The sequence below is a fragment of the Myotis nattereri genome (genome assembly GCF_964212035.1).
Source record: "Myotis nattereri genome assembly, chromosome: 15".
NCBI lineage: Eukaryota > Metazoa > Chordata > Mammalia > Chiroptera > Vespertilionidae > Myotis > Myotis nattereri.
In genome coordinates, this window is record NC_138090.1 from 57,210,477 (window position 1) to 57,280,737 (window position 70,261).

General features: G+C 50.2%; 3 protein-coding genes across 4 annotated transcripts; all 3 read left to right on the forward strand.

The window, feature by feature from the left end:
* The first annotated feature begins 13,836 nt into the window (after positions 1-13,836).
* LOC308531297 (zinc finger protein 416-like) lies at positions 13,837-25,687 on the forward strand. Its single transcript, XM_081108251.1, has 3 exons — positions 13,837-13,963; positions 15,526-15,596; positions 24,796-25,687. Exons 1-3 carry the CDS (start codon positions 13,843-13,845, stop codon positions 24,907-24,909), a joined length of 306 nt encoding a protein of 101 aa, XP_080964377.1. The 5' UTR covers positions 13,837-13,842; the 3' UTR covers positions 24,910-25,687.
* Positions 25,688-30,371: 4,684 nt separating this feature from the next.
* Positions 30,372-39,668, forward strand: LOC308530549 (uncharacterized protein). 2 transcript variants are annotated; one of them, XM_081107270.1, is made up of 3 exons: positions 30,372-30,643; positions 33,224-33,657; positions 36,315-39,668. In XM_081107270.1, the coding sequence occupies exons 2-3, from the start codon at positions 33,576-33,578 to the stop codon at positions 37,715-37,717; spliced, it is 1,485 nt and encodes a 494-aa protein (XP_080963396.1). In that variant the 5' UTR covers positions 30,372-30,643; positions 33,224-33,575; the 3' UTR covers positions 37,718-39,668. The 2 variants fall into 2 exon arrangements, with proteins under 2 accessions (XP_080963396.1, XP_080963395.1); XM_081107269.1 differs by having other exon boundaries at positions 30,379-30,643; positions 33,224-33,347; positions 36,315-39,662.
* Positions 39,669-41,878: 2,210 nt separating this feature from the next.
* On the forward strand, positions 41,879-49,163 carry LOC308530543 (uncharacterized protein). Its single transcript, XM_081107263.1, has 3 exons — positions 41,879-42,121; positions 42,901-43,045; positions 47,412-49,163. Exons 1-3 carry the CDS (start codon positions 42,089-42,091, stop codon positions 48,878-48,880), a joined length of 1,647 nt encoding a protein of 548 aa, XP_080963389.1. The 5' UTR covers positions 41,879-42,088; the 3' UTR covers positions 48,881-49,163.
* Positions 49,164-70,261: the final 21,098 nt, after the last annotated feature.

Below are 70,261 nucleotides of genomic sequence, written 5' to 3' on the forward strand. Positions count from 1 at the left end.
GACTTTCACATCTGGCTTAATGTCCTAAAGTGATGTCCTCACTTCCTGTATTCTCCAGTGTAACTTTCTCTCTCCCACAGCCAGTCCATGGACTCTGCTGATTCACCCCCTTTCTTGTCCGCTGTGCTGCAGCTGCCAGTGCTGAGCTGTGTGGAGAGTCGTGAGCAATGAACTCCTCGAGCATCCCTAACACCCATTGTTTCCCAAAATGCAGAAAGTGTCTGGAGTCACGAGTTTTACAGACAGCTTCCCCTCAGAGGTATGGACAGTCATCCTGAGGAGGCACCAAGCTTGCGGGCATCCTGCCCCTTCTCTCCTGGCAGGTAGGCCTGGCTGGCCTCTGATTATCGGGAGATGGTGGTCTTTCCGAAGAGGTCACTTAGCACGTCATCCCGGCAACTGGGGGAGTGTCCTCCAGAGAAGAGAGGAAGAGCTGAAAGGTAGGCGTGAGGGTAGGAGTGTCCTCAGAGAGCCCTCCCTTTCCCTATCCGCCTCTCCCGGATGTCCCCTGTGCAGGCCACGATGCCAGGACCAAAATTTCCACTCCTACTCGACCTGTTCACAGCCTAGCATCACCCCAACACACAGCGTTCTTGGTCAGGATGGCTGGGGCTTGGTGGCTGGGTCAGTGGAGGCACCTGTGCGGTCAAGGCTGCCTCTGTGGGGGGCCCCTCTCTTTGATATTAGGTCCCCAGGGCCTGGGGCAGAGAAGGACAGTGACAAATGGGGCTGCAACATCCCATGCCAAGGTGGGGCGATCCCACCAAGGCCTAGAAGCAGAGGCAACAGGGAACACAGAGCCCTGGGTCAAAAGTGGGGCCGCGATCCTCACGGGCTGTGGTCTGAATGGGAGCCCCTGGCTGCAGACCTGAGCTGAGGTCCTGGGTGGCCAGCTCTTGCTCTATCCATGGCTCAGAAGGTGAGCCCTGAGCAGCTGGGAGAAAATCCTCATCTCTGCATGGTGATTTTGACCACAAAATTAGTTTTACCTTGTATTTTGTGCTTTTCTCCAATCTCTGAATTTTCTACCATGAACGTATACTCTTGTCAAAGGTAATTGAAGAAAAAAGAATTAGGGAAAAAACCCTAAAAGACCTTCAACTCACTCATAGTGAGTCAGGGGATGGGCTCTCCAAATACACGTGAAATATGCATGCGGTTGGAGTTCTAGGAGCATTAGGACAAGGCTGTTTTGCCCAGAGTCTGGCTCCAGGCCGCCTGAGGACTCTGTGCCCAGAGCCACGCCCACTGTTGGGATTCCTGCCCCTTCCACACTCTCCTGGGAGCTGCCCCCTTGCCCCCCAGGCACTCAGTGTCTGCACTCACCGTGAAGTTTGAAGCACCCACCTGTTACCACTTGAAATGAAGGTGAAATTTGGCTTTAAGTCTGGTGCAATGGACCAGACAAGCATCCACTGTATGAAGTCAGCATGTGGAGCAGAGAGGTGGAGATGTGTAGACAGCAGCAAAGGCAGAGAGAACTCGAGTTCCCAGCAGCTCACTCGGGAGAAGGCAAAGGGCAGCCCAACACTTGGCAGCTCAGGAATAGAGCAGGTGCATGAGATCAGTCAGTGCTGCATCCACCGAATGGGACAGTGTGATGGTCACGCATTTGCTTTTATGGGGACCTTTTTATATTGTGACACTGCTTTGCCATTGACAGGACCGATAATAACCTTTTCTTTTAAAATAAAGGCAGGGGGAAATGGTGAGTCCATTTGAGGGGAAAGATGTAAGTAATCACAGAGGTGATATAAGCAGGGCAACGTCAGAGAGATGGTACAAGGATGACTGGAGACAAAACAAGCCAGTAGCTCAAGGCATCTGGACCAGCACTCCAAGCTCTGTCAGTGACTGTGAACTGATGTTCTATCTGTCCACTGCTCCTCTCACTGCAGCATCCAAGATGTCGCACACCCTTAGCACAGCCCTAATGTCACTCTGGGCTGAATCATGGCTTGGCAACCTCGATCCAGTTGTTCAAAATGCTTGAGTGGAGCAATAAATACTTCAAAACATAAAACATATCAAAAAAGGGACTTACCTGTAAAAGCCAAAGATTTCCTGCTCTGACAGTGAACTTGGAATAAAGGGCAGCAGTTTGTGATTTAGCTGCTCAAAAATAGCTCTTAAGAAAAAATCTTCCAATGGAGGCCGCAAATGTGATAAAGCACAGTGACTGCTGATGAGCTCTGCACTGCACACGGGCATGACCTTCAACCTGCAGGTTCTCGAGAGGGGGTAGCAATCAGCCTGGGGACTTGCTGAGCACGGACATTTTGGCCCAAGGACCTGCGTGTGTGTCCCGAGGCTCCTGTAAAACTGCGCTGTGCTGGAGTACGGCCCAGAGGCTGTGACAGCTCATCTCTTCTAAAATCAGAACCCACATTGGCTACTTCAGCTTGGGGTCAGCAGGAAGCATCCACTCTGTGTCATCTGGCCTTTAGGTTTGGGAGTATTTTGTTATTTGTGGGGTTTCTAACGTACTGGTGTTTTTTTTTGTGCTTGCTTTTTTTTTTAATTTCAGAAATGAAGGAGGGTATACAGTGAAGATACTAATAAATGGAAAGGTTCGGAAATCCGAAGGGTCGAAAAAAAGGAGAGGCCAGTTACTAGAGGGTGGCATGTCTGCAGAAGACCAGAATCTTAGACGTTTAGACAGAGCTCTACAGCCTACAGGAGACTTGTCCTTGCTTTTCCTTCTCCAACAGTGACTCTCTTTGCACCCGATTGCTAAATTGTTATTCCCGGATAACCCAAGAGAGGAAGGAAAATACTCCACACGACAACAAATGAAACCAGAGTTCCTAAATGTACTTGGAAAATGTGAATCCTCTCTAGCTCAGGAGTGATGGAAACATTGCACAGGGGAAAATCAGAATCAGGACTCAGTGAGTCATTTATGCTCTGACTCCATTTAATGAATGTAGTGGCACCTTGTGCCAGTGCTTTACTTAGCACGTGAGGAGAATTCTATATTTCACAAAAAATATCCTCGTGTGAACTTTAAGGAAATTAAAAATAAGTAAATGAAAACTGTGAATGTAAAGAGTAATAAATTGCAGCTAACCGGAAATGGAGGCTTTCCAATGTCACAAGAAGGACCTCATCTGGGTTCTATTTCTGGCTCTGCCGCGGAGTAGCACTGTGCTTACTCAACTCGCTTCCTTTCCTAATCGATGCCTCAATGTCCCTGTCAACAGAAGGGACACGTGGGGGGTCAGAAATTCTGTTCCTCTGTGATTTCAACAGGGAGGCCTTGTAGGACTCATGGTGATTTGACCTCAGGTCTGGGCTTGGACAGGACAATGTGAAGGCCCAGCACCTGGGTCTCAGGCCCCAGGCTAGGGGAAGCCCTGCAGGACAGAGACCGGAAGTCGGCGTCCCAGACGACCCACCACCGGGGCTGCTGATCTCTGGAGAAGGGAATGTGTTTGTGAACCACTGTGGGGTCCAGTGACTCCAGAAGAATGTCGGGAAGACCAAGGTTCCTATGACTGAACACCATGCGTGCTGGTCCAGATGTCTGGCTCAAGCTTCCTTCTCAAACACACACATGGTATTCTAGGTCCTGAAACCTCGAGACAAAACCTGATACTCCTGCTTTAGTGGCTCTAAACCACAGACTCTCTGTCCCCCTAAACAGGCTCATGGCCAGCTGGCATTCACCATCCCTCACAGGATAACCCTGAGGGCAGGATGGAAAGAAACTCTGAATTGGCTCAGTGCTGGGAGGGACCTGCCATCGCGTAGAAGATGCAGGCACAACAAACTGCTCACTGCTCTAGATGCTACAGATCTCCCCACTTGTGAAGATGCAAGCTTCCTGTTCTGTATTTAAGTTACTGCTGCTTGAATCAACTCACTTCTTGGGAACAGGATCCTGGGACCTCTGTGGATCCATAATTGTGCACTCCTCTTCTTCCTTTATTGTATGTAAGGCATTGGATTTGTCGCTATAAACAGGTGAAAGAAAATACAGTCTTGTTTTTAAAATGAAACACGTAAATTGACTCACTGGCCCAGGCTGCGACCTGGCGGGTAAATGCCGGCATTTTTCTGGGACTCAGACATCACGGTCCTCATGACTGTCATGATCACAGAGTTGGGAATATAGAGATGGAAGCACGTTACATAGGTCTGGGAACCCTAAACGTCGTCAACATCGGCTGAGGCATCGAAGGTCAGGCTGTACATCATCTCAGGAGAGCAAAGCTTGAACCATCTGAACCTCAGCTCAGACATGCCTGGGCCTTGACAGGTCAGACCCTGGTTTTCTTGCTTGAAAATGATTCTGCTGGATTGGGGCAGCTGCTCAGGCTCCTTCGGCCATGAAGCTGATGAGGTCCCTCCTAATTCGAGGGCTCTTCTGAGAGTCACCATGAAGTGAGCAGCCCGTGAACAGTGATGGCTCACAAACCGCTGGGCCCCTGACCACTGACCTTGCTCTGCTCCCAGCATCTGTGGCTCGGCATCTGTTCTTCTAGTCTGTGTTCTCTTCCCACAGCCCTGCTGCTGGGCCTTATGCTAAAGCGCTTTCCTGTCTGACTCTGACCAAGCCCCCACCCCTAGGCACACAAACTCACAGAGGGCAGGCCCCGCAACCTTCTCCGGGCTCCGCTCGTAGCAGACCCTGGAAGCCTGCCAACTCCCTGGACTCCTGTAAACACGGTGTAATGCAGAACCATCATCAGACCATTATCCTGGGTAACGGGCCTTGATCTTCTAAATAGCACCTGCCTGACCTCTGTTGGTAATTTTTACCAGCTACATCATAGAGAGCCCATTTCACGCCACAGTCATTTCTACTCTAAAACTAGAGTGTGGTTTTCCATGTCAACCATCCTTGGTAGGTGGTGTGCCCTTTGTACACAACATCGGAGAACAGTGAAGCAGAACCATGACCTTGGGGGCTGGATCCGTGCCCCTGTGGTCACTGTGACCATGTCTCTGTCCCTCATGGCCAGCCATTCCTGACCACAAGCTAGGACACTCCAGCAGTACAGCACCAAGGGGTGAAGACCACCTTGTACCCACCAGATGCATCTCGGATTACTTGACGTCCATACCACTAGGTTTCCAGCACCCAGCCACTTCCTCCTGCCTCATCTCTGGCAGCTCCCTCAGACTTGCCGGCCAGCATCTCTTAAACACTCACTCCCAGTGAATCCCAATCTTTAGTGAGGCATGGATGCCTTCCACAGCTGAGCGCTGCCTGCTCCAGCCTTCCCTTCTGCCACTGCCTGCACTTCCCTAACACAGACCACACCACACTCCCCCACCTCCTGCCCCACTGGACAGCCTTGTCCCCATCCAGGTCAGCAGCAGAATTCCAACTCCCACCACCTGCTGCCTTCTCCGCCTCCATGAAGCTCCTCAACACCTATCTGGTGTGCACACAGCTCAGCTCATAGCCCATCATGCCTCCTGGTTCCTGGCCATCGGGTCACTGGCTCTGCAGGCCTCACAGGGCCTACACCACAGCCAGGTGTGTGTCCTGTTGGCAGAGAGTGGACAACCATGGTGCACCCACAAACCTCCAGCCCATCAAGGGGAAACCAGGCACTGAAAGTGCTCAGCCTGGGAGCTGAATTCCTTCCCTTGTTGCCCCTGTCATATTTTTAAATTGAACTTAATTCTAAAAGCAGATGGAGAATTGTCTTGCAAAGGGCAGTGTCTTTGAAAAGCCAACAAAAGCCAAACACCCCCCCCTTGCATAAAGTTAGACCCATTCCGGGAAACAGGAGGATGTGCTGGGAAGATGGTCTGTCCCTTGCCCTTGGGACAGCAGGGCCCCAGGGGGCGCTCTGCCCAGACTGTGGAGGCCTGGGCATGGAGCTGGACACCAGGAGCCCTGTGTGGACAGGCGTGGGTGAGCACCACCCCTTACATGTACTGAGTCTTGTTCTCAGCACTGTCTCCTAGAAGGCTCCGGTTCTGGTTGGCCAACATCTTGATCTGGCTCCTGAAGTGACATTTCTCTTCCTCCCAAGTCTGCCTCATGCACGTGAGCACTAACACCCAGATCAGGAACGTCTCCCACACTACACGCCCCTTGACTCCACTGCTGGGATCTGCTCCCAAAAGAAGAAAAAGGCCACGTCACAGAGATGCCATTTCGGTGTGATCACACCCATCAGAAGGGCCAACACGGCCCACGACATGGGGATGGCCAAGTGCACTTTCCAATCAGGCAGCCACTGCCACGTGTGGCCACTGAGCACTGAACACACAGCCAGTCTGAGCTGAGACGCGCCTGCACTGCAACACATGCAGCAGGTTCTGAGGATTTAACAATGTGAACTCTCCCATTCATCAGCTGCCCTGCAGGGGCGGAGCCGGTTACCTGTGTACCTCCTGCCCCAGCCTCTCGTTCTCCTGTGCGGCCAGGGCCTTGGCCTCCTGCTCCTGCTTCAGGGCTCCCGCTTGGTGGTCAGGAGCCTCCTCAGCTCCTGCAGACCCGCCTCGTGTTGGAGCTGGTGCTCCTGCCTGAGGTGGGAACCCACCCGCCAGGCACAGACACAGGCTCGCAGGAGCCTGCACAGCCACTCTGAGTGGCTTCTCTCTGCAGAGTTGAGGGAAGCGGGGAAGGGCGGGGTCTCCTCCAGCCATAGACGCCCACCTTCCTTCTCCCCAATGTGTCTCCAGGGTCCCTTCCAGTCCCTGTGAAGCAGAGAGTCCAAGGGAAACACGAGGGGCCACAGGAAGGGGGAACAGGAGCCCAACAGTCATCCCACCAGTGGCCAGCACTGACCTCATCCTGTCCGCCTGGCTCTTCTCCTCCCCCCAGTCCTGTCAATCAACAAGATAGCCAGTGTCCCTGGGAGGCCATACCTGCCCCATCTCCCTGCCCTGCCTGAGAATGGCTGGTCTGAGCTGCAGCTGAGTGAGGAAACTGGTCTTCCAGGAATCACTGACCAATGACCAGGACACGGCTGTGGCCCTGGACGCTCCCTCTGGCAGGCAGGGCGCCAGGGGGCATGCGCTCTGGAGGGCCTACCTGCGCGGCCCTGTGCGCCCTCCGGGTGTGTATGATGTTGAACCATTGCTCACGGTCACCCTCCAGCTCTTCATTGAGGGTCTCCAAGTGCTGGCTGCTGGCCTTTTCCTTCTGGAGTTGCATCCCCAACTCTTCCGCCTGCAGAGCCAACGACCCAGCCCACAGTGAGGTCACACAGTGAACTTGGCTTTAAAGCAAACCCCACACCTGTCACCCCACGGGTCACCTGGCCCCCGGCTCACCCATGTGTTCGGGACACCACCCAGCGTTACCTCCTTCCAGAGCTGCCAGTTCTCCTCCTGCAGCTCCGTGCACTTGACGCTGCTCTCCTGCAGGGCCAGAGAGGTGCCCCGACTGAGCTCCTGGACTCTGCCCTGGAGGATATGGTTTTCTTCCTCCAACGCCAGGATTCGGATGGAGGCTGAAGAGCAATGTGGAGTCAGAGCTCAGATTCCAGCAACTGAGCTTCCCCTCTCTGGAGACGGCCCTCCCCTCGAGCCCTAGGTCTCAGGGGCTGAGGCTGGACAGCTGGGTACCCTCCCTTTTTCCCAGGGTGCTCTTGCTGTGAGCACCTGAGAGTTCCTCAGGCCGTTGTGGCCCCTCTGCTGGCTCAGCTGGACCCATTAGGGGAGCCCCCAGAGCTTAAGAAGAAAGGTTTCCATGGAGGTGCCAATGCAAAACTTCAAGACAGTCAAGCGCTTCTTACTAATTCTAACCTGAGTGTCTATTCCAGGATTTCAGAGACTCAGAGACGGCAGAGTGATGTGTGGTCTGTGCCAGCCTTCAGACTGGGGTCTCAGCTTGGGGGGTGGCAGGCTCGGTCATTGACCATCATGTCTGCGGGTGGAGAGGCTCTGGGCTCGTGGGTCCAGTACTGCCAGCCCCGGGCCAGGTCCTTCGGGTGGAGAGTTCGTTGTGCGATTTCATGATGGCACGGAAGAAATAATGAGGCAGGAGAGATAAATGGCTTGAAGAAGTCCAAACAAGATAAAAACCTAAGGAAGACACAGAAAAAGCAAATTTCCTCTGTTGGTTCCAATCAGCCGGAATGCAGAACAGAAAGGGGAGCACAGACCCGAGAAGAACAGGAGTTCCCAGCCTCTTCCTGCCCCAGAAGGGGCGTGACTGTAGGTAAAGGAACGGGTGAGGGGCCAGGTGCTCCCTCACCTGTCCCTCCAGGGCCACATCCTCAGCCCGGGGAGCCTACTCACGGCACTGCTGGTAGGGCTGCGCCCCACCTGCTTCCCAACCCCCAACCCCCATTCCCGGGGCAGGAAGGACCTGGAGAGGACGTGGGCTTTTATGGTGAAACATCACAGGGGACCTTCTCATCGCCCAGCAAGGGTGCGGCACAGACCTTGAAGCCGGAACAGACTGAAGACCCCGAGCAGCAGGGAGCTCAGCAGGGGAGCAAACGCACCTTCGTGGCCCCAACTCCAGCTCAGTGCTGTCCGCACACCCACACGCATGCTCTCAACACATGAAAACATGCCAAAGGCTGTGTCCTGACAAGGCTGCAGAGGAGACTAACTGCCTAAAACTCCACTAAGTCACAGCCTGTGCGCATTCAAACAGCAGCTATGGAGCCTTCGCCTTAGAAATAACACTTTTAAAAAATTGGGGTGACGCTGATGAGCGAGGCACAGTAATTGGCTGTTGACCTATGAATCAGGAGCTCACGGTGCAATTCCAGGTCAGGGCACAGGCCTGGGTTGCTGGCTCCATCCCTAATAGGGGTCCTGCAGGAGGCAGCTGAGGAATGACTCTCATTCCTGGTGCTTCTCTCTCTGTCCCTCTTCCTCTCTGAATCAATAAATACATATATTTGAGGAAAATTGGGGTGAAATATATACAACACAGTTCACCATTTACACCATTTTCCAGCGTACAGTTCTATGGCATCTGATCTGTTCTTGCTGACCTGCCCTCCCCCCGCCACCTCCTGACTCTCAGGAGGTCTGAGGTAAACCCACTTGAGTGCACAAATTTTTGTGCACTGGGCCTCTAGTAATAATAAAACCTTGATGATGGTGAAGCTAAAGAAATTTCTACTCCTACCCATTGGTCTAAACTTGACCCAAAGACAATGAAGGTAAATGATCTTTGAAAAGAATTAGAAAGTCGAACCTTTAGCTCCAAAGGGTTAACATCCCAGTTAATAGCCCGATTGACAAAGCAACTTAAAGTCGGAGAGCAAAAAGAAGAACAAAAGGAATTAGAGAAATCTGAAAAAGAAGATGAAGAGGAGGGTGATAGGAAATCTGAAGATGATAAAGAGGAAGAAGAAAGAAAACGTCAAGAGGAAATGGAACGCCAGCATCGGGAAAGAAGATATATTTTGCCTGATGAACCAGCCATTATTGTACATCCAAATTGGGCTGCAAAAAGTGGCAAGTTTGATTGTAGCATCATGTCTCTGAGCGTACTTTTGGACTACAGAAGAGAAGATTATAAAGAACATTCATTTGAGGTACTGATTTAAGTTTGAATTGGAATCCAAATGAGAGCCACACAATTTGATTGGGTAATATATCTTAAAATTCAAGATCCTTTTTTATTCTGTTTTTTGGGTTTTTTTCTTGCAATTTGTTATTTTGGGGGAGAAATAAAACCAGGTGATTTTTCACAAAATAATAATAATAATAATAATAATAATAATAATACCTTGACAGTATTTGCTTAGGAAGTTTTCGATATTCAGTATTTTTGGAAGTGTCAATGAAGTACTGATGGGGTGGTCATAATAATCTGGCTGGTCATAGTAGTCCGGCCACTCAGGGTGGAAGGAGAGGGAGAGATAGAAACATCAATGAGAGAGAATCATGGAGTGACTGCCTCCCACAGGCCACCCCTGGGGATGGAGCCCACAACCTGGGCATCAGCAGTGCCAGGCAAGACTGTCTGTTTTGAAGAGCTTTAACTGGTGCCCACTCAAGCCGCTGAGCTAAGCAAGTGACTCTTTGCCATCAGCAGGTCACTGTATTGGCAGCAGCACCAACCAGGTCATGGAAAATAAGAGAAGAACACAACATAAACCTAATGCTGCCGCCCTCTGTTGTACACGTGGTGCCAGAGTGACTGACGGTACAGGCTCTCCTGGAGGGAGGAGTGCACCTGCTGACAGGGGTGGGACTTGGCTGAGCCCGATTCCTTAACAAGGAAGGGGTGGGGCTGAGAGCCTGTACCGGGTGTGAGAGCTGAGTCTGGGCCTCTGGGTTCCACAGTCGCTGCACTGATGTGGCCCCTGGAAATAAACGGCTGTTGGGGCGAGCTTTTATTCAACACACGGTTCCTATATGATGACAAATGAGAATTAATCTCTTAGTTCTATTATTGCCGATCCTCATTTCTAAAAAGTATCTTGTTCCTATCAGCCTAGTTACAGAAATGTGTCTGTTCCTTTCAGGTAACAACACATTCATTTTATTTTATGGAGTCTCACCAGAGAGCCCAGATCAGGAATTCTCCTCCCCCTCCCTCCCCTGGGGCGGGGGGGGGGGGCGCTGTCAGTCTGTCCCCCTGAACCCGGCCTGTGCTCCCGTCTCCTCCCCCAGCGCCCCTGGCAGCGCCACATCACCTTGTTCCCCAAGTTCCTGGGCTGGAAAGCCAGCCCTCTCCTGGGCGGTTGAGAAAACTACATTACCCAGAAAGCAATGCGAACACGCAGGTCGTTTTGGTGCCAGTGCGTACGGTTAGGGCGGGACTTCCGGAGTCTTCTTCCTGGCGGACATTTTGACTTCTTCAAGCTGTTCACTGGCTCCCAGTTTCAGCGCGTTAATCGGGAGGAGGAGGGGACGGGGAGGCAGCGCCCCGTGGGGCAGGGTGTGTCTGAGCCTGTGGCGCCGCCACCTTCGATTTCGGGGCGTCCGAGGCTCCCCGACTCCTCTCCGCCGACAGAGTCCCTCGGCCTCACCCCATCGGACCCTCCAGCCTCGGGGCCGGCGCCGCTCGGGTCCCGCCGCCCAGGGCGCAGCGTCCAGCGCAGTGAGTCCCCGTGGGGCCCCGGGTGTGAGGGGAGGGAGGGCGCCGGGCTGCGGGGCCGCCGGGGGAGGCCGTGGGGGCTGAGCCGGGAGGGGGCACCCGGGCCTGGTTTGTGTCTAAAGGCGACAGAGAGGCCGAGCGGCGGGTCCGGGAGGAGGTTCGCTTCCTGCTCAGGGCGCCGGGGCCGGGGGTGGTTGTGAACAAAGAGGGACCTTGAGCCCCGAGGGAGGCGGGCCTCACCCGCCCGGGGCTGGGCCAGGGCCCTGAGCAGCCGGAGCCCCTGGGTCCTGGGGTGGGTGCCCGGCCCTCAGCCCTTTCGTTCCCACCGGTTCCTGCGGGGGCAGAGCCGCTGGGGACGGGGCTGTGGGGCTCCTGTCAGGGCCTCACTCTCTGGTGGCCTCTGAGGTCGTGGTGCCCGTGGGGCCGTCGGCCCCTCTTCCCGCCCTGGGCCCCGGGGACACTCAGCCCAGTGTCCTAAGGCCAGGTCAAGGGTCAGATGAGAGGCAGCTGATCTTGGCAGCCAGTGGAATTCTGAGTGACAGGTCCTTCCGTGCACGGGCTCCAGAATGTGCAAAGGCTCGGAGCGAAGACTAAGCTGATTCAGGGACGAGCAGGGGTCCATCTTTTAAAAATAGGAACTGGATACAGTGGGACAGGATCAAGTGCAGAGGAGCTTTGTGACCACGTGGGTTTCTGTTCTGCTGGTGATGGGGTCATTGGGGTCACGGGAGCAGTAGAGCAGGTGACCTGTCCCAGGTCTCATTAGACTCCCTGTGGCTGCAGCCTGATGCACAGGATGGGTGTGAGGACGGAGGTAGGAAGCCCAGGACGGAGGCTGCTGTGATAGTGCTGGTGAGTGTGATGGTACCTGGAGCACAGTGGTTCCTATGGGTGTGGAAGAAGCAGTTGCATTTTGGTTCACTGATTTAGCTGTGGCCACCTGGATTTTCTGATTTTGTGGATTAGATAGAGGTAAGAATCAGAGATGATGTGAAGGTTTGGATTTAGCACCTGAAGATATGAAAGCACCATCACTGAGATGGAGAAATTCATAGTGGGAAAAGTAATGTTTATGGGGAATATAAAATATTTTATTTTTTCCTCTTAGGTTAAAAATGATATATTTCAGAGACCAGTTCATGACCATCTGGAATTCTGAGGAGTAATTCACGATGACGCCTACTTAAAAAAATAACCATCTGGACCAGGGAGGAGTTGAAGGTCACCTATTTTTATTGGAGGTGGAAGAGTAATTCAAAAAAGGTTAGACTGTGGCTGGTGCATATTTACTTCTTACACACTCACCCAGATTTCTTGTGACCCGTTGTGTGGCCTGGCTTGTTGCATCTAGTTTGGTTGAATTTGTTTATGGGCATGAGTGGGCATCTGTGAGACACACTGGTCGTGGGTTAGAGGGCCGTAGGCTGTGATTGTAGCAGGGACATCAAATGCAGCAGCAGTAGAGGTGGGCTCTGGGTAACTGAGATCTGATGTGGTTCTTTTTTTTAAAATATATTTCATTGATTTTTTACAGAGAGGAAGGGAGAGAGATAGAGAGTTAGAAACATCGACGAGAGAGAAACATCGATCAGCTGCCTCCTGCACACCCCCCACCGGGGACGTGCCCGCAACCCAGGCACACGCCCCTGACCGGAATCGAACCCAGGACCCCCCAGTCCTTAGGCCGACGGTCTATCCACTAAGCCAAACCGGTTTCGGCTGATGTGGTTCTTAATAGGTGAGGTGGAAGGAATAAACAAGTTGGGAGCGATGCCTTCATGGCAGAACTGAAGGCTGGGTCTTGGGTGTGGGCAATGAGGGTCAGGTTAGTACTTCATATTTTTAGGACTTGCCTTGCAATCTCTGGAACACACATGCTGAGTAATGACCAAGACTAAGGAGATGTCTATGGGAGCTGGGGCTACGGGAGTGCAGGTGTGAGAGAGGTGTGGGAGGAGTGATGTGCTTTTGGAGAGGGAGTGTGAATTTATGGCCATAGATTCCTGATATTGACATAAAGGGGATGAAGGTTGAGCCCATTTCTGGTGATAACTGGATGATACAACGTGGTTAATTTTCGGGTAATTCCAGAAAAGATGGATGTTGTGGCGCTACATGCCAGTCCCAGAATTTAGGTGTCATATAGGTGCACACCTGCCTGTTGTTGTTGGGCTGATACAGTGATCAATGGGAATGGGATAGCAGACATCAGTGTCACCTGGGCTTGAAAATCTCTACTGACTTGGGGAGTGGAGAAGGGTAAGAGATAAATACATACAGAGGGGGTGAGTTAGAATGTTGAAATGAGGGTGATTAGAAAATATCCCCTCCTCTCCACGGCCTGTATGTGTTGTCTTGGAAGTAGTGACTCTGGGAATGAAGCTGTAGGAGAGAAGTGGGATGGGAAGACTAATGTGGAACCGGTAGCGCCAAGTGTTGCCCTCAGCACCCTAGGACTGGAATGGAAAGGGTGACAAGCGATGCCATGTTCTTCGGGGTCTTGGAGGGAGAATCTGTTGAACAACAAGGATATTGCCCCACAGGACCAGTGTCAAATCACTCACATCTCTCCTTATGGCCAACATTTATCTGTCCCCTGTGTTGGTGAAACCCATTGTGTTGACCCTAAATGTGTGGCCCTGAGGTCAGGTATAATCAATATGGGCATCTGCTTTATTGCTGTGGGAAGACACAGTATGAGTAGGAATATAAGGAGAGAGTGACTCTGATGGATGCAAGGCCTGCTATTTTCTGTGATGAGGGAGGAGGGAGCAGATGGTTATGGAGAGTGGGAGTATGATGAAATTAAAGCCTAGGAGAGAAGCTGATCATGGACTGAACTGTCCCCATCACAACAGGATATGGACTTTGAGGACGTGGCCATTGCCTTTTCTCAGGAAGAGTGGGGGCTCCTTGATGAGGCTCAGAGACTTCTGTACTGCGATGTGATGCTGGAAGTGTTTGCTCTCATCTCTTCTGCAGGTAAGAGCTTCACATTGTCCCAGTATCATGAGGTGGAGTCTTCTACTCCTTTATTCTCCAAGTGTAGGTTTCTCTCTCCAACAACCAGACCATGGGCTCTTCCATTTTATCCCATTATCCTGTCAAATGCGCTGTGGCTGAGTATGCTGAGTGTGTGGAGAGCTCAGAGCAAAGGACTCCATGCATGTCCCTCACACCCACAGCCTCAGATAGGACAAGCGGTGTCTGAGAGTCAGGATTGTTGCAAACAGCTTAATGGGCCCAGCTTGCACTTTCTCTTTCTGAGGGGGTGCCTATGTTCACATCCATGGCTTCCATTCTGCACCATTCCTTCAGCTAATGGCTCTTTGTGACTGACTGTGCCAGGTTATGGTCTTTACTTACATGAACCATGGCCGGTTCTTGAAAGACCTCCTTCCACTGTTTGTCATATTCTGTTCCCTGAATACTATTGCAGGCTGTCTTGCTCTGGGTTTAGTGCTGCCTACTCACCTCTGTTGTCTTTCAATAAAACTCAGAATGTTTGTATTTTATGTGCTTGTACAGTAGAAGTTTCAAGGAGAATTCTGTGGTTTTTTTTACCGGGTGAACATGCAGGATGATCTAAAGGGTTGCCTTGCCCACTTTATATGTGTGTGTGTGTGTGTGTGTGTGTGTGTGTGTGTGTGTGTGTAGATAGATATAGATATAGATATAGAATTGATTTTTTTACAGAGAGGTAGGGAGAGGGATAGAGAGTTAGAGACATAAATGAGAGAGAAACAACGATCAGTTCCCTCCCCCTACTGGGGATGTGCCTGCAACCAGGATATATACCCTTGACTGGAGGCTGATGATCTATTCACTGAGCCAAACTGGTCAGGGCTGCCTGACCATCTTGATTGGAACTGGAGGGAGGTATGACATAAGGGTGGTGTTTAGATTATACCAGGAACCTGCTCATTTCCAACAGAGTTTAGGATGAAGTGCCACTGCCAGCAGCTCACGTTTCTACCTTTTCATTCCCATGCTTGACACTTCCCTGATTTATCTTTTAATCTGTGACTTCCTGGTTTCTGGCTTCCTTCACCTTTTTGCACTTTTTCCAGCACCTGTTCCTCTGAACTGCTCTATCTGAGGTATTCTCACATATTGACCTGCACATGTGTTATGAGGTGCACAGATGTGCTCACTAGACCCCGACACAAGCTTTTCGTTTCTTGAATTTTACTTGGAATAAGATGTAGCCAGCCTTCTGCACAGTTTGCCCATGTCACCAGCAGACAAGTCCTGTTGAACACTGTTAGCAGATGCATGAGTGGACAATCCAGCTTCTGTTCCATTTGGTGCTTGCCATGTTCTTTTCATATTTTGTTTGAGATCTTCCTAGTATGGTTATCTTCAGTGGCCCAGATCTTCCCTTGTTGTTCTCATTCAGCAGCATCTTATCAATGTTTCCTTCAGATATTTTACTGTCAGACAATTGCATGTAACCAACGTGTTATGTGTGACACACTTTTGTAATGAGACTTATCCTGTCACCACAGTCCACATTCATTTCATCACCATTTCTCTCTTTGCAGGTTGTTGGCATAAAATGGCTGATGTGGAGGCCTGTTCTGAGCAGAGTGTATCTGTACAAGGGGAGTCAAAGGTTAGTGCTTCTAAGACAGCTCCAGCAACCCAGAGAACCCTGCACTGTGGGAGGTGTTTCTCTGTGTTCAAAGATATTCTGCACCTGACTGAGTCACAAGCAGCAGACTTTGAGCAGAAAGCCTTCTTCAGGGACGCATGTGTGAGAGACTTCTGTTTCAGTGCAAACGCTCACCTGAAACAGAGGGAAGCAGGTGGAGAGAAGCCCTGGAAAGGAGCTGTGGACAGGGCCTCATTTGTGACGAGGTGTAGCTTCTACTTATCAGGGCTGCCTTCAACCAATAAGGAAGTTGGGGAAGATTTCTCAGCCATCTCAGAGTTTCTCCTGCACCAGGCCCCTCTCAACACTGAGGAGCCACACAGTCATAGTGAGATTTCACAGGAATTTCTCAAAAGAAAAAGGCATCACCAGTGGGATGATTATGAAAAAGCAGCCAGCCACAACCAGAACCTTGTTCAACATCAGGGCGTCTGCTCTGGGGAAGAGAAATATGAGTGTAATACATGTGGGAACGTTTTTACATGTATCTTTAACCTCAATAGACATAGGAGAGTTCACACTGAAGAAAAGTCCTATGAGTGCACTGACTGTGGGAAGCTTTTCAATCACAGGTCTTCCCTCACTAAACACCGCAGAGTTCACACTGGAGAAAAACCTTATGAGTGCAGTGAATGTGGGAAGCTGTACAATGACAGGTCTTCCCTCAAAAAACACCGCAGACTTCACACTGGAGAAAAACCATATGAGTGCAGTGAATGTGGGAAGTCCTTCAATGAAAGGTCTCACCTCACTAAACACCACAGAGTTCACACTGGAGAAAAGCCTTACAAATGTAGTGAATGTGGAAAATCATTTCGGTGCAGTTATGACCTCTCTGCCCACAAGAGAATTCACACTGGAGAAAAGCCTTACAAATGTAGTGAATGTGGAAAATCATTTAGCCGCAGTTATGTCCTCTTGATCCACCAGAGAGTTCACACTAGGGAAAAGCCCTATCAATGTAGTGATTGTGGGAAGTCCTTCAGTCAATACTCTAACCTCTTTAACCACCACAAAATTCACACTGGAGAAAAACCTCATAAGTGTAGTGATTGTGGGAAGTCCTTCCGTCACAGGTATTCCCTCAGTAAACACAACAAAGTTCACACTGGACAAAAACCATATAAGTGTAGTGAATGTGGTAAATGTTTTAAGGAAAATACTCATCTCCTTATCCACAAGAGAGTTCACACCGGAGAAAAGCCCCATCAATGTAGTGATTGTGGGAAGTGCTTCAGGCAAAGATCTAACCTCATTCAGCACCTCAGAGTTCACACTGCTGAAAAACCTCATGAGTGCAGTGAATGTGGGGAATCTTTTCGCTTCAAATATGTCCTCGTTCAACACTTGAAAGTACACGCTGGAGAAAAGCTTTAAATGTGCAGGGAATGTTTTACTTTCTCACTCAGAATAACACCAAAGGAGAAGCTTTTACCCCCATTTACCTGAATGCAAACCCCGTTATCAGAACATGCACTCTGCTAGATGCCTCCTAAGTTTCAGGTATAAGTGACGCTTTCAGAAACCGCATCCCACTTGCTAACCTACTCAGGCCTACAACCTGATTGATGTCACTGCACGTGTTTGTGTGGTAGCTATTTCACCTCTCCCACCTGGCTCACCTGAAGAGTGCATCCGTCACAACCCCTGCATACTCTGGGGCTGTGCTTGAGAAAATTATGAATATTCGAAGCTCCTGGGTGGATCTTCATTTTATTTCTGACCAGAGAATTGACCTGACCCATGTTTTGTCCAGAGCACCCTCCTCAGCTAAGTGCTTCCTCTTTCAGGGACATTGTGGGTCTCACATTGTGGTGTGAGGAAGTGTTTCAAGTTCCAATTCATCAATCTGCAAACTTCTTGCTGTCCTCTGCTCTGGTTTATCATCTTTATGTAAAGCTGTTTTTTCTTTAATTTTGTTGGTTCTGTTCTCTCCCTGGGATGATTGGAAGTAAAGTTTTGATGTGTCAGCATTGACAAGTGTACATATACATTAGGTCCCAAACTTTCTCTGCTTTGGAAGGCACAGTTTGATGGCAGAAAATCACTCTTTGTCTAATATTGGCTGAGTTTGTATTGCTGAGCAAGGCCTTGAGAGAGACTATACATGACTTTGAGGTTCTAATCTGCTTCTAGTGCCTCTTGTAGAGGTCAGTGGTCACCCTGAACAGACGGCCTTTATTGTGCTTCTGTGAACGATATGAAGTATATTCTCTGTTCACAGTATGTATTACACAAGTGTCAGCAGTGTTTAGGGGAACTCCTCTCCACATGCCCCACAGAGGCCATGTGTCACAATGTATGAGATTTCATAGGCTGGTGTCATGTGTTGTAAGACTCTGAGGTAGAATCAGTATTGGGACATAAACACTGTTTTCGTAGTCATAGCAGACACTGCAGTTAAACTAGATGAAAAGTGCCTCTTCTGGACATAAGCCCACATTATTCCAGGGCCTGTGTCTTATATGATCTTTGATTACTTTCTGAGGACCTTCATCACTATTTCCTGTAGCGGAAGTCACTGGCAGCAAAATAATCTACTGGATTTTTTTGGATTCCTCTGGTCCCTCTAGGGCACCCATGGGCAAACTACGGCACACGGGCCGGATCCGGCCCGTTTAAAATGAATAAAACTATTGAAAAAAAAGACCGTACCCTTTTCTGTAATGATGTTTACTTTGAATTTATATTAGTTCACACAAACACTCCATCCATGCTTTTGTTCCAGCCCTCCGGTCCAGTTTAAGAACCCATTGTGGCCCTCGAGTCAAAAAGTTTGCCCACCCCTGCTCTAGGGTGTTGACCTCAAGGTTGTTGCTCAACTGGCAAGAACTCAAAGCTAGAGGAAGTATAATGCTGTAATCAGTCCCAGGATGTGTCTTTTGTAACCAGTCAGCATTCCTATTGATTCCAATGGCAATAGTCTTCACTTCTTGACAACCTTTGCTGCCACTGAGGCAATGCTCGTCCTCCCAGGAAATGAGAACTGACATGCAACAAAGTGCACCTTTCTCACGTGTGCTGTTTGGTGAGCCCTGACCTAGAGATAAAGCTGTGAAACTGTCACATATGACATAAACTCACCTATAACTCATACACAGAGTGGGGCAATAATAGGCTCACAGTTGTAAGTTCAGAAAACACAGATTCTTCTTCTTTTTTTTTAATATATTTTATTGATTTTTTACAGAGAGGAAGGGAGAGGAATATAGAGTTAGAAACATCGATGAGAGAGAAACGTCGATCACCTGCCTCCTGCACACTCCCCACTGGGTATGTGCCCACAACCAATGTACATGCCCTTGCCCGGAATCGAACCTGGGACCCTTGAGTCCGCAGGCCAAAGTAGTTAGGGCCAGATTATTCTTTTTAAAAAATATTTTAGAAAATACTTTTATTCTTTTTTGGGGGTTAGAGAGATGAAGTGAGGGGAAGGGAGTGAAAGACAGATCTGCAGCCTCTTGCACGTCCCCTACTGGGGATCCATTTGGGGATTTGCACTGACCTGGAATCAAACCAGAGACCTTTCAGTGAATGGGATGACACCCAAGCAGCTGAGGACACTGGCCAGGGCAGAGTTTATTCCTGTATTATTATTATTAATTACTAAAGGTCCGGTACATGAAATTTCTGCTCTGTGGGGGGGGGGGGGGGGTAACCCCTTAGCCCGGCCTGCACCCTTTGTAATTCGGGACCCCTTGAGGCATGTCCAACTGCCGGGTTAGGCCCGATCACACAGGAATAGTCGGACATCCCTCTCGCAATCCAGGACTGCTGGCTCCTAACCGTTCACCTGCCTGCCCTAACTATTCTGCCTGCCTGCCTGATCCTCCTAACTGCTCTCCCCTGCCAGCCTGATCGCCACTGACTGACTGCCTCTGCCTCTGCCATGCCACCGTGGCTTTGTCTAAAACAGTGATGGCGAACCTTTTGAGCTCAGCGTGTCAGCATTTTGAAAAACCCTAACTTAGCTCTGGTGCCATGTCACATATAGAAATTTTTTTATATTTGCAACCATAGTAAAACAAAGATTTATACTTGTGATATTTATTTTATATATTTAAATGCCATTTAACAAAGAGAAATCAACCCAAAAAATGAGTTTGCATGTCACCTCTGACACACGTGGCATAGGTTCGCCATCACTGGTCTGGAAGGACGTCCGGCAGATGTTTGGTCTAATTAGCACATTACCCTTTCATTAGTACAGATTGTATCATTTTCCATACTGGCAACTCTAAACCTGCTTTTGCCACATCCTATATTTTCCTACTGCCCTGTTATACTCTTTCTTCTGTCTTTCTTGGCCCTCCAAGTGGTCATGGATTTTTCCTTTCTTCACAGTAGCATAGTTTATCCTGTTCAAAATTTTATTGGTTGCCGAAACCGGTTTGGCTCAGTGGATAGAGCGTCGGCTTGCGGACTGAAAGGTCCCAGGTTCGATTCCGGTCAAGGGCATGTACCTGGGTTGCGGGCACATCCCCAGTGGGGGATGTGCAGAAGGCAGCTGATCGATGTTTCTCTCTCATCGATGTATCTAACTCTCTATCTCTCTCCCTTCCTCTCTGTAAAAAATCAATAAAATATATTTAAAAAAAAAATTTTATTGGCACTATTTGATGTGTACTCTTTAACAAATACTGGTTTCTTCCATGCTATGCAATCTATTTGAGATTCAACACAAATGCTTATGTAAGGAGTTGATTTTTTTTTTTTCTGAGTAGTACTGGGTTCTGTGGATAACCACCTTTTGTGTTGATCTGTCTATGTTTTTTGTTATTTCCAGCTCTGGGGTATTATAAATCTTTGGGAATATTTGTGTTTAGTTCTCCATATATAGACATATGTTTTACTTATCAAACTTTGTGCATATGAATGTTTTACATTTAAGATATGTGGAACTGTGACCCGAAATGGTCATTCCCTTTGCCTCCCCACTGATCCACGGTATATAAAAATTCCAGTTTTTCTGCTAACGTGCAACTACATACAATGGTCAACCTTTTCAAATAGTAACCCCGGAAATGCATATAATGTTAACTCGCTTTTATCTTAATTCCATCTACCTAAAAATTTTTTATAGTGAATATTCTTTCATACATTTATTTGCACTGTCTCCATCTGCTGTGTTACAATGTCAGCTCAGGGCCTTTTTCAAATTGTTTAAATAAATGTATTATTTTAACTGAAGGTGGACTGTGCAGCATCTAGGACATATGCTTAAATTTCCCTCATTCCTCAGTGACTCAACTGACTTCTTTGCCATAAGAAACCATAGGTTTGGAATACTGAAAACAAAATTGTTTTTCTCAATTATTATGCTATATACAAATTCAGCCAGCTTATATCATATACTTGTATGTTTTCTTTTCATTGTTAACATTTGGAGCCATTCTGATTTAAGTCTAAGCATTCAATAATACATTAAGCGAAGTCTAGGGTTGTAGCATTTGTCATTTCTCTGGTGTTAATACTCTCATCACGGTTTTAAACTGCCCACATGGCATTGAACATGGATGTGATAAGATCTTTCAATAGCATATCATGGTATTGTATTTCCCACACACTGATAACAGTAGCAACAAATGTGCTCCAACACTTTCCTAATAATACAGTAAAATTATTGGGATCCTCACGTTTTAAACCATTTTTAAAGTTTATGTCTAATTGAATATATATATATATTTAACGTAAAAAAACCATTGAATCCTGTAAAGAATTTTTGTGAGTTTATTTGAGCCAAACTGTCGACATATGCCGGGAAGCAGAACCTCAACGAATTGAGATAGTGCTCCGGAGAATGGCAGGGTTACATCCATATTTATACATGAAATTCATTGGTGACAGATTTAAGGAGATGGGATTAAGCAAAGCGGGGAAACCTCTGTGATAGGATAAAGAGTAAAATGATGGACACATACTTAGGTGGGTGCAGGAACAATTAACAAGGAATCTGTGGTATCTGTCCTGGGCCCAGCACACCTGGCTGTGCCCCAGGGGCTCCATAAAAAGGGAAGTCACAAGTTACCCAGACATCCCAAGGACATGTTATCATAGATGCAAGAAGACAGATAGGCTCAGTTACAGTAAAGGTTGACCTTATCAGTGAAGATACCGGCTTAGGACCTAACTGCCCACCATAACTGCTTTTAGTTAAGGTTTAATTTCAGACCATCCTTTGTGGTTACTTTAGGTCTCCGAGTCTGCAAAACTGCCATGCAGGCCTCCCCTGAGCTTGTCAGGTCAGCATGTGGCCCCTTTCGTCCACAATATAATACACACACACACACACACACACACACATACATATACTAGAGACCTGGCGCACAAAAATTTGTGCACTCCAGAGTGTCTCTCAGCCCGGCCTGTGCCCTCTCGCAGTCTGGGAACCCTTGAGGGATGACCACCTGCTAGCTTAGGCCCGTTCCCCGGGGGATTGGGACTAAGCTGGCAGTCAAACATCCTTAGCGCTGCTGAAGAGGCGGGAGAGGCTCCCACCACCACCACTGTACTGGCAGCCAGCCATCAGCCTGGCTTGTGGCTGAGCTGGGAGCGCACTGACCACCAGGGGGCATCTCCTGCATTGAGCATCTGCCCCCTGGTGGTCAGTGTGTGTCATATTTACCAGTCATTCCCAGTCGTTCTGCTGTTAGAGTCAATTTGCATATAACCCTTTTATTATATAGGATAGAGGCCTGGTACACGGGTGGGGGCCAGCTGGTTTGCCCTGAAGGATGTCCCAGATCAGGGTCAGGGTCCTGCTGGGGTGCCTGGCCAGCCCAGGTGAGGGACTAAGGGCCGTTTTCAGACTGGCCACACCCCCTTTGGGGGGGGGGGGGGTCCTGCTAGGGTTCCTGGCCAGCCTCGGTGAGTGGCTGATGGCTGATTGCAGGCTGGTTACAGTCCCTTCAAGGTGGGGGTGTCTCCCTGGGGTACCTGGCCAGCCTGGGTGAGGGGCTGCTGGCTGTTTGCAGGCTGGCCAAGCCCCCCAGTGGGGACTCTCACCCAATGAGGGTGTGGCCATCCTGGGTGAGGGGCTGCTGGCTGTTTGCAGGCTGGCCATGGCCCCCAGCCATCCAAGCTCCCAGTTGAGGCTGGCTGGAAGCAGGTATCTGGGATTTATTTGTCTTCCATAATTGAAACTTTGTTACCATGAGCAGGGGCCACAGCCAGCTCAGGGCAGGTGGGAAGCTTGACTTCCTCCATCACCCAGTCAACCAAGCCTCCTGCTCGCTCCAGCTCCCTGGCTGCCGGCCACCATCTTGGTTGGGTTAATTTGCATATAGCCGCTCTGATTGGCTGGTGGGCGTGGCTTGGGCATAGCGAAGGACAGTCAATTAGCATCTTTGTCTTTTATTAAGTGTAGATACACACAGAGACACACACACACACAGAGAGAGTGTCCAGATTATTAAAACAAGCCAGATTATTATGACCACCCCACCATCAGTACAATGAAGTGAATTAGTTATGCAAATAATAATAAAACCTTGAGAGTATTTGCTGAGGAAGTTTTCAATAATCAGTATTTTTGGAAGTGTCAATGAAGTACTGATGGGGTGGTCATAATAATCTGGCCACTCAGTATACATATATATTTAAACATATGCTTTTGGTGTTTCCATGTATTCCTGCATCGCTGAAACCAAGTTCCTCCTGCCCTTATCAATGCTTCATTCATGGCCTTTAAAATAACCAAAGAAAAATAGTCTGCCTTTGAAGTGGCCTATGAAATACATCCATGTAAAAAAGACTTATGGCCCTAACCAGTTTGGCTCAGTGGATAGAGCATTGGCCTGCGGACGAAAGGGTCCCAGGTTCAATTCCAGTCAAGGGCATGTACTTTGGTTGTGGACACATCCCCAGTAGGGGGTGTACAGGAGACAGCTGATCGATGTTTCTCTCTATTCCTCTCCCTTCCTCTCTGTAAAAAAATCAGTAAAGTGTTTTTTTTTTTAAAAAAAAGACTATGAAACCCTATGAATCCTGTTCTAGCCTCCCACCAGAATGTCATCATGATGGTTTTTGCATCTATTCTCAGGTACATTGTTGGGCTATTTTACCTAAACAGGCACATATGTCCAGCTGTCACCAAATAGCTCAGTGGGTCAGAGAATCATCTCAATAATGTGAAGGCTGCAAGTTCCATCCCTGGTAAGGCAATTCCAAGCATCAGCCAAAGAAGGTATAAAAGTAATGGAACAAAAAAAATGGTTGTTTCTCTCTATATCCCTATTTTTATCTCTCTCACAATCAATATACACTGAGTGGCCAGATTATTATGACCACCCCATCAGTACTTTATTGACACTTCCAAAAAGACTGAATATTGAAAACTTCCTAAGCAAATACCCTCAAGGTTTTATTATTGTTATTTGCATAACTAATTCATTTCATTGTTCTGATGGGGTGGTCATAATAATCTGGCTGGTCTTAATAACCTGGCCACTCAGTGTACATGCTTTAACCGCCCAGTCAGTCCACACACTTGTGAACACCAGAACCACCCAGGGCCCCGTGGAGACCAGCAGCCAGAGGTCTCATGGGGGCAGAGCAGGCAATGATGCAGAGAGCAGGATGGGTGATGCCAGGGCTGTCAGTGTAGCAGGTGGGGGCCCGGGCTGAGCTTCGCCAGCACCCACAGGGGATGATGACATCAGTGTGCTTCCTGGGATTAAAACCAAAGCGGCCGGGAGAAGCTCTGGGCCAGGATCTGCCCCTTGTGGTCTCTGCACCTTCCAGCCAGGGGTTGAGCCTGGGCTATTGCACCTTCAGGGGGTTGAGGAGCTCAGATTCCTCTCAGGAGTCAGGGCTGGGAGCAGCGCTGGCAGCTGGGCAGCTAGGTGTGGGCAGGAAAACTCAGGGCAGTTACCACAGGGAGTTGGTGCTGGGCCACGTGTGTGGCTCTGAGGTCCCCTCCAGTCCCAGTCCAGGCTGTGGCTGCTCTGTTTTTTGGGGCCATGGTTAGTGGGAGATGGAGCAAGCTCTGCTGCAGGAGTTCCTGGGGCAGCGTGACCTGGGAGTGAGCATGCACTCCAAGAAAACTTGTGACCCAGGCAGGTGCAAGCTAGTCCAAGGTAATGAGGATCTCCAGCCATTGACCTGCCCGGGAGGGAGAGGAGCTCTCTCTGCAGAGGCTGATTCCCTGTCTTCCCAACAGGTGGTGATGCTGGCTGCTGAGCCACGTGGTCCTCCTCTGGGTTGGAAGTGTCTTGAGTGGAAACTAAAGGAGATGGTAGCTGCCTATCAATCTAAGGAGAGAAAATGGCCCTGAACTTTCCTTAATGGGTGAACATGCACCCTGGCCTGGCCAGTGTGCCTCAATAGTAAGTGTTTCACCATCTCACACCTGTCAGAATGGCTGTCATCAAAAAATCAATAAACAACAAGTGCTGGCGAGGATGTGGAGAAAAAGGAACCTTCCTGCACTGCTGGTGGGAATGCAGACTGGTGCAGCCACTATGGAAGACAGTATGGAGTTTCCTCCAAAAACTAAAAATGGAACTCCCATTTGACCCAGTGATTCCACTTCTAGGAATGTATCCCAAGAAACTAGAAACACCAATCAGAAAGGATATATGCACCCCTATGTTCATAGCAACACAATTCACCATAGCTAAGATTTGGAAACAGCTTAAGTGCCCATCAGCAGATGAGTGGGTTAGAAAACTGTGGTACATCTACACAATGGAATACTACGCTGTGGTAAAAAAAAAAAAGAAGGTGTTCTTACTGTTTGCAACAGCCTGGATGGAACTGGAGAGCATTATGCTAAGTGAAATAAGCCAGTCGGAGAAAGATAAATATCACATGATCTCACTCATTCATGGAATATAATGAACAACATAAACTGATGAAGAAAAACAGATCCAGAGACAGAGAAACATTGATCAGACCATCAAACCTCAGAGGGAAGGTAGGGGAGGCTGGGGGTAAGGGGAGAGACCAACCAAAGGACTTATATGCAAGCATATAGGCCTAACCAATGGACACAGACAACAGGGGGGTTGGGGGTAATGGGGGGATAAGGACACATATGTAATAACTTAATCAATAAAAAAAATTTTAAAAAAAGTAGTAAGAGTTTCACCCCCCCACATCTGAAGGGTGGCAAATTAGATTGTCAGTCAACAGCATGTATCTGGGTTGCCGGTTCAATCCTCAGGCCCTATTGGGGCACATGCAGAAGGTATCCAGTCAATGTGTCTCTCTCACATTGATGTTTCTGTTTCTCTCTCTCTCTCTATCTCTCTCTCTCTCTCTCTCCCTCCCCCCACCCCGCAGCCCCACCCTTCCACTCTGACTAAATATCAATAGAAAAATATCCACTCATGAGGTCTATAAAACAAACAAACAAAAGTACCATCCACTATGCTACACAGCCCACCTTTCCTCACTCTCCTGCCTTTGCCCAGGATGTTCCCCCTGCAGCTGGGCACGCTGTGTCCTGCCCAGGAGCTGGCAGAGAGGAGCCCAAGGCAGGTCCCTTGGAGGGATTGGGGTTCTGTTTCCGCCTGAGAGGAGCTGATCAGGGCTCTGCTGTCTCCATCCAGAGGCCTCTCCAGCCTGCTTTGCCCATCCCCAGGCACCTGGCCCACTGCATCTGGATCTATTTTATCTGGGAGATGCCCCCTAATGCTTTGGGCCCCAAATGAGTTCACCTTGGGAAAGTCCTGCCTCCACCCCTCACACACTCCTGAGCCCCCACTGCCATGGTTTGGGTCTCTTTTTGCCTTTTGGGGGTCATTTCCCACTATGATTTAACTAAAACTAAAGCTACCCCCTGGCCAGTCCTGGAGGTACCATGGAATCAGCAACATAGGTAAGTGCTCTTACCAGGAATCAAACCCACACTCTTTTCCGAGCCACCTGGCCAGGGGAGCCCCTTAGTTCTTAATGTTTCCTTCAACACGTTGTATTAGCACAACCCAGAATTTTCTGGAGTGTATGTTTTGCATGTATGTGAATTGGTTGTATGTGTGAGTGTGCTGCCTCTTTGGATGTTCCTGTGTGTGTGTGTGTGTGTGTGTGTGTGTGTGTGTATTTGTGTCTGTTCTGTGTCCCTGTCTGTTCTGGTGTGTGCATGGGAGTATCTATTGTGTGAGTGTGTGTGTGTGTGTGTGTGTGTACTTGTGTATTTATGTCTGTTCTGTGTCCCTGTCTGTCTGTTCTGGTGTGTGCATGGGAGTATCTAGTGTGTGTGTGTGTGTGTGTGTGTGTGTGTGTGTTCCCCTCAAGGTGTTGCTCATGTCTACAGTATGCGTCTCTGGGCATAAGCTCTGCACCTGAGTGCCCACCATCGGCTGTGAGGGTTCTGTGCCTGTGTGATTCTGTGCTTGTGGTGTCTGTATGTTTCCCTGTGAGTTTGTGTGTCTGTATGTTTCCCTGTGAATGTGTGTGTCTGTGCACACCAGCTACAAGCAAATGCATAGGCAATGTATTGAGGGGTGATGGAGAGGACAATATGTTCTTTCCAGCCCCTGGCTGACCCCTTTCTGCCCCTGCTCTTCCAGCTTCTGCTGCCCCCTGGGGGTCCATCTCAGGCCCCAGGGATGGGTGAAGTGAAGGGTCAGTTCCCCAGGCTGTGAGAAGGTGGGGACTTGGGGGTGACTCTGAGGACAGACCAGAGCTAGAGAGTGTGGAGGGAGGCATGTTTCGGTAGGACTCTGGTCCTTCAGGGAGGAGCTGTAGGATCCTGCATCCTGAGCAAGGAATAAGTGGAGGAGTGCATATGGGAGAAAACTGAGAGAGGAGACTCCTAGGATCTTTTTTTTTTTTTTTTAAATGTATTTTATTGATTTTTTACAGGGAGGAAGGGAGAGGGATAGAGAGTTAGAAACATCGATGAGAGAGAAACATCCATCAGCTGCCTCCTGCACATCTCCCACTGGGGATGTGCCCGCAACCCAGGTACATGCCCTTGACCGGAATCGAACCTGGGACCTTTCAGTCCGCAGGCCGACGCTCTATCCACTGAGCCAAACCGGTTTCGGCAGACTCCTAGGATCTTAAGTGCTCCCAGTAATGAGGCACTGGGCAATCCTGTGGGACTCCTGGTCCAACACCAGGGACAGGAGGAAGAGTTAGGCCTAAGGCTCTCTGCAATAGGGATGGAGAGAACTATGCAGGGACCACATTTAGCACACGTTCATGCACAGAACGAACGGAAAGCACAGGGTCACGACTGATGTGACTGGCAGCACGTTAACCATCAGCCCCACCTGCTGGGGCCCTCGCCTGGGCAACGCAAAAGACACAGAGTCTTGGAGGCAGGGAGGGACTGATGTTCATGTAAAAGCACAGGGATGCTGGATGTTTGCGGTCCGGTACCATCCCAATCAACCCAGTCAACGTGGGGCTTCACCCCCACCACAGTGGGGAACCGAATTGGCCAGGGATTGAAACACGGTCCCACTCAGAAGTGGGTGTCAGTTTGCTGCCAATGACATCTGTCCAAACTCCTTTTTCCAAAATTCACTCCTTTGAGTTTGGTCAACGACTGTATGTGGCAGCTCCGGGACACAGCGGTTTCTGAAAGTGCTACTTATTGATTTCAGAGAGTACGGAAGAAAGAGAGAGAGAAACATCACTGATGAGAGAGAATCACTGATTGGCTGCCTCCTGCATGCCTCCTACTGGAGATTAAGACTGCAACCCAGGCATGTGCCTCCAACCAGAATCGAACCCAGAACCCTTCTGTCTGTTGGCTGATGCTCTACCCAAACTGAGCCAAACCAGCCAGGACTTATATGTATTACATGTATATACTAGAGGGGCCCAGTGCACAAATTTGTGCATGGGTGGGGTCTGTCTGCCTGACCGGAGATCAGGGCTGATCAGGGCCATCTCACCCAGTTCTGGGAGAGTGACCTTGTGAGGTTGGCTGTGGAAGCATACTGACCACCAGGGGGCAGACGATAAACGTAGGAGCTGCTCCCTGGTGGTTAGTGTGCAACATAGCGACCAGTCTACCAGTCATTTGGTCAACTGGTCATAACTGCCGTTAGGCTTTTATATATATACTAGAGGCCCGGTGCACAAAAATTTGTGCACTCGGGAGGGAGGGGGAGGTCCCTCAGCCCGGCCTGTGCCCTCTCGCAGTCTGGGACCCCTCGGGAGATAACGCCCTGCTGGCTTAGGCCTGCTCCCGGGTGGCAGAGGGCAGGCCCAATCCCTAGGTGCAGGCCCTGGTTGGGCTCAGAGCAGGGCCAATTGGGGAGTTGGGGCGCCGCCCCCTGTCATGCACAGAGCAGGGGGGATCAGGAGGTTGCGATGCCACCCTCAGTCATGCTCAGGGTAGGGCTGATTGTGGGGTTGGGGCACCACCCCCTGCCACACTCAAGGCAGGGTCAATGGGGAGGTTGTGGCGCCACCCCCTGTCATGCACAGAGCAGGGCCAATCAGGGGGTTTGGGCGCTGCCCCCTGTCACACTGATCCCGGTGCCGGGAGGCCTCGCGGCTCCGCTGATCCCGGTGCTGGCAGGCATATTACCCTTTTACTATATAAGGTACAGGCCTGGTGCACAGGTGGGTGCCGGCTGCTTTGCCCTGAAGGGTGTCCTGGATCTGGGGGGGGGGTCCCCACTGGGGTGCCTGGCCAGCCTGGGTGAGGGGCTGAGGGCTGTTTTCAGGCTCACAGGTGACTGAAGCTCCCAACCGCTCCTTTTTTTCTTTTTCTTTTTTTTTTTATTCTGGGCCAGCTTTAGCTCTGAGGCTTGGCTCCAGCTCTTAGGCCTCCGCTGCTGAAGCCAGGATTCTGACCTTTGTTTACAATGTTGCGATCCTGCTGGCTGACTAAAGCAGGTTTCTGGGTTTTCTTTTTTCTTCTATATTTGTTAAAATGTTTCAAACTGCAGGCTCAGAGTCCTGCAGTATCAGGCAGAGAACGTTGGAGTCCTCCGTCACTGAAGCAATCAAGCCTCATGTTAGTTTCAAGCTGCCTGGTTGCCGGCTGCCATCTTGGCTGACAGTTAATTTGCATATCTTGCTGATTACCCAATGGGAAGGGTAGCAGTCGTACGCCAATTACCATGTTTCTCTTTTATTAGATAGGATACACATACACACACACATCTATCTATATATAGATATTGATTTTAGAGAGAGGAATGGAGAGAGATAGAGATAGAAACATCAATAATGAGAGAGAATCACTGATTAGCTGCCTCCTGCAAATCCCTGCCCACACTGGGAATTGAACCCGCAACGCACATATGTGCCATGACCAAGAATACAACTGTGACCTCCTGGATCATACGTTGATGCTCAACCACTGAGACACACCAATTGGGCTACCTTCATTTAAAATATTTTTAAAAATATGGTTTTTCAATTTTTATTATTATTATTTTTAATTTCTTTATTGATTAAGGTATTACGTCTGTGTCCTTACCCCCCCATTGCCCCCCCCACCCCCCTAAATATGTATTTTTTATTGTTAATACTATTACAGATGTTTCCCATTTCCCCTGTGTATGTTCTTTGGGGGATCTATTCCTGTCCTCCTCCTCCCTCCCCTGGGAGGCCTGTCAGTCTGTCCCCTTGAACCAGGCCTCTGCTCCCATCTCCTCCCCCAGCGGCCCTGGCAGCTCCTCATCATCTTGTTCCCCAAGTTCCTGGGCTAGAAAGCCAGCTCTTGGCTAGGCGGTTAGGAAAACTACATTACCCAGAAAGCACTGCGTCAACACAAGGCATTTTTGTGGAACGCATCCGGTTAGGGCGGGACTTCCGGAGTCTTCTTCCTGGCGGACATTTTGACTTCTTCAAGCTGTTCGCCGGCTCCGGGGCTTCAGCGCGCCCATCGGGACGAGGAGGGGACAGCGGAGGCAGCGCCCCGCGGGGCAGGGTGTGTCTGAGCCTCTTGAGCCGCCACCTTCGATTTTGGGGCGTCCGAGGCTCCCCGACTCCTCTCCGCCGACAGAGGCCCCTCGGCCTCACCCCATCGGACCCTCCAGCCTCGGGGCCGGCGCCGCTCGGGTCCCGCCGCCCAGGGCGCAGCGTCCAGCGCAGTGAGTCCCCGTGGGGCCCCGGGTGTGAGGGGAGGGAGGGCGCCGGGCTGCGGGGCCGCCGGGGGAGGCCGTGGGGGCTGAGCCGGGAGGGGGCACCCGGGCCTGGTTTGTGTCTAAAGGCGACAGAGAGGCCGAGCGGCGGGTCCGGGAGGAGGTTCGCTTCCTGCTCCGGGCGCCGGGGCCGGGGGTGGTTGTGAGCAAAGAGGGACCTTGAGCCCCGAGGGAGGCGGGCCTCACCCGCCCGGGGCTGGGCCAGGGCCCTGAGCAGCCGCAGCCCTGGGTCCTGGGGTGGGTGCCCGGCCCGCAGCCCTTTCGTTCCCACCGGTTCCTGCGGGGGCAGAGCCGCTGGGGGACGGGGCTGTGGGGCTCCTGTCAGGACCTCACTCTCTGGTGGCCCCTGAGGTCGTGGTGCCCGTGGGGCCGTCGGCCCCTCTTCCTGCCCCGGGCCCCGGGGACACTCAGCCCAGAGTCCTGAGGCCACGACTGGGGCTTTATGACGTGGACCCTGGTTTTGGCAACGAGTGGAGTGAGAGGTGGGGGTTCCTCCCAGACACAGGGACCAGAATGTGCGAAGGCTCAGAGTGAGGAGTGAGCTTGTTCAGGAACGGGCAGGTGTTATTTGTGTGTGTATGTGTGTGTGTGTATCTGTGTGTGTATCTATGTGTGTGTGTATTTCGTCTATTTTCATTTATATATACATATATTTTTAATTGACTTTAAATATAGAAAGGAAGGAAGAGGGAGGCAGACAAACAGTGATGAGCAAGAAACAAGGATCTGTTGCTGTTGCACAACCCGTTCTATGGGTTCAGCCCACAACCCAGGCCTGTGACTGACCAGGACTGGAACCTGCCACCTCTCAGCGCCTGGGTCCATGCTCAACCAACTCAGCCACATCAGCCAGGACCGTAGATCACTTTAATACGGGGAATCATGGTCAGGATGGTAATGGTAGTGGTAGCTCACAGGGACAGTGTGGGCCTGAGGACTGGTTTCCTGCCGGGGCCCCTGTTTGTGGGAGGTGGGTGTCACAGCACAGCAAAGGGACAGGAGTGGTCATGTGGATTGTTGGGGAGAGAGAATGGTTTCCCAGTTGCCAAGGGCTTTAAAGGATGAGTGGGCGTGAGATGAATTGGAGACCAAAGAGTAATTCACACAGGATGAGACTAGGGCTGGTACATAGTTACTTCTCTAAACACTCACGGGGATTTTTGCTGGGACCCTTGGTGTGGCCTGGGCTGTTGCAGTCAGACTGGTGGATTAGCTTAGAGGCTTGAGAGGTCATCTGTGAGACTCACTGGGCTTGGTCCAGAGTACCATCGGGCCTTGGACTTGAGTGAGGGGTAAGGGGAGAGATGTTGGCTGTGACTCCTGAAGGGACATCAAGTGCAGCACCAGGCGAGGTGGGCTCTGGGAATCTGAGATCTGATGTGGTTCTCAACAATTGGGGTTGAAGGAAAAAATGGTCATAGACAGAGGCCTTCAGAGCAGGACTCCAGGCTGCCTCTATGAGTGTGGACTCTCAGCGCCTGGGCAGGACTTGATCCTGTTTGAATTTGGCAAGCATTCTCTGGACCACACCTGCTGAGTAATGAGTAAGAGGCCAAGGAGATGCCTATGGGGCTGGGGCTGTGGGAGTGCAGGTGTGAGAGAGGTGGGGTAGAAGGAGTCATGTGCAGGTGGAGAGGGAGTGTGAATTCATGGCCACAGGGCCCTGATAATGACGTAAGGGTGAATGAAGGTGAGTCCATTTCTGGTGGTGTCTGGATCATACAATAAGGGGGATTTTAGGCTAATTTCCTGAAAAGAGGGGTGTTGTGGTGCTGCGTGCCAGTCCCAGAGCTCAGATGTCATGTATGTGCAAACATGCCTTTCGCTGTTGAGGGATGACACAGGAATGAGCTAGCGTACAACAGTGTCACCTGGGCTTGAATGCCTCTACTGGCACGGGGAAGGGAGAAGGTGTGAGAGAAATACATTACAGAGGTGATGAGTTACAATTTTGGAAAAAAAGAAGATTTGGAAATAAAACCATCCCTGTCACCCCATATGGGTGTTACCTTTGAAGTTAGCCTCTGGGAATGAAGCTGTGTGGCAGGCGTGTGGTTCAAAGAATTATGTGCAGCAGGCAGTGCACAGTGATGGCCTCAGCAAACTGGAATTCAGGTTGAAAGGCTGAGGGGTGATGCCATGATTCTGCTGTCTTTGAGGTACAACCTGGGGGACTCCAAGCGTATTATTGCCTGACAAGGGCATTGTCAAATCACTCACACTCTCCCTGTGGCCAGCATCTCTCCCTAAACTATGTTGATGGAACCACTGTTACTGACAAGGGGCAGTGTGGCCTCCCTGTGAGTCCCAGAGCACAGGTGTCATCTATATGCCCATCTGCCCTATTGTTGTGGGAAGACACAGTGTCAGTAGGAATATAAAGAGAGAAGGACTTGGATGGGACAAAGGCCTGTGTCTTCTCTGATGCGGGAGCAGAGGGAGCAGTGGATGTGGTGGGTGGGGACGATGACAGACTTGGAATCTTAGGAGAGAAGCTGATCATGGAATGAACTCTCTCCATTATGACAGGATATGGACTTCGGGGACGTGGCCATTGTCTTCTCTCAGGAGGAGTGGGGGCTCCTTGATGAGCCTCAGAGATTTCTGTACTGCGATGTGATGCTGGAAGCGTTTGCGCTTGTCTCATCTGTAGGTAAGACCTTCACATTCTCCCAGTGTCCTGAGTTGATGCCCACTTTTCTCTTTATTCTCCAGATGTAGCTTTCTCCCTCCCAAGCCAGACCACAGGAGGGGCTCTGCTAATTCCCCCACATTCTTGTTAAATGTGCTGTGGCTGCCAGTGGTGAGCTGTGTGGAGAGCCCGTCCAATGGACCCCATGAACATCCGTAACACAAGTTGCTTCAAAAAGTGCAGGAAGGAATGGAGGCCCTCTTCAAAGCCATCTCATTGACTGCAAAGCCCACAACTCTTTCAACTATACATTTTTTACCTTCTCATAATGGTAAAATGGCTTTACTATATTCAGTTATTTTAAATTACAAGTGATAATACTACAGAAAGTACGTGGTGAGCAATGAAACCCGTAATGTTCATGGTTCCTTTATAACAGGAAATGAGGAAGGCTGAGGGGAATAAAACTATAAAGATGCAGTGATACTCATAATGCTCCTCCATTTTATCCCAGTTTTTCAAAGGTAGGAAGAGTCTCCAAGAACACTTTTTTCCCCCTAAAGTTTCCTATTTTATACAGCTTATGTATTTAAGAGCAATCAATACAAAGTAGTTCCCACTTCGAATAAAGATACATTAGAAAGTTGGTGGCTGACCTTGACTTTTTTGGAAGTCAGCCATGTCTGCTGAAGATAGTTCATCATCACTAGATGTCCCTTCCTGATGATCACAATTCCCAGAAAGTGCCCTTGCTTGTCTTCTTTGTGCCCTGTATTTTTCAATAAACTGAAAATCAATGAAAAACAAATAGCAAAAAAAAAAAAAAAAGTGCAGGAAGTGCCTGGGAGTCAGGAGTCTTGCAGAGAGCTTCCTGGGTGCCACCTCGCACAACCTCTTCACGGTGCAGTGATGGTGTCCACCCAATGGCTTCCACTTCTGCCCCTTCCTCAGCTAAAGGCTCTTTGTGACGGCCTGTGCCAGGGTATGGTCTCTACTTACATGATCCATGGGCTGTTCTTGTAAAACCCTCCTTCAATTGTTTGTAATATTCTGTTCCCTGGATACTATGCAACCTGTGTTGGTCAAGGCCAGTGCTGGCTGCTCACCTCTGTCGTCCTTCACTAATACTCAGAATATTTAGGTTTGACGTTCTGTGCAGTAGAAGGTGCAGGGAGAACCCTTTTTTTTTCACAGGGTGAACATGCAACATGATCTCAGGAGGCCTGGCCTTGCTTAGTGGTCACTGGGGGAAGGTATGCCACATGGGCTGTGTTCAGATCATACCAGGGACATCCTGGTGTCCAGCAATGTTTAGATGCAAGTGCCACTGGCCACGTCTCATTTCTTCCTTTCCTTTCCCTACCTGACACTTTGCCGACTTGTCGTTTAATCTGCGACTTCCTGGCTTTTGTCTGTCTTCACCTTTTGGACTTTTTGTATCACCTGTTCCTCTGCACTGCTGCCTCTGCATTACCAGGGGTACTAGTTAATAATAGCGGATTTCGTAATCAAAGAAAACATGATAATTTCAAGAGAAACATCAAAAGTATTTTATTCAAAGTAATGCCCATCGCTAGCTACACATTTCCCCATCTTTCAGGTAATTTGTGGATATCTTCCCAATAGAACTTTTCTTGTTGGAGGCAAACCATTCAGAGACCCAATTTTCCAGTTCTTTGTACTTTTTTTTTAGTTTTGTTTTTTTTTTCTTTGTACATTTTGAAGTGCTGCTCAGGAAGTGCATGTGCCATCGATTGGAACAAGTGGTAATGTGAAGGAGCAAGTTCTGGTGAATAGGGCACGTGGGTTATTCTTCCCAGGCAAGATCTTTTAACGTGTCTTTAACTGGTTTTGAAGAGTGTGATGGTGCGTTATCATGAAGCGAAATTACTTTGCCATGTCTTCTGGCCCATTCTGGTTATTTTATGATCAGAGCGTGGTTCAAATGGACCTGGACGTTCTTTGTCTTGCACATCGAAATCATCACTTTTTTTTAAAGCATTTAAACCAGCGTTCACAAGTATCTTGAGATGGAGCATGTTCACCATAAGCTTCCTGAAGTATACGATAACTTTGGGCAGCACTTTTCTTCAAAATAAAGTAATGAATTAAAACTTCCTGCAAAAGCTCTTACCTCAGTCTACACAAGAGAACGCAATTCGACATTTTTTCTTCTGTTTAAAAAATATATATTTTATTGATTTTTTACAGAGAGCAAGAGAGACAGACAGTTAGAAACATCAATCAGCTGCCTCCTGCACACCTCCCACTAGGGATGTGCCCACAACCAAGGTACTTGTCCTTCACCGGAATCAAACCTGGGACCCTTCAGTCTGCAGGCCAACGCTCCATCCGCAACTAAACCGATTCGGGCGCAATTCGACATTTTTAAGCGTAAAAATATCTATGATAGTAACACCTTCAGAAAACTTGATATATGAAGTTTTGAAGCTTGTTGTCAATACAACAAAATAGCATACATATCAAATCGCATATATATCAACAGATGTGTAACTCCATCTATTGAAAAAAAATCCACATTATTAACCGGTGCCCCTGGTATTCTGTAACACTGACCAACACATGTGTTATATGGTGGCCATTCATGCTCAGGTAGTGTTTGACACCAGCTACTGGTGTATTGAATTTTGCTTGGAATACGACCTTACCCACCCTATGCACAGCTTACCCCCTTCACCGGCAGACAATCCCTGCTGAATGCTGTTAGCAGAAGGCTGAGCTGGAGGTCTGGCTTCTCTTCCACGTGGTCCTCGCCATGTATGGGTCATATTTCTGGTGAGGCCTTCCCTGTATTGTATCTTCAAAGGCCCAGACTTCACAGCGGCCTCTTATTAATCCTTCCTGTACCTCTCTTATTTTCAGCCAGGTGCATGGAACCCATGTATTATGTGCAAAACACTTGAGCAGTGGCACTTCCCCCCTCAACCACAGTCAACATCGAGTTCCACAGCATTTCTCTCTTTTCAGGTTGTTGGCATAAAACGGATGAGGAGGAGGCCTGTTCTGAGCAGAGTGTGTCTGAACAAGGCGAGTCACAGGTCAGGGCTTCTGAGACAGAGCCAGCAACCCAGAGGACCCATGTGTGTAAGCGGTGTTTGTCTGTGTTAAAAGACATTCTGCATGTGACTGAGTCACAGGCAGCAGACTTTGAGCAGAAAGCCCTCTTCATTGATGCAGGTGGAAGATACTTCTCTTTTAACGCAAACCCACACCAGCAGCAGAGGGCAGCCAGTGGAGAGAAGCTCTGGAAAGAAGCTGTGGACGGGGCCTTGTCTGTGACCAGGTGCAGCTTCTACTTATCAGAGGTGCCTTCAACTAGTAGGGAGATTCGGGAAGACTTCCTAGCCATCTCAGAGCTTTTCCAGCACCAGGCCCCTCTCGACACTGAGGAGCCGCACGGTGGCAGTGAGATTTCGCTGGAATTTCTCAGTGGAGAAAGTTACCACTATTGGGATAAATGTGAAAAATCTGCCAGCCACGACCAGAAGCTTGTTCAACATCAGGCTGTCTTTTCAGGAGAAAATATGTATGGGTGTAACAAACGTGAGAAAATTTTTAGCCGTATCTTGAACCTCAATCGACATAAAAGCATTTACGCTGAGGAAAGCCCATATGAGGATAGTGATTGTGGGAAGGCCTTCAGTCAGAGCTCTGACCGCAGTCAACGCAAGAGGATTCACACCGGGGAGAAGCCTTTCGTGTGCAGTGATTGTGGGAAGGCCTTCAGTCAAAAGTGTGCCCTCATTCAGCACCACAGAATTCACACGGGTGAGAAGCCTTTTGAATGTAGTGATTGTGGGATGGCCTTTCGACAAAAGTTTACCCTCATTCAACACTACAGAATTCATACGGGAGAGAAGCCGTATAAGTGTACTGTTTGTGGAAAGTCCTTCAGTCAAAGCTCTTACCTCAGTCTGCACAAGAGAACGCACACCGGCGAGAAGCCTTTTGTATGTAGTTGTTGTGGGAAGTCCTTTAGTCAAAAGTGTACGCTCATTCAGCACCACAGAATTCACACTGGGGAGAAGCCTTATGAGTGCCATGAGTGTGGGAAATCTTTTAGGAGCAATAGTCACCTCTATTACCACAAGAGAGCTCACACCGGAGAAAAGCCATATAAGTGTAGTGAGTGTGGGAAGTCCTTCATGCTCATCTCCACGCTGACGGAGCACCAGAGAATCCACTCTGGGGAAAAGCCATATCAGTGCGGTAACTGTCGGAAGTCCTTCAGCCGAAGATCGAAGCTCATGGGCCACCTCAGGATTCACACTGGAGAAAAGCCGTATGAGTGCAGCGAGTGTGGGGAATGCTTTCGATGGAAGCCTAGCCTGGATAGACATCTAAGAGTGCACACTGGAGAAAAGCCTTAAATGTACAGGGGATGTTTTAATCTTTCTCACACTACAACACTGAAGGAGACTTAGACCCATTAGCCTGGGTATAAACTCCTTTTATGGGAACATACACTCTTCTCGATTCCTCACAAATTTGAGGTACACGTGAGGCCTGAAGGAGTTGCATTGCACTTGCCAATGTGCCAAGATCTCATACCTGATGGATGTCACTGCGAGTATTCGTGGCTGAAACGACCGCCTCTGCCCCCTGGCTCACCCGAACAGTGTGCATCAGTCGCCACCCCTGGTGCTCAGGGGAAAGGTATTCTGGGTCCTCATTTCTGCTTGAGGAAATTATGATTGCTCCAAGTTCTTGGCAGGATCTTTATTCCTTACTCTCTGACTAGGGAATGGACCCAACCCAGGGTTCATCCAGAGCCCCCGTCCTCAGCTAAGAAGAGCCACTTCTCTCAGGGACATTGTGGGTCTCACCTTTTGTTGTCACGAATCGTTTCAGCTTTTAATTCACCCACCTGCACACCGCTTGCTGTACCCGGCTCTGGTTTGTGATGATATGGTCACGGTGTTTTTGCTTTTGTACCTTTAGTTTTGTGGGTTCTTTTCACTGCCTGGAGTGATTTGCAAGCACAGTGGTGACCTGTCAGCATGTAGAGTTAACAGATACGGTGGGGATCCCAAACTGTTTGTGCTTCGGAAGGGACAGCAGAATGGCGGAAAATCACTGTTTGTCCAATAGTGACTTAGTTTGCATTACTTCCCAAGGCCTGGAAATAAAGACCGCGTGATTCTGTGGTTCTGTTTTGCAGGTTTGATCCTTGGCTCCCAATTGTGACTAGTTTAGGAGACATCCAGTCATTGTGTTTCTCTCTCTCTCTCTCTCTATCTGCCCCCTCCCTTACACTCTCCCTTAAGAATTAAAAGAGCTCTGGCTGGTTTGGCTCAGTGGATAGAGCCTGTGGACTGGAGGGTCCCGGTTTCGATTGCGGTCAAGGGCACATGCCTGGGTTGTGGGCTCAGTCCCCACTGGGGGCAGTGCAGAAGGCAGCCGATAGGTGATTCTCTCTCATCATTGATGTTTCTCTCTCCCTCTTCCTTCTCTGAAACCAATAAAAACGTATATGAACAATTTATTTTTTTTAAAGACCATTCACTCTAGTTCACGGAGATGCGGCCTCTGCCTGCACAACCACCTTTCCTCACTCTCTCCCGCCTTTGCCTGGTGTGTTCCCCCTGCAGCTGGGAGACACTGTGTCTTTCTCAAAGGTATGGCAGCAAGGATCCCGACGCAGGCCCCTGGGAGGGGTTGGGGTTCTGTGTCTGCCTGAGAGGAGCTGACCAGGGCTCTCTGTCTCCGTGCAGAGGTCTCTCCAGCCTGCTGTTCCCCATCCCCAGGCCCCTGGCCCGCTGCAACTTCTGTATCCAGGAGGAGCCCTCCAGTGCTTTGAGCCCTCAAATCAGTTCACCTTTGGAAAGTCCTGCCATCGACCAGCCCACATACACACATGAGGCCCACTGGTGTTGAGTCTCTGTTTTTTTCACTTTGGGGGTAATTTTCTACTTTGATTTTATTAAACACAAATCCCCCCTCAGCACCATCACCTCCCAGGCAGTCCTGGAGGTAGCTTGCATTCTCCAGGAAATGGTGTTGTGTATTTGCAATGCCAAGAACATTGTGCAGTACAAGTGCTTCCAGGAGGAGAGTCTTGGACTCAATATGATATCACACTGAGGGGGTATATTGTTGTCGTCTCTCTCCCTAAATTGGGCCTGTACAGGTAGACCCCTTCCCCTGTAGTAAGGTGAGGGACCCTGGACTTGGGATATTAGTGTGCTGCTAGGGCAGGGGTGGGCAAACTTTTTGACTCGAGGGCCACAATGGGTTCTTAAACTGGACCGGAGGGCGGGAACAAAAGCATGGACGGAGTGTTTGTGTGAACTAATATAAATTCAAAGTAAACATCATTACATAAAAGGGTACGGTCTTTTTTTTCAAGCGTTTTATTCATTTCAAACGGGCCGGATCCGGCCCAAGGGCCGTAGTTTGCCCACGGCTGTGCTAGGGTGTGTGGTGGAGTGTGTAACAAGGGTGGGCGCCCTGGACAGGGTTGGTAGGGGTGTTTCCTGTCAGCACATGGGGCAGGTCCGTGAGTGGGAGGGCTGAGGGGAAGCTCTAGTGATGAGAACTTGAATCAGGCTGGATGGGGGGGCCACAGCCAAGGGCGGGCTCAGCTGAGACCTGTAAAGACCGAGGGTGTGGACACTGTTGGGCTGGACTGTTCCAGGCTCTGGAAGTACAGAGCCCCCTGCCCGTGGGAACTGGTGTTCTAATGGAGGGCGGCCCACAAAGACTGGGCCAGGATAGCGAGGGCAGGTGACAGGAGCTCAGGGAGGAGGAGAGGCCTGGGGTGGTCAGTGAAGGGCTGGTGTGTGGTACCTTTAGCAAAATCATTGACCAGAAAAAAAGAAAAAAATCAATGCCTGAGGGACATTTACAGTACTAAATGCAAATAAAGAGTCCAGTGGTTTAAAACTCTTTGCTTATCTATATGTATATATAAAAGCCTAAATGACCATCGCAACTGAACAGACCGAACAGGCTACGTGGGGTGACCAGGCCAGCAGGGGGGGTTTAGTGAGGGGTGACCAAATGACTGAGCAGCAGGCTGCGTGGGGCAACCAGTCCAGCAGGCGGGGCAGTAATGGGCAACCAGGCCAGCAGGGGGAGAGGGGGGGCAATTAGGGGTGACCAGGCCAGCAGGGTGGGCAGTTAGGGGTGATCAGGCAGGCAGGTGAGCAGTTAGGAGCCAGTGGTCCCAGATTGTGAGATGTTTTGACTGCTGGTTTAGACCCAGGATTGGGCCTAAACTGGCAGTTGGACATCCCCCGAGGGGTCCCAGATTGGAGAGGGTGCAGGCTGGGCCGAGGGAACCCTCCCGCCCCGTGCACGAATTTCATGCACCAGGCCTCTAGTTTATGATTAAAGAGTATTTATAAGGTACATTCGTGTACTCACCACAAGCGTAATTCTCCAGAGGAAAAGGACAGATACAGCAATTTACAAGGAGACAATGATGGTAAACTTGCACAGATTTTCAAAAAATCTGGTCGGTGGTGACCATAATGGGGCAGGATATGCAATAAAAGAAATAATGTTTGAGATCGTGAGGAGCAAATCTGGAGTGTGTTCTCTATTGTCCTGACCACACTGACGTAGACTGAGAAGCTGGCATGATGATGGGGAGGGAGTGCATGCATTTGACTTGCAATAAGACCCTGTGTGCTGGCTTCGGCTACCAGTGCACATATTTGTGTCTGAATGACTCTATGCCATGTTTTTATTTGGGTCTGTAGCCTTTGTGAGAATCGGAAATACCCCCTGGGAGCATGCTCACCTTCAAAGCCTGAAATAACGTGTCAACAAACCTTGGGTGATCGGCTGCAGAGAGCACTTGCAAGAAAATGACAGCGATCCCTTTAAAGTGGAGGCAGCCCTGACCGGTGTGGCTCAGTGGATAGAGCGTCGGCCTGCGGACTCAAGGGTCCCAGGTTCGATTCCAGTCAAGGGCATGTACCTTGGTTGCGGGCACATCCCCAGTAGGGGGTGTGCAGGAGGCAGCGGATCAATGTTTCTCTCTCATCCAATGTTTCTGATTCTATCCCTCTCCCTTCCTCTCTGTAGAAAATCAATAAAATATATTTTTTAAAAAAACAAAACCCTGCCGAAACCGGTTTGGCTCAGTGGATAGAGCGTCGGCCTGCGGACTGAGGGGTCCCAGGTTCGATTCCCGTCAAAGGCATGTACCTGGGTTGCGGGCACATCCCCCACTGGAGGCAGCTGATCGATGTTTCTGACTATCTCTCTCCCTTCCTCTCTGTAAAACATCAATACAATATATTTTTTTAAAAATTTAAAAACAAACAAAAAAAACCTTTCTATAATAAAAAAATAAAGAGGAGGCAAAGCCCACCTGGATAGTCCACTTCCCGCGCCCCTAGCCACTGAGCCTGAGTCCTTTTGCACAGTAAGCCCTTTTCCCCTGCTGCGCCTGCAGCTGTGGGGAAGGAACTACATTTCCCAGAATGCCTTGAGTGGATCGGCAGCACGGCGACCCAATAAGAACTTAGGAGGAGGCTACCGTGTGTGACGCACTACGAGAGGGCGGTACTTCGTGCGACTCCCCTGTTAGTTGCTGTGGGTTTTGTCTGTCAGAGGTTCGGAGGCGCTCAGTCCGGACCCAGGTGCCGGGTCCTAAAGGGGCGGGAGTCGTTCTCTTCGCCACACAGAGGCGGGTGTGAGGCTCGGCGACCCCACGAGGGACCCGCTTCAGGGCGGGAGGGAACCGCCCCCTCGCCCGCCGCCGCCGGCCGCTCCGCCGGCTGAGCCCGATGGCGGCGGCCGCGGCCAGGCGCCCGGCTGAGGTGAGCGCGTCCCCCGGCCTCCCCGCCTCCCGACCCAGCCCCGCAGCCCGGGGGCGGGCGCCCGACCTCCTGCAGCCCCGGCCCCGCGCCGCCAGGACCGCGAGGCGCTCGCGGGTGACCCCCGGTGTGACAGGGAGGAGAGGGGAGGGGCGCCCGGAAGACCAGCTGCCCCGACTGCGGGGGGTCAGGCGGCGCGCGTTCCGGCCCTCGGGGCACGCCGCGTCCATGGAGGCCCCGTGTCTCCGGGGCCAGCCCCCTCCCCGGTCCCGCGGCTGCGGAAGTGCTGGTGCGACCACAGGGAAGGGAGGGGTGACCCCGACCCTCACTGTCCCCGACCCCCACCCTCACCGTCTCTGGAGCGTCTTCTTTCGGACTCGGAGAGCAGGTCCCCAAACTGGGGTCCCCGGGAGCCTGGAGGAACCCCAGGCACAGGACCCCCCTCCCACGCAAGGGCCGCATGCAGGCGCTGGCGTTGCCTTCAGCCCATAAACACCCGCGGGGGAGGCTGTGCCGGGAGCTGGTCGCGGGCCGTGCCCGCGCCTCTGGCAGAGCTGAGCTGAGCTGAGTGTTTGGGAAGCTTCGGTCTCTTCCTGGGAACAAAGGGCACAGGCGGGACCCTGTCCTGCCTGAGCCCCTGAGGCCACAATGGCACCAGGACCTGGATTGTCCTTTGAGTTGGGGTGATTGGGAGGAGGACAGGCACGGGGTGCATGTGGGGGGCTCTGCGGGGTGTAGGGGGGATAGTGGGTTCTCAATAGAGGAGCTTTTTCTGGTTTCAGCTGCCCCCGTCCCGCCAGGGCTGGGTGACCTTTGAGGACCTGGCCGTGTACTTCTCCTCCGAGGAGTGGGAGCTCCTTGATGAGGCTCAGAGACGCCTGTACCACGATGTGATGCTGGAGAACTTGGCCCTGATGGCCGCCTTGGGTAAGGCTTCCAAACTCCCCTGTGCCCCGGGCAGGAGTGTCTGCCCTTCCCTTTCCCCCTGGAGCCGGTCTGTCCTCACACCAGGACCGAGGCCCGGCTTTCTTACCCAGGTCCCTGGATGGGTGCTGTGCTTACACCCCTGGATGGGTGCTGTGCTTAGATCCCTGGATGGGTGCTGTGCTTAGATTCCTGGATGGGTGCTGTGCTTAGACGCCTGGTTGGGTGCTGTGCTTACACCCCTGGATGGGTGCTGTGCTTAGACCTGGATGGGTGCTGTACTTACACCCCTGGATGGGTGCTGTGCTTACACCCTGGATGGGTGCTGTGCTTAGACCTGGATGGGTGCTGTGCTTAGACCTGGATGGGTGCTGTGCTTACACCCTGGATGGGTGCTGTGCTTACACCCTGGATGGGTGCTGTGCTTAGACCTGGATGGGTGCTGTGCTTAGACCTGGATGGGTGCTGTGCTTACACCCCTGGATGGGTGCTGTGCTTACACCCTGGATGGGTGCTGTGCTTAGACCTGGATGGGTGCTGTACTTACACCCCTGGATGGGTGCTGTGCTTACACCCTGGATGGGTGCTGTGCTTAGACCTGGATGGGTGCTGTGCTTAGACCTGGATGGGTGCTGTGCTTACACCCTGGATGGGTGCTGTGCTTAGACCTGGATGGATGCTGTGCTTACATCCCTGGATGGGTGCTGTGCTTACACCCTGGATGGGTGCTGTGCTTAGATGCCTGGATGGGTGCTGTGCTCTCACTCCTGTATGGGTGCTGTGCTTAGACCCTGGGATAGGTGCTGTGCTTAGACCCCTGGATGGGTGCTGTGCTTAGATGCCTGGTTGGGTGCTATGCTTACACCCCTGGATGGGTGCTGTGCTTACACCCTGGATGGGTGCTGTACTTACACCCTGGATGGGTGCTGTGCTCTCACTCCTGTATGGGTGCTGTGCTTAGACTCCAGGATAGGTGCTGTGCTTAGATCCCTGGATGGGTGCAGTGCTTACATCCCTGGATGGGTGCTGTGCTTAGACCCCTGGATGGGTGCTGTGCTTATACCCTGGATGGGTGCTGTGCTTACACCCTGGGTGGGTGCTGTGCTTACACCCCTGGGTGGGTGCTGTGCTTACATCCCTGGATGGGTGCTGTGCTTAGACCCCTGGATGGGTGCTGTGCTTATACCCTGGATGGGTTCTGTGCTTATACCCCTGGATGGGTGCTGTGCTTAGTCCTGGATGGGTGCTGTGCTTACACCCCTGGATGGGTGCTGTGCTTACACCCCTGGATGGGTGCTGTGCTTATACCCTGGATGGGTTCTGTGCTTATACCCCTGGATGGGTGCTGTGCTTAGTCCTGGATGGGTGCTGTGCTTAGTCCTGGATGGGTGCTGTGCTTACACCCCTGGATGGGTGCTGTGCTTAGATCCCTGGATGGGTGCTGTGCTTAGATCCCTGGATGGGTGCTGTGCTTACACCCTGGATGGGTGCTGTGCTTACATCCCTGGATGGATGCTGTGCTTACACCCCTGGATGGGTGCTGTGCTTACACCCCTGGATGGGTGCAGTGCTTACACCCCTGGATGGGTGCTGTGCTTACACCCCTGGATGGGTGCTGTGCTTACATCCCTGGATGGGTGCTGTGCTCACATCCCTGGATGGATGCTGTGCTTAGACCCCTGGATGGGTGCTGTGCTTAGACCCTGGATGGGTGCTGTGCTTAGTCCTGGATGGGTGCTGTGCTTAGTCCTGGATGGGTGCTGTGCTTACACCCCTGGATGGGTGCTGTGCTCACACCCCTGGATGGGTGCTGTGCTTAGTCCTGGATGGGTGCTGTGCTTATACCCCTGGATGGGTGCTGTGCTCACACCCCTGGATGGGTGCTGTGCTTAGTCCTGGATGGGTGCTGTGCTTAGTCCTGGATGGGTGCTGTGCTTACACCCCTGGATGGGTTCTGTGCTCACACCCCTGGATGGGTGCTGTGCTTAGTCCTGGATGGGTGCTGTGCTTAGTCCTGGATGGGTGCTGTGCTTACACCCCTGGATGGGTGCTCTGCTCACACCCCTGGATGGGTGCTGTGCTTAGTCCTGGATGGGTGCTGTGCTTAGTCCTGGATGGGTGCTGTGCTTACACCCCTGGATGGGTCCTGTGCTTAGTTGGGTTGAGGTCTGTGCATTGCCCTCTCCTTCCTTGAAGAGCCGCAGACTTGCAGGGAAGGAATCAGGGTCAGAAGCCTTCCAGTAAACCCACCGGATACACCGGACGTGCTTCTCCTTGACTTTTGACCCAATGACTTTGTTCTGGTCGTACATCAGTGAGCTGAATATAAGACGCCTGGAAGCCGCATTAGTTTGGAGTCTTTTATTACGCTAGCAGGCTCAGAGGAATGTTCCTTCCAAAGTCTGAGCTCTGAAATAAGGAGGAAGTGTTTCCTTTATACTTTTCTAATGTTCTTGTTCTCCTAAATATGGGACTTCCGGTCCCTTTTTCAAGTTTTCAAAAGAGCCCTAAGTGTGCTTCGCAGATATCTCACAGCCTGTAACCTTGAGTACAACACAGTTCAGTAGCCTTGAGTATAGGTAACTAAAAGAGACCTGGTATGAGAGAGAGCATGGGAGTCTTAGCCCCTTACCTTAGATGACTAGCCTGCAAGGTCAGACAGCTAAGCTTATCTCTCTGTTATTCAAGCAAGCGTGAAGCCTGTGTTTACAGAAGTAAAAAGCAGAGTTAATTCACAGAACAAGGGACCATCTAAAAATAGCAGAGTTGCCCTGACCGGTTTGGCTCAGTGGATAGAGCGTCGGCCTGTGGACTGAAGGATCCCAGGTTTGATTCCGGTCAAGGGCATGTACCTTGTTTGGGGGCACATCCCCAGTAGGAGGTGTGCTGGAGGCAGCTGATCGATGTTTCTCTCTCATCGATGTTTCTAACTATCTCTCTCTCTCCCTTCCTCTCTGTAAAAAATCAATAAAATATATTTTAAAAAGTAAATAAATAATCCCCAGGGAAGACTGGGGTTGGGGGAGGTGGATAGCCGCAAAAAAAAAAAGAAAGAAAAAAAAAGTAAATAAATAAAAATATCAGAGTTAAATAGCAGAGAATTTCAAACAGCAGTTTTACAAAATAGAGATGACTATGCTGAAGTTCAGACCCCAGGCCTGTGTGTATCTAGGTGCTGCTTCCTCCTCCCAGCTGACATTGCCTCAGGCCTGCCTGGGCCAGGGATCCCCATCACTGACATGGTTCCTCCTCACATGGACCCTCCTTCAAATTCTCTGTGTAGTATTTGGTTTTCTTTTCTTTTCCGTTGGCTGTGATGTGCTGAGTTGTTCTGGGCTAGTGCTGGGTACTCATGGTGCTGTACTTCCCTCAGTACCTGTATACCTTGCCATGCCTGTGCTCACTGAGGGAGTTGGGTTGGGTTAGAAAGAGGTGGTTCACAGGATGTACATGAATCCCGGCTCAGCAAAATGTTGGGAATGGCATCTGGAGAAGGGTGTGATGTGAGGGCTGTGTTCAACTCATACCAGAGGCCTATTCTGTTGGATTACTGTGTGTTTTAAAAATATATATATTTTATTGATTTTTTACAGAGAGGAAGGGAGAGGGGTAGAGAGTTAGAAACATCAATGAGAGAGAAACATCGATCAGCTGCCTCCTACACAACCCCCACTGGGGATGTGTCCGCAACCAAGGTACATGCCCTTGACCAGAATCGAACCTGGGACCCCTCAGTCCGCAGGCCGAGGATCTATCCACTGAGCCAAACCAGTTAGAGATGGATTACTGTTTTGCTCCTAATCCTGGGGCCACACTTCACTTCTGTCTGTCCTTCCCCTTTCTGGACTCTTTGCCTATTTCTCAGCTCTATCACTTGTCACTTCTACTCTCACCTCCAGCCTCACATCTCTGCACTGTGTGTCTAGCCTGGTTTCCTCTCTACTCCATCTCTGACTCGTTGGGCCCCTATGCATTGTGTCCTGAGGTGTGTGCATATTTCTAAAAGTCCCTGAATACCAGCTGCCCTGTTACAGTTGTATTTTCTTTCACCTTAACACACCCGTCTGCACAGCTTTCGTGTGTCGCCAGTAGTGAAGTTCTCTTGGGAAGTCGTTGTTGAAGTGAATTGTGGACCTGTATCTGCTCTCTGTGTACACTGCATGGTTGTGTCCTTCACCATGTGAGGCCTCTCCCCGTCTGTGCTCTTCATAGCCCAGTACTGCGGAGCAGCCATTCCTCAACCTGAACCAATTCCCTAGTCCTGCAGACAATGCCAAGGACTTGTTCCTGGGTTTGTTGGACACGTGTGTGTGGACTGCCCCTTCCCACCAGAGTCAACATGCACTTAACCAGCACTTTTCATTTTCAGGTTGTTGGCATGGAGCCCAGAATGAGGAGGCCCCATCTGAGCTCAGCAGTTCTTTACAAGGAGGGTCCCAGGTCAGGACTCCCAAGGCAGGTGTGTCTCCCCCAAAGGCCCATCCTTGTGAGCTGTGTGGTGTGGACGTGAGAGACATTTTGCACTTCACTGGGCACCATGGGCAGACCCTGTACAAGACGGGGGCCTGTGAGAAACAGTTGGATGTTAGCACGGAACTTGAGCATCAGAAGCAGCACACGGGAGAGATGTGCTTCGGAGGCCACATGGATAGATCCTCCTTTGGAAAGGACTGCAGATTCTGTGTGTCAGGGCAGCCCGATTCTTGTGAGGCGGTTGTGAGGGACTTCCTGGCCAGCTCAAGATTCCTCCAGCATCAGGCCGCACACACGAGGGAGAAGTCAAACCAGGGAACTGAGTGTGGAACAGCCTCTCATAAGGAAAGAACTCTGTCTGACTCAGAGTACACTAAGGATTTTAATTGCAAACGCAAGCTTGATCAGCACCAGAGGGTCCTCTCTAACGAAAGAGGCTACAAGTGCAGTGAATGTGGAAAATCTTACAGCAAAAGCTATAGTCTGAATGACCATTGGAGAGTTCACACTGGGGAAAAGCCTTATGAGTGTGGGGAATGTGGGAAGTCCTTTAGGCAAAGCTCTAGCCTCATTCAACACCGGAGAGTTCACACTGAAGCGCGGCCTCACAAGTGTGAGTTATGTGGAAAATTATGTAGCAACAAGTCCAACCTCATTAAACATCGAAGAATCCACACTGGAGAAAGGCCTTATGAGTGTAGTGACTGTGGGAAGTCCTTTAGTGAAAGCTTTACACTCCTTCAACACCGGAGTGTTCACACAGGGGAGAGGCCTTATGAGTGCAGTGAATGTGGGAAGTTCTTTACCTACCACTCCAGTCTCATAAAACACCAGAGAGTTCACTCTGGGTCCCGGCCCTATGCCTGCAGTGAATGTGGAAAATCCTTTACTCAAAAGTCCAGCCTCATTGAACACCGCAGAGTCCATAGTGGGGAAAGGCCATATAAGTGCAGCGAATGCGAGAAATCTTTCAGCCAAAGATCTGCGCTTCTTCAGCATCGGAGAGTTCACACTGGAGAAAGGCCTTATGAGTGCAGTGACTGTGGGAAATTCTTTACTTACAGCTCCAGTCTCTTAAAACACCAGAGAGTTCACTCTGGTTCAAGGCCTTATGAGTGTAGTGAATGTGGAAAGTCCTTTACTCAAAATTCTAGTCTCATCAAACACAAGAGAATTCACACGGGAGAAAGGCCTTATGAGTGTAGCCAATGTGGGAAATCTTTTAGCCAAAGCTCTGCACTTTTTCAGCATCAGAGAATTCACACTGGAGAAATGCCTTATGAATGCAGTGAATGTGGAAAATGCTTTACTTACAGCTCTAGTCTCTTTAAACACCAGAGTTCACACCAGAGAAAGGCCTTATGAGTGTGGTGAATGTGGGATATCTTTTAGGCATAGTTCAAACCTCATTAAACATCAAAGATTTACCCTAGCTGGTTTGGCTCAGTGGATAGAGCTTCGGCCAGTGGACTGAAGTGTCCCAGGTTAATTCTTGTCAGGGGCACATGTCTGGGTTGCAGGCTTGATCCCTACTAGGGGGTTGCAGGAGGCAGCCAATAAATAATTCACATCATTGATGTTTCTCTCTGTTCCTCTCTGGAATCAATTTTAAAAAAATAAACAGTTCACACTGCATAAAGGCCTTGTGAATATTGCATGTGGAAAATAATTTTATCTTCAACTCCAGGCACCTCCAGGTCTTATTGCTCAAGCTACTGTTAATATTGAGGTTCTAGTCACTGTTTTGGGTCCTTTGAAGTTGACCTGTTTGCTAGTATGAAGAGATGAACAGCATTGGTTGTGATCCTAAACTTTGTGTGCCTCAGAGGGCATAGTGTGATGGCAGAATATACGTCCTCAGTTTTGGCCAAGTTTGCGTTGCTGCTCGCAACCTTTAGGAAAGACGGCGGAGCTTTGTGGCCCTATATTGTAGCTTCGAAGCCATGATTTGGGGGTTCTGAGTTCAACCTGAGAAGGGGTCCTTGTGACAACCTTCGCTGCTTCTGAGAGGAACATGAACTTGTTCTCGTTCACAGGGCCTCTTGTCTCATGCTCAGCACTGGTGAGGAACCATCTTTCCCTGCAGGTCCTGCAGTTGAGCAGTGGGCCCCGAGGTCCTGACTTCTGTAGGTACCATCACTGGTTTTAAGATGACAGGGGCCAGGAGAAGGATCATTGTTGCAGAAACACTGGATTCAGAGAGAATGGAGGAGACTGCCAAAGTGGTTAGCATGCTCTATTTTTCTTTATTGATTTATTTTATTTTTCAAATATGTTTTTTGTTGGTTTTCTTTCAGCGAGGAAGGGAGAAGGAGAGAAACATCAATGTTGAGAATCATTGATCAGCTGCCTCCTGCATGCCCCCTACTGGGAATGGAGCCCGCAACGAAGGCATGTGCCCTGACCAGGAATGCAAATTTCAGTCTCCTGGTTCAAAGGTCAATGCTCAACCACTGACCATGCCAGCTGTGCTGGATGCTTGCTTTTAATTATTTTAAGATCTCTGCCAGAGAGAAAAAACAAAACTGATCACCAGAACATGAAATTCAGTCTGAGAGCAGTCTTTTTTGCTGATGGAAAGGCCTTGGCATTTGTCCAAGGGTGTCCTCTACTTTTTCCTAGGGGATCATTCAAAGTTCCCAGTAAAATGCCTAGCTGGTGTGGCTCAGTGGTTGAGAGTTGACCTATGAACCAGAAGGTCACAGTTTGATTCCTGGTCAGGAGGGCACCCACGTTGTAGGCTTGAACTCCAGTAGGGGGTGTGTAGAAGGCAGCCGATAAATAATTTTATCTCATCATTGAGGTTTCTATTTCCCTCTCCAAAATCAGTAAGAATATTTTTTAACTAGAGGCCCAGTGCACGAATTCGTGCATGGGTGGGTTCTGGCTGACCGAGCCCCAATTGGGGCCCCATCGGGGCTGGGCCGGCTCAGGAAGGAGACACAGATGATTGGCTGGAGAGCCCCACCCCTGATTGGGGTTTAGAGGCCTGTGGGAGGCAGGGTCGACCATGCGGAGGAGCTGTGGGCAGTGGGCCAGCCGGTCCTGCCCCTGAATGGGGTGGAGAGGGGGTGCTGATTGGGAGCCAGCAGCCTGGGGTAGGGGCCATGGGTGGTTGGCCATCTGGCCCTGCCCCTTATTGGGGTGGGGTAGCAATCAAGGGCGGGGCCATCTGAGGGGAGGGGTTGCAGGCCTACCATGGTGAGGTGGATGGAACTGGGGTGGAGCTGGCCAGGGGGAAGGCTGGAGGGGGTGCGTTTGGCCAGCTGGCCCACCTTTGATCAGAATGGGATAGTCCCAACAGGGGTGAGCCAGTGGGGGAGGGGCCACAGGAGGTTGATGGGCCAGCCCCAGCCCCACCCCCTGATCAGGCGGTTCGCTGGCCACAGTGGGTATAATAGTATCTGTGTGTGTGTGTATGTGTGTGTGTGTGTGTGTGTATATATATATGGTATCCAGTAAAATACTTCCCCTAGAGCTTACTCTGACGGAACTAGGTGAACCTTTGCTGGAAAAACTACAACCCTTAAATGCGAAGTAGCCCTCTTCTTCACATTGGTAGTACACACCCCAGGATTGCCCACAAAACACCCACCTAGATAACATTCACATGTTCCTCTCCATTTGGACCACGTTCTCTCACTCCAGACCCGGGTTTGATGTTGGGGTGAGAAGTGACTTTGCGGCAGGGCTGTGAGGCAGAGAAGAGCTAAACCTTGAGGTGTCAGGAACTAGGGAAGAGGGTCTGGACACCACTTTGAGCTGGAGACCAGGCAACAGGAGGTGCTAGGTGAGTCGCTGGGGCCAGAGGCGCTGTGAGCGTCTGTCCAGGAATGGTGCAATTTGCAGCCTTGGGGACACGGGGAAGATGTGGAAGGACAGTGAGAGGATGTTGGACTGTGGAGAGAGCTGGCTGCCAGGACACAGTAGGTACATCTGGAGCACATGGCAGGGCCAGGGGGTAGACACTGCTGCCAGAGGACACTGGATAAGGAGGAAACCCCAGGCAGTGGGTTCCCCAAAACAGGCTATTGGGGATGTCAGGGGTCCAAGGCAGCAGAACCTGTTACCTGGAGGCCACAAAACCCCGAGTTGGGAGTGGTGAGGGGTAGGGTAAGCCAGCCAGACCAGAGCTCTTTCCCGGCTCTGTGCCTGGGCATCCATCTTATTTATCCGACCCCTAAGCCAGATATCAAAAGCTCTGTCTTCCTTTACCTCGCAACCAAAGCCTCTGTAGGCAGCCCTGCCCCGCCCCGCCCAGCTCTCCCTGTCCCTGGGACTCCAGTCGTTCTTGAATGATGGTGGGTTGTGTTCCTTTCCAGAGCCTCTGGGGAGATCAGATTCCTGCTCGTTTGGGTTGTTGGCAGAATGTAGTTCCATGTACTTATGGGACGCAGTATCTCTGAGCTGCAAAGTCACAGTCACTTTCTTCATTTTGTTTGAACTCTGAAGAGTTCTTGCTGAACCAGGACTGACCTTAGCTCCTAGGGTTCCTCTCCAGTCCTCACACTCAGCCATGTCCTGACACGCTATCCACTGAGCCAAACCGGTCAGGGCTGACAGTCACTCTTTATGTGTCAGCTTCTACCCTCACCCCAATCCTCAACCCGAATGCTAGGGACCAACACTTTCCCAAGGTGCCATGAAAATGAATTCCTAGAAACATACAATGAAAAGGACAACAGCCACACAGACTTGCCTGGATGGGGTCCCCTGCAGTCCAGCCAGCTCCTGCCCAGCTAGAGCCACAGCCAGCCCAGACCTTCCAGTGACTGAGAGACCCCCTCTCTGTGTCCCTGGGGACCCTGTCCTCACAGCCCAGCCCACATGCACATGCCTGTGTGCGCGCACTCACACACACACACACACACACGGAAACGTTGCCTTCCTTTCCCGAAACTCACCTCCTCACGGACACAGACGTTCACGCTGGGTGATCCTGGCCCAACGCTGAGCTGCTGTGGGGCTTGGCTGTCAGCGCTGGGGCCTCTGATGTGCTTCCCAAGGCTCCTGCCTTTTATAGGCCCTCGGTCCGAGATGAGATTCAAGCCTGTGATTGGATAAACTCAGCCTGTGAGGAGTGTCTGGTGGCATCCTTGCCCTCTGGCTCCAGCTCTAACACCAGGCCTACAGCCCCTGGGCAGGAGTGAGGGACCATCTCCACACACACTCCTTGTCTGCGGGGGCATTGGACCTTCTCACTAAGGGGGATGTGAAGGTGAGCACCATCTCAGGGACATTCTGGTCAGGTTAGGTCCTGAGGGAGTCTCCTACAAACTTCGGAGAGGGAGCGGTACACAGCCAGAGAGAAGGGGAAGGGGAGAAACATCAATGATGAGAGAGAATCATTCATTGATTGGCTACCTCCTATATGCCTCCCACTGGAGATTGAGCCTTAAACCCAGGCCTGTGCCCTGACCGGGAATCCAACCGAGACCTCCTGGTTCATAGGTGGACGCTCAACCACTGAGCCATGCGGGCCAGGCTCCTACAAACATGTAAAACGGGCTCACGTACTCTCCTTCCGGCAACAACAGTTTCTCATTGAAGACGGCTCCCTTGCCCTGGCTGGTTTGGCTCAGTGGATAGAGTAGTCAGCCTGCTGACTGAAGGGTCCTGAGGGCAATTCCTGGTCAGGGCACCTGCCCAGGTTGGGGACTAGATCCCAGTAGGGGGCGTAAAGGAGGCAGATGATCAAGGGTTCTCTCATCATGGATGTTTCTCACTCTCCCCATCTCTCTAAAAATCAATAAAAACATTTAAAGGAAAAGAATAGTGTTAAGATTGAATTGACTCAACAACATCCATGTGAGTGTGGGCCCTCTCGTTTTCTTTCCGTTTTTATAAGGAAAACCAGGCCTTGGCCGGTGCTTATAGAGGGCTCCCCAGGCATAACTGTGTTCGGGGACAGGAAGCAGCCTGGAGCGGGTCGGCCTCAGGTTGGCCTGTAGTGTTTGATTCTTGACTTCACGCTGAAAAGATTTCACAACGTGAATTCAGGAGATTTTGAGGGAACGTTTACTGAAGCTGGGGATAGTGATAAAAGGAAGGGATCAGGATAGAGCAAGCAGCAGCAGAGCGGGGCTCCCAGGGCTCTAGGAACACTGTGGGAAACGAGGGAGCCAGAGCAGGGCTGCGGATAGCTCTCTGGACAATCAGGGAAAAGGGGGCCTTGAGCGCAGGTTCAGGGGCTCAGCCTGGGATGAGCTGCTGCTGCTTCTCGGTGCTGCCCTGGTTGCAGGTCAGGTGGGGACCCTTACAAGGTGAGGAGAGAGTCGTCCTGGCAGCAGCCGCAGCGGCTCTCATCTCTCATCTTTCCAGGCTCTTGGTGTCATTTTCGGCTTTCGGAAGCGTGGCCTCTGGGGTAGCCATCCGTGATGGAGTCATTACATTTGAGGGACATGAAGGCGCGTCAGGCCTCCACACCCGCGGAGGCGAAGTCAAGAAGACCATCTGTCAGGGCCAGCCTGACAGGTTGAGCCGGGCTGAGGTAGGGAGGTGGGAATTGAGAAAAGAAAGAAAGACAGGAGAGTGGGATCCGGAGGACTACAGCTCAATCGAGGATCTGCAGCAAGTTTATTAACCACGCGAGGCTATTTATACACAAGACACTGAATAGGATGTCTGTCAAGAGGAATGTATTCTTTGTTCCTCTTAATCTCTAAGGGAGAGACAGAGCGGAAGGACAAAATCTTGGTACAGCAAATCTCAGTAAATAGTTACAGACTTCTTGGTAAGCTATGAAAGGCTGTTCTCATTCTACAAAGGTTGCTCTCATTCTACTGATAACCGCCATCCAAACAAGTCTGGGAAAACTGTGTGGGTAAGGGTCCCAGCCTTGCTAGCCCCTTCAGGTGCAAGGACCGTGTCAGCTGACATCCGGTCTCCAACAACTGTCATCCTGGAGGAGGGCAAGGAGGTCCTGGTGGGTGCTTTGGGCCAGACAGGAGACGACCCCTCCGCCACCTTCGTCAGCTGCGCCCTGTGTGAGGCAGCCTAGGAGACCGAGGAGAGCACGGGGACCTGGGGTTTATCTTCTGGGCTCCAAGTCTGCACCCCTTATGAGCAAGGTGACCCATGTCAGCCCTAAGGCTGCCAGGAAGAAGCTTATGGGGATCAAGCATGAATGACAAGCAAACTGCTCCCAGGAGGTCGAGGACCTGCCCTCTGGCAAGGAAGTGGGGGCATAGCTGGCCTCTCCCTGGAGGTAGAGTCTTTGTGACCCCCTCCCGCCCCTGCCTGGAGCATCTGGCAGCCCCACACCTGCCTGTTGGGGTTGCAGGCTGCCCCCCTCCTAACAGACTGAGGCCTGGGGGGATCCCGGCAGGGCGAGGGCAATCCCTTCACCCAGCTGCCAAACAGGCCCCCACCTCTGGGCCTTCCTCCTCCCTCCATGCCTGACGGTTCTGGACCCCCAACACGCATCTGATCTTCGGATTCCTCTTGGGTGGAAACAGACCAAGTCCCCCACCCCAGGCACCCCAGTTTCGGAGAGGGGCTGTATTGTTTTTATTGACACACCTACTTGCAACCTGTCCCGTCCCACCCAGCCCCGCCCCCCAAGCGCCCCTTTCCCAAGCTGCCAACTTCTAACCACAGTAGGGACTCTGTGCTTGTCTGGTTCCTTCTGTGTATGAATGGAAAGTTGTGAAGATAACGCCTCCCCATGCTGCCTGTTTGCCCTCCCATTTCCACCTCCTCATGGCCGCTCATGGAAGCAGGACCAGGAAGGGGCCCTTGAAGAAGAAAGAGGAGAGGGAGGAGGAGGAGGAGGAGGAGGAGGAGGAGGAGGGGGAGGAAGAGGAGGAGGAGAAAAAACAATCAAAACAAAGAAAAGGGGCCTTGACTGGTGTGGCTCAGTGGATAGTAGTGTCGGCCTGTGGGCTGAAGGGTCCAGGTTCGATTCCAGTCAAGGGCATGTACATCAGTTGCAGGCAAATCCCCAGTGGGGGGCGTGCAGGAGGCTTCTGATCTATGTTTCTCTCTCATCCCATGTTTCTGACTCTCTGCCCCTCTCCCTTCCTCTCTGTAAAAAATCAATAAAAAATATTTTTTAAAAAGTTTAGGAAAGCTTGGCCCATGTTGTTCAGTGGTTGAGCATGAAACTATGAACCTGGACATCCCGGTTTGATTTCAATAGGGCACCTGTGGGCGCTGCGGCTGGATCCCCAGTGGGGGGCATACAAGAGGCAGCTGATCAATGATTCTCTCTCATCATTGATGTTTCTGTCGCTCCCTCTCCCTTCCGCTCTGAAATCAATAAAAATATATTTAAAATAAAAATAAAGAGGAGGCAAAGCCCACCTATTCCTCGTCCCACCCATCTCCCAGCTGAACTTGAGTGCTTTTGCACAATAAGCCCTTTTCCCTCTGCCTTTCCCGCGGTGTGGGAAAGGACTACATTTCCCAGAATGCGTAGAGTGGAGCGGCAGCATCGCTATCCAATAAGAAAATAGAGAAGAGGGGCTCCCGCGGTTGACGCATTACGGGAGGGCGGTACTTCCGGCTACTGCCTCGGCGGCCGCGGTAACTGCTTTGGAACTGATGTGTAGGACTTTCCGGAGCCCCCCTCAGTCAGGACCCAGCTGCCGCGTCTGAATTTCCGGGAGTCGTTCTCCGCGCCGCACAAACGCTGGTGTGAGGCTCGGCGACCCCGCGAGGGACCCGCTTCAGAGCGGGAGGGAACCGCCCCCTCGCCCGCCGCCCCCGCCCGCTCCGCCGGCTGAGCCTGATGGCGGCGGCCGCGGCCAGGCGCCCGGCTGAGGTGAGCGCGTCCCCCGGCCTCCCCGCCTCCCGACCCAGCCCCGCAGCCCGGGGGCGGGCGCCCGTCTTCCTGCAGCCCCGGCCCCGCGCCTCCAGGACCGCGAGGCGCTCGGGGGTGACCCCCGGTGTGACGGGGAGGAGAGGGGAGGGGCGCCCGGAAGACCAGCTGCCCTGACTGCGGGAGTTCAGGCGGCGCGCGTCCCGGCCCTCGGGGCACGCCGCGTCCATGGAGGCCCCGTGTCTCCGGGGCCAGCCCCCTCCCCGGTCCCGCGGCTGCGGAAGTGCTGGTGCGACCACAGGGAAGGGGGGGGCGTGACCCGACCCTCACTGTCCCCGACCCCCACCCTCACCGTCTCTGGAGCGTCTTCTTTCGGACTCGGAGAGCAGGTCCCCAAACTGGAGTCCCCGGGAGCCTGGAGGAACCCCAGGCACAGGACCCTCCTCCCACGCCAGGGCCGCATGCAGGCGCTGGCGTTGCCTTCAGCCCATAAACACCCGCGGGGGAGGCTGTGCCAGGAGCTGGTCGCGGGCCTCGTGCAGAGCTGAGCTGAGTGTTTGGGAATCTTCGGGTATCTCTTCCTGGGAACAAAGAACACAAGCGGGACAGTGTCCTCCCTGAGCCCCTGAGGCCACAATGGCAGCAGGACGTGGATGGTCCTTTGAGTTGGGCGATTGGGAGGAGGACAGGCACGGGGTGCATGTGGGGTGCATGTGGGGGGGGGGTTCTCAGTACAGGAGCTTTTTCTGGTTTCAGCTGCCCCCATCCTGCCACCAGGTGTTAGAAATAAGGCGATACCCAAGTCAGGGGCCCTGGTAGAACACAAATCACACCCGGGAGCCAGGCAGCAGGCAGACATCTTTACTTCCACGAAGAAGGGTGGGGACACGTGGTCTGGATGCAGGTGTACACCCAGCAGGTGGTCTGCTCAGATTTATAACCTCTGACACCCCTGACTTGTCCCTTACTCTTGATTGGCTCAGGCGCACAGTCTTTCACGATTGGCTAATACAAAGGGAGGGTTTGGGCTCTGCTGTTTCAAGATGGGGGCCCCCAGGGAAGCTGTAAGTCATGCAGCCAACATGGCAGCTGCCAAGCCACACAGTCCAACATGACGGACTTCTCAACTGTTCTTTGATAGAAAAGATGATTTGTTTCTTCTCATACAGGGCTGGGTGACCTTTGAGGACGTGTCCGTGTACTTCTCCTCGGAGGAGTGGGAGCTCCTTGATGAGGCTCAGAGACGCCTGTACCATGATGTGATGCTGGAGAACATGGCACTGATGGCCTCCCTGGGTAAGGCTTTCAAACTCCACCTGTGCCCTGGGCAGGAGTGTCTGCCCTTCCCTTTCCCCCCGGAGCCGGTCTGTCCTCACACCGGGATCAAGGCTCAGCTTTCTTACCCAGGTCCCTGGATGGGTGCTGTCCTTACACCCCTGCATGAGTGCTGTGCTTAGTTGGTTTGAGGTTTGTGCATGGACCTCTCCTTCCTTCAAGAGCCCCAGACTTGCAGGGAAGCAATCAGGGCAGGAGTCTTCCACTGAACCCACTGGATACACCTGACTTGCTTCTCCCTGACCGCATGAGATTGTTCAGCTCCCAGGCCCGTGTGTACATAGGTTCTGCTGCCTCCTTCCAGCTGACATTGCCTCAGGCCTGCATGGGACAGGGATCCCCATCACTGACATGTTTCCTCCACCCATGGACTTTGGCTGTTCTTGCAAGACCCTCCTTCAAAGTTCTCTGTGTAGTATTTGGTTTTCTTTTCTTTTCCGTTGGCTGTGATGTGCTGAGTTGTTCTGGGCTAGAGCTGGGTACTCATGGTGCTGTCCCTCCCTCAGTACCTGTATACGTTGCCATGCCTGTGCTCACTGAGGGAGTTGGGTTGGATTAGAAAGAGGTGGTTCACAGGATGTTTATGAATCTAGGCTCAGCAAAATGTTAGGAATGGCACCTGGAGGAGGGTGTGATGTGAGTGCTTTGTTCAACTCATACCAGACGCCTATGGTGTTGAACTAGTGTTTTTTGTTTTTTATATATATATATTATTGACTATTTTTTTTTTTAATTTATTTTATTGATTTTTTACAGAGAGGAAGGGAGAGAGACAGAGAGCCAGAAACATCGACGAGAGAGAAACATCGATCAGCTGCCTCCTGCACATCTCCCACTGGGGATATGCCAGCAACCCAGGCACATGCCCCTGACCGGAATCGAACCCGGGACCCCCCAGTCCGCAGGCCGACGCTCTATCCACTGCGCCAAACCGGTTTCGGCTATATTATTGACTTTTAAAAAATATATATTTTATTGATTTTTTTTACAGACAGGAAGGGAGAGAGAGAGTTAGAAACATCGATGAGAGAAAAACATCGATCAGCTGCCTCCTGCACACCCCCTACTGGGGATATGCCCGCAACCCAGGTACATGCCCCTGACCGGAATCGAACCTGGGACCTTTCAGTCCGCAGGCCGACGCTCTATCCACTGAGCCAAACCGGTTTCGGCTATATTATTAATTTTTTTACAGAGAAGAAGGGAAAGAGATAGTCAGAAACATCAATGAGAGAGTAATATCGATCAACTGCCTCCTGCACACCCCTCACTGGGGATGTGCCCACAACCAAGGTACATGCCCTTGACCAGAATCGAACCTGGGACCTTTCAGCTTGCAGGCCAATCTCTATCCACTGAGCCAAACCAGTTAGGGCTGAACTAGTGTTTTGATCCCATGCCTGGGGCCACACTTCACTTCTGTCTGTCCTTCCTCTTTCTCGACTCTTTGCCGATTTCTCAGCTCTATCACTTGTCACTTCTACTCTCACCTCCAGCCTCACATCTCTGCACTGTGTGTCTCACCTGGTTTCCTCTCTACTCCATCTCTGACTCGTTGGGCCCCTATGCATTGTGTCCTGAAGTGTGTGCACATATCTAAAAGTCCCTGAATACCAGCTGCCCTGTTACAGTTGTATTTTCTTGCACCTTAACACACCCTTCTGCACAGCTTTCCTGTTTAACCAGTAGCAAAGTTCTCTTGGGAAGTCGTTGTTGAAGTGAATTGTGGACCAGTGTCTACTCTCTGTGTACACTGCATGGTTGTGTCCTTCACCATGTGAGGCCTCTCCCGTCTGTGCTCTTCATAGCCCAGTACTGCAGAGCAGCCCATCCTCAACCTGAACCAATTCCCTGGTCCTGCACACAATGCCAAGGACTTGTTCCTGGGTTTGTCGGACACATGTGTGTGGACTGCCCCTTCCCACCAGAGTCAACATGCACTTAACCAGCACTTTTCGTTTCCAGGTTGTTGGCATGGAGCCCAGAATGAGGAGGCCCCGTCTGAGCTCAGCAGTTCTTTACAAGGAGTGTCCCAGGTCAGGACTCCCAAGGCAGGTGTGTCTCCCCCGGAGGCCCATCCTTGTGAGCTGTGTCGTGTGGACATGAGAGACATTGTGCACTTCACTGGGCACCATGGGCAGACACTGTACAAGACGGGTGCCTGTGAGAAACAGTTGGATGTTAGCGCGGAACTTGAGCATCAGAAGCAGCACATGGGAGAGATGTGCTTCGGAGGCCACGTGGATAGAGCATCCTTTGGAAAGGACTGCAGATTCTGTGTGTCAGGGCAGCCCGATTCTTGTGAGGTGGATGTGAGGGACTTCCTGGCCAGCTCAAGATTCCTCCAGCATCAGGCCGCACACACGAGGGAGAAGTCAAACCGGGGAACTGAGTGCGGAACAGCCTCTCATAAGGGAAGGACTCTGTCTGACCCAGAATACACTAAAGATTTTAATTGCAAACGCAACCTTGATCAGCACCAGAGGGTCCTCTCTAACGAAAGAGGCTACAAGTGCAGTGAATGTGGAAAATCTTACAGCAAAAGCTATAGTCTGAATGACCATTGGAGAGTTCACACTGGGGAAAAGCCTTATGGGTGTGGGGAATGTGGGAAGTCCTTTAGGCAAAGCTCTAGCCTCATTCAACACCGGAGAGTTCACACTGGAGCTCGGCCTCACAAGTGTGAGTTATGTGGAAAATTATTTAGCAACAAGTCCAACCTCATTAAACATCGAAGAATCCACACTGGAGAAAGGCCTTATGAGTGCAGTGAATGTGGGAAGTCCTTTAGCGAAAGCTCTGCACTCCTTCAACACCGGAGTGTTCACACAGGGGAGAGGCCTTATGAGTGCAGTGAATGTGGGAAGTTCTTTACCTACCACTCCAGTCTCATAAAACACCAGAGAGTTCACTCTGGGTCCCGGCCCTATGCCTGCAGTGAATGTGGAAAATCCTTTACTCAAAAGTCCAGCCTCATTGAACACCGCAGAGTCCATAGTGGGGAAAGGCCATATAAGTGCAGCGAATGCGAGAAATCTTTCAGCCAAAGCTCTGCGCTTCTTCAGCATCGGAGAGTTCACACTGGAGAAAGGCCTTATGAGTGCAGTGACTGTGGGAAATTCTTTACTTACAGCTCCAGTCTCTTAAAACACCAGAGAGTTCACTCTGGTTCAAGGCCTTATGAGTGTAGTGAATGTGGAAAGTCCTTTACTCAAAATTCTAGTCTCATCAAACACAGGAGAATTCACACGGGAGAAAGGCCTTATGAGTGTAGCCAATGTGGAAAATCTTTTAGCCATAGCTCAAGCCTCATTAAACACCGAAGAGTTCACACTGGATAACGGACTTGTGAGTATTAGAATGTTGGAAACTGTTACTTTTTCTTAAATATATTTTTGATTACAGAGAGGAAGGGAGAGGGAGGGAGAGAGAGAGAGAAACCTCAATGATGACAGAGAATCATTGATTGGCTGCCTCGTGCATGCTCCCTACTGGGGATTGAGGCTGCAACCCGGGCATGTACCCTTGAAGAGAATCGAACCCGAGAGCCTTAAGTTTGCAGGCTGATGGTCTATCCACTGAGTCAAACTGGCTAGGGCAGAATGTGGGAATTATTTACCCTTAACTCCTGGTCCTAAAACACCACGTCACATTGGATGAAGGCCTTATGATTGTGGTAAATGTAGGAAATCATTACCAAAGTCTAGCCTCATTACATCCAGAGAATTCACAGTAGGGGCAGTCCTTATAAGTGCAGTGAATGTGAGAAGGCCTTTCAGGTGCAGAACATACCTTATTGGATACTACAGATTTAAAATGGGGAACTGCCGAAACCGGTTTGGCTCAGTGGATGGAGCGTCGGCCTGCGGACTGAAAGGTCCCAGGTTCGATTCCGGTCAAGGGCATGTACCTGGGTTGCGGGCATATCCCCAATGGGAGATGTGCAGGAGGCAGCTGATCGATGTTTCTCTCTCATCAATGTTTCTAACTCTCTCTCTCTCTCTCTCTCTCTTCCTCTCTGTAAAAAATCAATAAAATATATTTAAAATAAAAATATAATGGGGCACTGCCTTAATTGGGCAGGTATATACTATTTGTTCAGTGCACCAACACTGGAGTAGACCCAACATGAAGCTGCCATTTGCCTGTGTTGAGCCTCATACATCTGAACATCTATATAAATTCCATGTATGCAGCAACTGCATTGCACTTTTTTTTTTTAATGTATTTTTATTGATTTCAGAAAGGAGGGGAAAGGGAGAGATACCAACATCAGTGATGAGAGAGTATCATAGATCTGCTGCGTCCTACACGCCCCTAAGGGGAATCAAGCCGTCAACCTGGGCATGTGCCCTTGACCGGAATCGAACCCAGGACCTCTCAGTCTACAGGCCGATGCTCTATCCACAAAGCCAAACCAACTAGGGCGCATTGCACTTTTTTAAAAATATATATTTTATTGATATTTTACAGAGAGGAAGGGAGAGGGATAGAGAGTTAGAAACATCAGATGAGAGAGAAACATTGACCATCTGCCTCCTGCGCACCCCCTACTGGGGATGTTCCAGCAACCAAGGTACATGCTTTTGACTGGAATTGAACCTGGTACCCTTCAGTCTACAGGCCGACGCTCTATCCACTGACCCATACCAGTTAGGGCTGCATTGTACTTTTTAACTTGCCCAGGGTCATAGCCAGACTTATGTCACTGGCAATTCTGGAGCAGAACCTATTTCAACTCTACCTCCTGCTGGAAGTCTACAGTGTGCAACATTTATCTATTCTAGAACATTCAGGGATGCAAGCCCTCAGTTGGGGGGCAATTCATGAGTTTGGTGAGCACTTTCTCTTCCCCTATTTTTTCCTCTCTATTGTATTAGGTCATGGGCCTTTCCCAGTTTTGACCTAGAGTACTCAGTTGGGCATTTTAAAAGCTGGACTACATTTTTCAGGGATTGTTGATCTCACATGACTCCTGTGAAGGCATTTTCCAGCCTCCAACTCACCAACCCGGGAACTGCGCCTATCATTGCTCTTGTTTGTATGAAAATAAAGGTCTTATTGTTCAAGCCACTGTTCATCTTGGGGTTCTAGTCACTGTTTCGGGTGCTTTGAAATTAACTGGGTTTGCTAGCATGAAGGTGTGAACAGCATTGATTGGGATCCCAAACCTTGTGTGCCTCAAGGTATAGTGTGATGGCAGAATATACGTCTTCAGTTTGGCCCAGTTTGCGTTGCTGCTTATAGCCTTTAGGAAAGACAGCGGAGCTTTGTGGTCCTAGATGGTAGCTTGGAAGCCATGACTTGGGGGTTCTGAGTTCAACCTGAGAAGGGGGTCCTTGTGACAGCCTTCATGCTTCTGAGAGCCACATGAACTTGTTCTCGTTCACAGGGCCTCTTGTCTCATGCTCAGCACTGGTGAGGAACCATCTTTCCCTGCAGGTCCTGCAGTGGAGCTGTGGGCCCTGAAGTCCTGACTTCTGTAGGTACCATCACTGGTTTTAAGATTACAGGGGGCCACGAGAAGGATCATTGTTGCAGAAACACTGGATTCAGAGAGTGGAGGAGACTGCCACAAGTGATTAGCATGCTCTTTTTATTTATTGGTTTATTTCATTTTATTTTCCAGAAGGCACATCTTCAGAAAGGTCCTCAATGTTTAGTCCCAATGGCTGTGAAGGATGAGACATGTGGCCTTTGTGGTCCAGTCAGTGTTCCTGTGATGCAAGTGGAAACAGCCTTCACTGTTCACTTTTTTTATTATTATTATTGATTTGAGAAAGAGGGAGAGAGAGCCATTGATGTGAGAGTGACACGTTGATTGGTTGCCTCCCACATGTGCCCGAACTGCAGACTGAACCCCGCAACCTGGGTATGTGCCCTGACTGGGAGTCTAACCCACAGTTTTCTGGTGTGTGGGACAGTTCTCCAAACCACTGAGCCACACCGGTCAGGGCATTGCTCACGTTTTTGCTGCCACAGAGGCATGTGTCCCTCTCATTAGGTGAGGGAATATAGTCAGTACAGTTGCCAAACCTGATTTTTTAAAAATCCAGACTTAATTTGAACCTATTGTTATTTATTTTAAAAGTAGAAGTGTGCTGCACAACATTGGTGCACTGTTGGGGGCGGGGGGGGGGGGCGGCATCCCTCAGCCTGGAGTGCAACCTCTCACAGTCCAGGACCTCTCGGGGAATGTCCAGCTGCCACCGCCACTGCGCTCGCCAGCCATGAGCCCGGCTTCTGGCTGAGTGGTGCTCCCCTGTGAGAGCACACTGACCATCAGGGGGCAGCTTCTGCCTTGAGTGCCTGCCCTCTGGTGGTCAATGCACATCATAGTGACTGGTTGTTCTGCCGTTGAGTGTTTTGCATATTAGCCGTTATTATATAGGATACATTTTTACTGATATCAGAGAGGAAGGGAAAGTTAGAAATATCAATGATGAGATAGAATCATTGACTGGCTGCCTCCTGTATGCCCCCTACTGGGGATCAAGCCTGCAACCCGAACCCAATTTTGTGACCTTGACCAAATCAAACCTGGGACCCTTCCGTTTGCACAGACTGAAGCTCTATCCTCTGAATCAAACCAGGTAGGGCTTGAACCTATATTTAAAGTTTTAATAAGGTATAAATGACATGCAATAATCTGAACATATTTAAGTTTTGACATTCATATAAACCCATGAAACCATCTATATATATAAAAGCCTAAGCGACCAGATGACCGGCTGGTAGCTATGATGCCCAATGACCACCAGGCAGCAGACGCTCAGATAGAAGCTGCCCCCTGGTAGTCAGTGTGCTCCCACAGCAATAGCGCCACGCTGCTCAGCTGACCATTGGGCGCCAGAAGCCGGGCTCATGGCTGGCAAGTGCAGCTGCGGAGCTACCAGCAGCCTGCAGGGATCGACCCGAAACCGCCAGTACAACAACTCCTGAGGGGTCCTGGATTGTGAGAGTGTGCAGGCCAGGCTGAGGGACCCCACAAATCTGTGCACTGGGCCTCTAGTCAAATCTACACTAATAAAAGAGAAAAATGGTAATTGGCGTACGGCGATACATTTTTCATTGGCTAATCAGGGCTATATGCAAATTAACTGCCAACAAGATGGCGGCTAATTTGCATATGTAGGCACAATGCAGGGAGGGGAAAGGGAAAGCAGGAAGAAGCCCCCTGCCACTGACAGTGATTGGAAACCCAGGGGGGAGCTAAGAGCTGGGGGGCAGGGCAAAGGCGGCCCTGGGGCTGCCTTTGTCCTGCCCCCCAGCCATGATCAGAGAATCAGGCGCCTTTGCCGCCCTGGCCAGTGATAGCAGGAAGTAGGGGTGGAGCCAGCGATGGGAGCTGGGCACGGTCGAAGCTGGCAGTCCCAGGAGCTAGGGGTCCCTTGCCTGGGCCTAAAGCGAAGCCCACGATCACGGCGCCCCCCCGCTGCCACTGCAGGTCCCCGCTGCCTGGGCCGGACGCCTAGGCCAGAGGTGTCAGGCCTGGGCAGGGGCGGAGCCTGCAACCGCGGGGAGCTGGGGGTCCCCTGCCCAGGCCTGACACCTCTGCCGGAGGCCTCAGGCCTGGTCAAGGGGCCGATCCGGTGATTGGTGATCGGAGGGTGATGAGGGTCAACTCCTCTCGCTGAGGCATCAGGCCTGGGCGGGGGGCGGAGCCGGGGATTGGGGGGATATGATGGTCCCCTTGCCCAGGCCTGAAGCCTGGGTCAGAGGCGTCAGGCTTGGGCGGGGGGTGGAGCAAGCGATCAGAGGGAGATGGGGGTCCCCTGCCCAGGCATGATTCCTGGGCCAGAGGCCTCAGGCCTGGGCGGGGGCCAGAGCCAGTGATCGGGGGGAGATGGGGGTCCCCTGTCCAAGCCTGACACCTCTGGTGGAGGTGTCAGGCCTGGGCAAGGGGCTGATCAGGCGATTGGAGGGTGATGGGGGTCAACGCCTGAGGGCTCCCAGTATGTGAGAGGGGGCAGGCTGGGCTGAGGGACACTCTCCGCCCCCCCCACCCAGTGCACGAATTTCGTGCACCGGGTCCCTAGTATAATAATAAACCTTTCCATCGCCCTCATATTTACCTTGTATCTTTTAAGCACTGTGGCCTCCAGGCAGCCATAGAGTTGCTTTTCATTATAATAGATTGGTTTGCATTTTCTAGCATTTCATATAATTGAAATCATAAAGTGTTTAGTCTTTTCCTTGGGTGCCCTCATATGACGCATTTATTTTGAGATTCATCAGGGTTGCTTATCTGAGTAGTTGATTGTTTTTATATTATTCAGAAGCATGCTACAGTGATGTACCACTACTCAGCTACTTGTAGATGTTTCAATTGTTTACAATTTTGGCATTTGAAGAAACTGGACTTAGTTCATATTGATATGTTCCCTTGCGTGTGTTAATACCTTGAAGTGCATTACCTGAGTCAGAGTGTAAGTGAATGTACAACTTAAGAAACACCAAGCTGCCATCTATAATGACTGTTCTTTCATTGCTCACCATTTTTTTAAAAAAATATATTTCTTGCCCTAACCAGTTTGGCTCAGTGGATAGAGCATCAGCCTGCGGACGGAAGGGTCCCAGGTTCGATTCCGGTCAAGGGCATGTACCTTGGTTGTAGGCACATCCCCAGTAGGGAGTGTGCAGGAGGCAGCTCATTGATGTTTCTCTCTCATCGATGTTTCTAACAATCTATCCCTCTCCCTTCCTCTCTGTAAAAAATCAATAAAATAATTAAAAAATTATATATATATATAAATATATATGTGTGTGTGTATACATATATATATATATACACACACACACATACATACATACATACATACATATACATTGATTTCAGGGAGGAAGGGACAAGGAGAGAGGGATAGACACATCAATGATGAGAGAATCATTGATGGGCTGCCTCCTGCACACCCCCCACTGGGGATTGAACCCATAACCCAGGCATGTGCCCTTGAGCCAGAATTGAACCCGGGACCCTTTAGTCCGCAGGCCGATGCTCTATCCACTGAGCCAAACCGGCCAGGACTCACTTATTTATTTTAATTGATTTTAGAGCGGAAGGGAGAGAAAAATGTCAATGTGAGAGTGAAACATCAATTGGTTGCCTCCCACATGTGCCCCAGTCAGGGATCCAACTCGCAACCTGGGTATGTATTATTCCTCTTGTATTCCTACCAGCAGTGTATGTGGGTTCCAGATCTCTGGTGTACTTACTAATAATGCATAGGGCTAGTCATTTAAGATTTTGACCCTTTTTTTTTTAAATATATTTTATTATTTTTTACGGAGAGGAAGGAAGAGGGATAGAGAGTTAGAAACATCGATGAGAGAGAAGCATCGATCAGCTGCCTCCTGCACACTCCCCACTGGGGATGTGCCTGCAACCAAGGTACATGCCCTTGACTGGAATCGAACCTGGGACCTTTGAGTCCGCAGGCTGATGCTCTATCCACTGAGCCAAACAGGTTAGGGCGATTTTGACCCTTTTAGTAAATGTGTTGCAGGCTCTTGCTCTTTTTTTTTTAATATGTTTTTGTTGATTTTATTTTCAGAGAGAAAAAGGGAGAGAGAGAGAAACATTGATGAGAGAGAAGCATAGATCTGCTGATTCATGCAAAGCCCCTACTGGCGATAAAGCCCACAACCCAGGCATGTACCATGACTAGGAATCCAACTGGTGGCCTCTTGGTGCCTGGGACAATGCCCAATCTGCTGAGTCACACTGGACCTGCTTTTGCTCTGGTTTGCATTTTCCTAATATATTGTGATGTTGAGCATAGCTAATGTACAGCAAATATGGGGGGATGGTGAGTTTGTTAAATACTATGAAAGAAATCAACAAGCAACCTCGCCAGAGCATCCATGATATACATTTGATGAGGGGTTAACCAAAACATAGAAGGAACTCATACAACTTAACATTATGAAAACCTGAACAGACATTTCTCCTAAGAGGACCTACAGATGGCCAGTAGACATATGAATAGAATCAACAGAGGAACTTAAAACTACAATGAGAACCTGTCAGAATGACTATCCTCAATAGATCAACAAACATGGAACAAGTATTGATGAGGATGTGGAGTGGGGAAAATGGAACTCATGTGCACTGGTGCATACTGTGGAAACACAGTGTGGAGGTTCCTCAAAGGTTAAAAGTGGGGGGCAGTGGAGGTGATACAGGGTATGGGGGGGGGGGTAAATGGTAATGGAAAAATTAAAACTAAAACCAACCAGATATGAAAGGAATTTAAGTGTCCGTTGGTAACTGATAGACAAATAAATAAAGGTGATGTGGATGTGATATAATATTACTCAGCTATAGAAAGAATGAAATCTTACCCAAAGATAAGTCAAAATCAGAAAGACAAAAGCTGAATGAGTTCACTTATGTGGAATCTAAAGAACAAAACCAACAGAAGCAAACTCCTAGATGCAGAAAACATTTTTTTTAAAAAAATATATTGACTTCTTTACAGAGAGGAAGGGAGAGGGATAGAGAGCTAGAAACATCGATGAGAGAGAACCATCGATCAGCTGTCTCCTGCACACCCCCCCCACTGGGGATGTGCCCGCAACCAAGGTACATGCCCTTGACTGGAACCGAACCTGGGACCCCCTCAGTCCACAGGCTGACGCTCTATCCACTGAGCCAAACCGGTTAGGGCCAGAAAACATTTTTATATTGCCAGGTGGGATTGGGTGAAAAAGAGGAAGAGATTAAGCTACAAATTGGCAGTTACGAAAACAGTGCTGGGCATGTATAAGCATGTGAAATACAGCATAGGGAAATATAGTCAGTGGTACTGATATAATTACGTATGGTGTCACCAGGTGCCAGTCTTTATTGTGGTGATTATTGTTAGGTATTTAAATGTTCACTACTCTAATTGTGAAAGAATTTAAATATGCATATATATTTCCACTTATTTTATTCATTTATTTTTTGTGTGAGATTGGCTCCTGACACCATGGTGCCAGGCTTTTGTTAACCAGGTGGATAATCAGTCTCTCCTTTTCTTCCCCCCAATAATTCTTTATTGTTGAAAGTATTCCATATGTCCCCCCCCCAATTGATCCCCTCCAGCCCCCTCCAGCCCCCTCCTCCCCCTCCCTCCCCCCGGTCTTCAGCACCCTATTGTCTGTTTCCATAAGTTATGCATATATGCATACAAGGTCTTTGGTTGATTACCGCCTACCCACCCACCTTCCCTCTGAGATTTCGCACTCTGTTCCATGCTTCTGTGTCTCTGATCCATGCCATACATCAATTTATTTTGTTACTTAGATTCCACATATGAGTGAGAACATCTGATATTTTTCTTTCTCTGAATGATTTATTTCACTTTGCAGGCCCTTCCAAGCTGCCTCAAAGGGTAAGAGATTCTTCTTTTTTCACAGCTGTATAGTATTCCGTGGTGTGAATGTACCACAGCTTTTTTATCCACTCATCTACTGATGGGCACTTGGGCTGTTTCCAGATCTTAGCTAATGTAAATTGTGCTGCTATGAACATAGGGGTGCATACATTCATTCTTTCTGATTGGTGTTTTGGGGTTCTTAGGATATATTCCTAGAAGTGGGATCACTGGGTCAAATGGCGGTTCCGTATATACTTTTTTGAGGAGCCACCAGACTGTTTTCCATAATGGCTGCACCGGTCTGCATTCCCACCAGCAGTGAGTTAGGGTTTCTTTTTCTCCACATCCTCGCCAGCACTTGTCATTTGTTTATTTGTTGATGGTAGCCATTCTGATAGGTGTGAGGTGATACCTCATTGTCGTTTTAATTTGCATCTCTCTGATGATCAGTGACTTTGCGCATTTTTTCATATGTCTCTTGGCCATCTGTCCACTTTGGAGAAGTGTCTATTTAAAGTCCTTTGCCCATTTTCAAACTGGATGGTTTGTCTTCCTTTTGTTAAGTTGCATGAGTTCCTTATATATTTTGGAAATTAACCCTTTATCAGTTGTGTCATTGCCAAATATGTTCTCCCATACAGTGGGCTCCTTTTTCATTTTGTCTGTGGTTTCTTTTGCTGTACACAAGCTTTTTATTTTGATGTAGTCCCATTTGTTTATTTTTTCCTTCATTTCCTTTGCCCTGGAAGATGTATCCATAAACATATTGCTACAAGAGATGGCTCAGATTTTGCCGCGTATGGTTTCTTTTAGGATCTTTATGGTTTCACGACTTACATTTAAGTCTATTATTCTTTTTGAGTTTATTCTTGTGTATGATGTTAGTTGGTGGTCTAGTTTCTTTTTTTTTTTTTTGCATGTATCTGTCCAATCTTCCCAATACTATTTATTGAAGAGACTGTTTTGACTCCATTGTATGCTTTTGCATCCTTTGTCAAATATTATTTATTTTTTAATCCTCACGTGAGGATATTTTTCCCATTGATTTTTAGAAGTTTAAGAGGCTTAGTTAATAATTCTAATTAAACTTTCTCTATTCCGATAGCTATGAAAAAGATGCAGGAGGTGGGTTTTGGACATGGTGATTCCAAGATGTCCCAAAGGTGGAGGTGGCACATGGACAACTAACTGGAATCACAGGCTGGAATTCCGGGGAGAGGCTCTGAAGGCTGAACTGAGCTTCGTGCTCAGATTGGGAGAGCAGGGAATCAGATAGGCTTTACTCTC

Bases quoted from the DNA above. Each gene is read 5' to 3' on its own strand.
- LOC308531297 (XM_081108251.1), top strand. From the start codon at position 13,843: ATGGACTTTGAGGACGTGGCCATTGCCTTTTCTCAGGAAGAGTGGGGG. The intron at 13,964-15,525 runs GTAAGAGCTTCA...CTCTCTTTGCAG, and splicing joins TGCTCTCATCTCTTCTGCAG to GTTGTTGGCATAAAATGGCT. The intron at 15,597-24,795 runs GTTAGTGCTTCT...TCTTCCCAACAG, and splicing joins CTGTACAAGGGGAGTCAAAG to GTGGTGATGCTGGCTGCTGA.
- LOC308530549 (XM_081107269.1), top strand. From the start codon at position 33,227: ATGGACTTCGGGGACGTGGCCATTGTCTTCTCTCAGGAGGAGTGGGGG. The intron at 33,348-36,314 runs GTAAGACCTTCA...CTCTCTTTTCAG, and splicing joins TGCGCTTGTCTCATCTGTAG to GTTGTTGGCATAAAACGGAT.
- LOC308530543 (XM_081107263.1), top strand. From the start codon at position 42,089: ATGGCGGCGGCCGCGGCCAGGCGCCCGGCTGAG. The intron at 42,122-42,900 runs GTGAGCGCGTCC...TTCTGGTTTCAG, and splicing joins CGGCCAGGCGCCCGGCTGAG to CTGCCCCCGTCCCGCCAGGG. The intron at 43,046-47,411 runs GTAAGGCTTCCA...TTTCATTTTCAG, and splicing joins GGCCCTGATGGCCGCCTTGG to GTTGTTGGCATGGAGCCCAG.